Below are 72,089 nucleotides of genomic sequence, written 5' to 3'. Positions count from 1 at the left end.
GCGAGGGTAAGGGCTCTAGTTAGTGCAATAAGTTCTGCCTTTTGGGAAGAGTTTCCCGAGGGGAGAGGTTGGGATTCAATAATTTTGGTGTCAGAGACAATTGCATATCTAGCTACTTTTTTTCCCTTCTGATGTTTTAAAGGAGCTGCCATCAATACACTAAGTAAAGTCAGGGTTATTTAAAGGGGTTGAGGAAATGTGGGAGAAATGGAACATCAGGTCTTCTAATGCTCTTTGCAAGTATGGATGGGGGGCTCAGAAGAATTAGGGGTAAGGGTAGCAGGGTTGAGAGTAGGACAGCGTTCAAAGGAGAACTCGGGAGATTCAAGAGGGATGACATGAATTAGTTGGATGCATGAAGGAGATAGAAGGGTCATGGATTTGTGAGAAAGTAAGTCTTTAAAGTCATGTGGTGAAAAATGACAGTGGGTGCTCCAAAAGAAAGTTTTTTAGTTTCCTGAGTGAGGAATGTAGCAGCTGCCAGAGCACGTAGGCAGGCTGGTCATCCTTGAACTGTCGTATCTAATTGCTTTGATAGATAAGCAACAAGGGTGAAGGAGGGACCCTGATTTTGTCCCAAAATTCCTAGGGCAATTTTGTGTCTCTCAGTATTGAAGAGTACATAGGGGCAAGAAAGGTTAGGCAGTGTTAGAGCTGGGACTGAGAGAATGGCTTGCTTAAGGGTGTTAAAGGCTGAATAGATATTTGATTTTAGCTCTAGGGGTTCTGAAATACCTCCTAGGATGGCTTGATATAGGGGTTGTGCCAAGAGGATGACATTAGGAATCTAGAGGTGTAGATATCCAGCTAACCCCAAGAAGGACAGGATCTCTGTTTTTTACATAGGGAGTGGTAGGGTGGATATAGAGGACTTTCTATCAGTAGTAATATATCTTTTTATTGGTGTTAAAAGGACTCTGAGATGGGTGACTCTAGGAAGAGAGAGCTGAACTTTGCTGGGAGGTACTCTATAGCCTCGATAAACTAGAAAATCGAGGAGTTGTATAGTGTATTGTTGAGAGTGTGTAAGCGAAGGACTACAAAGGAGGAGATCATCCACATATTGGAGGACAGTACTCAGAGTAAGGCCTAGAGAGGATAGGTCTGATGCTAGAAAAGGTTGGTCAAAGAAATGAGGGTTATCATAAAAGCCTTGTGGGAGGACTGTCCATGTCAGCTGTTGGGAGCTATGATTGTCTGGATCAGTCCAGGTAAAGGCAAAGAGGTCTTGAAAGTCTGGGTGTAAAAGGATAGTAAAGAAAGCATATTTGAGGTCTAGAACAGTGACGTGGGTAGTGGAAAAGGGAATGAGAGAGAAAAGAGTATAGGGAGTTGGAACTACTGGGTGTATGGGAATAGCAGCCACATTGATAATTCTCAGGTCCTGGACCAGGTGATAGCAGCCATTTGACTTTTTGCAGATAGTATAGGGGTGTTTTAGGGAGAGTGAGTTGGGCATAAGAAGCCCTGACATAGGAGTTTAGTGATGATAGGTTTTAACCCTTGTTGATGCTCTTAGGAGATGGGGTATTGTGGTTGACTGGGGGATTTAGAGTAGTCTTTGAGATGGATATGAATTGGAGCATGGTGAGAGGCAACAGATAGGTTACATGTATCCCCAGCTATGGGGTTCACAGACTAGGAGGGCAATGGGGCAAGGGAAGAGGAGGTGGGGTTGAGGAGCAGTAGCCAGGCTAGATCAGAGGGTGGGCTTGGGATAGTAATAGAGGCTTTAAATTTTGAGACATGTTCTTTCCGAAGGATAGAAGTGGGGCATTTTGGGAGTATGAGAAAAGAATTGGAAAATGAGGTATCTTGAAGTATGCAAGGTAGAGGCTCAGTTATTCATGGCATAGATATTAAACTGTCAATCCCAATGACAGAGACCTGTGATACCTTGGTTTTACTGGAGCAGGTAAGCATAGCAGAGTAAGTGGCTCCCCTGTCAATGAGAAAGGAGATTGGCTTACCTGCAGCTGTAAGATTTACCCTGGGCTCCTTAGAGGTGATGAGAGTCAGGCCCTGGGGCCCTCGGCACCTTTAGTCTTCAGCAGTGAGTCCAAGGAGTCTGGGCAGAGCTGGATCAGAGGACTCCTGCTGGGGATCAGGAGAGGATGTCTGGATCCCTAGAGAGGGATCTGGGCATTTGACCTTACAATGTCTCTTTATGGAACAGCTGGGGCATGGATCTTGGCTTTAGGCATAAGCAGTGGCCTCCTTTGCCACATTTGAAGCACGGCCCAGGTGGCTTCCTTTCTTTGTTGGTTGATGGAGGCTTCAAGCCATGTAATGTTGTGCTGTGCTTAGTCACTCAGTCGTGTCTTACTCTTTACAACCTCATGGACTGTAGCCCACCAGGCTCCTCTGACCCTTGGGATTCTCCAGGCAAGAATACTGGAGTGAGTTGTCATGCCCTTCTCCAGGGGAATCTTCCCAATTCCGGGATTGAACCCAGTTCTCCTACATTGCAGGCAGATTCTTTACCAACTGAGCCACCAGGGAAGCCCAGGGCCATGTAGGGCACTGGCTGAAAGGTGGTATTTGACTTGATCTCATTGCGCCTTCTCTAGCATTGCCTGCTCTTCCCAGTTATTGAAAATTTTTAAGGTTAAATTTAAAAGGTCTCATTAAGGGGTTTGAGGGCCTTCTTCTGCCTTTTTTAGTTTCTTTCAGATATCTAGGGATGACTGTAAGATAAAATGGGTGTTAAGAACAATGGTGAACCATGAACTTCCAGATGTTCAAGCTGGATTTACAGAGCTGGAAAGAGAGAGGAACCAGACATCAAATTGCCAGCATGAATTGGATCATCAAAAAAGCAAGAGAGATCCAGAATAACATCTATTTCTGCTTTATTTTTATGCCAAAGCCTTTGACTGTGTGGATCACAACAAACTGTGGAAAATTCTTCAAGAGATGGGAATACCAGACCATCTCACCTGCCTCCTGAAAAATCTGTACGCAGGTCAGAAAGCAACAGTTAGAACTGGATCTGGAACAACACCCTGGTTCCAAATAGGGAGAGGAGTATGTCAAGGCTATATATTGTCACCCTACTTATTTAACTTATATGCAGGGTACATCATGAGAAACGCTGGGTTGGATGAAGCACAAGCTGGAATCAAGATTGCTGGGAGAAATATCAATAACCTCAGATATGCAGATGACCCTACCATTATGGCACAAAGTGAAGAAGAACTAAAGAGCCTCTTGATGAAAGTAAAAGAAGAGAGTGAAAAAGTTGGCTTAAAACTCAGCATTCAGAAAACTAAGATCATGGCATCCTGTCCCATTGCTTCATGGCAAATAGATGGGGAAACAACGGAAACAGTGACAAACTTCATTTTTTTTTTTTTTTTGGCTCCAAAATCATTGCAGATGGTAACTGCAGTCATGAAATTAAAAGATGCTTGCTCCTTGAAAGAAAAGTTATGACCAACCTAGACAGCATATTGAAAAGCAGAGACATTACTTTGCCAACAAAGGCCCATCTAGTCAAAGGTATGGTTTTTCCAATAGTCATGTATGGATGTGAGAGTTGGACTATAAAGAAAGCTGAGTGCCAAAGAATTGATGCTTTTGAACTGTGTTAGAGAAGACTCTTGAGAGTCCCTTGGACTGCAAGGAGATCCAACCAGTCAACCCTAAAAGAATCAGTTCTGAATATTCTTTTATTTTTTAAATTTTTTCTTTTATTTACATGTGTTCCCCATCCTGATCCCTCCTCCCGCCTCCATCTCCATCCCATCCCTCTGGGTCTTCGCAGTGCAACAGCCCTGAGCACTTGTCTCATGCATCCAACCTGGGCTGGTGATCTGTTTCACCCTTGATAGATAAAGACCAATACAGTATACTAACACATATATATGGAATTTAAAAAGATGGTAACGATAACCCTATATGCAAAACAGAAAAAGAGACACAGATGTACAGAACAGTTCTGAATATTCTAAAACTGAAACTTCAATATTTTGGCCACCTGATGCGAAGAACTGTCTCATTGGAAAAAACCCTGATGCTGGGAAAAATTGAAGGTGGAAGGAGAAGGGGATGACAGAGGATGAGATGGTTGGATGGCATCACTGACTCAATGGACATGAATTTGAGCAAGCTCTGGGAGTTGGTGATGGATAGGGAAGCCTGGCATGCTGCAGTCCATGGGGTCGCAAAGAATTGGACATGACTGAGCGCCTGAACTGAATCACTTACTAAGGTACTATACGACCCGAGGCTGGTTTATGAGAATGGAAGACTGATTGTAAAGTCACACCTGGATTTTCAACTGTTTGTGAGTCAGTATCCCGAACCTCTGTCATTGTGCAAGGGTCAACTATACTTTTGTCCAGTGAGTGGAATGTTGAATGCACGTGGCAAAGACTATAGAGCAGGAATGCTGGAAACTTCCCAATGTACAAATGTAACAAACTCCCTTAGAAACACAAAACAGAAACCATCAGTCAGTCCATTGCATCTAGGCAAGAAGACATTTTAGTTTCATATGCTGTATCAGAACCACCCCCCCCCCCATACATTTTTCCCACTTCACTGTCAAGACAAATGTAACTTGCCCTTGGAACTGCCCTTTTGGTCCAACACTATCACCTGAGTGGTCACTTCTATGCAGGCAAATGCTTAGATGTCAATGACAGTCTCATAGCACCGTGGACTTATCTTCCTTATTGTTTTTATGGTTTTACATTTGATAAACCATTTCATCAATTTCTCCCGCTTCTACTGAACCAGCACCATCCAAGAGAATTTTTGGGAATAAGTCTGATGTTCAATATTTGCCTTCAATACAGTAAGCATTGGCTACATGTGACTATGGAGTACTTAAAATGTGTCAGTATTACAGAAAACAAATGGATTTTAAATTTGATGTACTTTAGTTACATTTTGAATGGCTCACAAGAATAGTGGCTACCATGTTGGAGAGCTCAGAAGAGCACTAGACAGCAATCCTTCCATATTTAATTTGCTCACCATAGTAATCTCAGCCTCAAATTTTTTATAATGTCTTCATGAAACTTTCTATTCAGTTTCCCCAGTGATAAAGTGAGAATAATTCCAGTATATACAAAACAAATGAGGATAAAGCAGAAGAGTACTTAAAATGCTATTTGACACAAAGTAAGTGATATGGGCTTCCTGGGTAGCTCAGCTGGTGAAGAATATGCCTGCAATGTAGGAGACCCCAGTTTGATTCCTGGGTCAGAAAGTTTCTCTGTAAAAGGGATAGCTACCCACTCCAGTATTCCTGAGCTTCAGTTGTGGCTCAGATGGTAAAGAGTCCATCTGCAATGTGGGAGATCTTGGTTTGATCCCTGGGTTGGGAAGATCCCATAGAGGGGAGCAGGGCAACCCATTCCAGTATTCTTGCATGGAGAATCCCCATGGACAGAGAAGCCTGGTGGGCTACAGTTCATGGGTTAGCAAAGAGTTGGACAGGACTAAATGACTAAGCACAGCACAAGCACAATGCAAGTGTTATATAATTGTTTGCTATATATATGCATGAAGTTCTATGTAGACACATTTAAAAACATACAGTTTGCATCTCTTAGTTTTTGTCCCAACACCTATTATTGGTGTGTTGCATGTCGGCTGAGTGAATAAATTATTAGCTGCTTTAAAATATATGTAATACATCAAATGTGTTTTTTTAATGAATGAACTCACCTACAAGTTACTATTCAGATAAACGGGAAAATTAACTAATCTTTCTGTGCCTCAGCTTCTTTATTTTTTAAGCATTCCACATTTTTTTAGGTTTAATCATATCAAATTACACCGATTCAACCTAATACTCAGGATTTCCATGGTGGTTCATGTGGTAAAGAATCTGCCTGCGATGCAGGAGATCCAGGTTCAATCCCTGGGTCAGGAAGATCCCCTGGAGAAGGGAATGGCTGCCCACTCCAGTATTCTTGCCTGGAGAATCCCATGGACAGAGGAGTCTGTCAGGCTACAGTCCATGGGGTCACAAAGAGCTGGACATGACTGAACAACTAACACTTCACTTTTCAGCCTAATATTATCTTCCACACTGAGCTATAGTGAGAATTGAATGAGTTAGCAAATGTAACAAGATTAATATTAAATGTAGTGCATAGTAAGTGCTCAGTAAATCCTGGCTATAAAAAATGGACTTAAGTACATAAAAATAAAATGTTTGAAGACTATATAGAGCAGCTACAACTAATAAGACTGACACATTACCTACTGCGCTAACAAGACATTTGCTACTAATAATTAGTTACAATTAAGTATTTCCCCAAACCTCAAGTAAACAGAAAAAGATTGAAATCATGGCTTCAAATATTTCAGAAATTATATTCATACAGGAAGTTTTTTTTTCAAAGAGTGTCTAGAGTGATGTCTGCAGGCTTTAATTTCTAGCCCTTAAATTAATGACCATCTACTGTCTCAATACTGAGAATATTATACACGAGAGCTAATGGTATTATCAACAAAGAATGAGAAAAGAAAATTTTAATTGCTTCTATATTCCCACAGCTCATTCCTGGTGAAATGAAATCTCGAGGGAGTTTCCAATAGCTTCCAACATGTTTTTGATATTATTGATACCTCTTGTATATTGAAACCTTAGATAAAAGCATGTCACTTTGGCAAGCGTCTGGTAGAATTAAGAGGAAGCTACAATAAGGAGTCATGGCTCTTGATTTATAGTATTTCTACAAACAACTTGAATCAAGATCTGAATTTGAACACCGAGTAAAAGAGAGCATAGGAATTTCTATCTTGAACATCATCTTTAAGATTTCCTTTAGAGAGTACTTGCTCTAAAGCAGACATACAACCCAGTCTAAGGGTGAGTATCTGAACTCCATCTGTTCCAGAATTTTTTAATCTCAGTATATTAAGGGAGTCTAACCTCTGCAAGGAGAAGGAAATGGCAACCCACTCCTGTGTTCTTGCCTGGAAATCCCATGGACGGAGGAGCCTGGGAGGCTACAGTCCATGGGGTCACTAAGAGTCGGACGTGACTGAGCGACTTCTCACACACAGTCGGACACCACTGAAGCAACTTAGCAGCAGCAGCAGCAACCTCTGCAAACACCATTACAGAGATTTCCTAAAAATGGTTGCTATCTAAAAATGGTTATTCACTTCTCAGTGTACCACCTCTGAAGGCAGAAAACTATCTTTTTCATAATTCAACCCGTATTATATTTAGACCCATTTAATGATTAGACAGCCTTGCTATTGAAACAGGTATTTTATGGGCTGTAGCTCTGTCCTTTGAGGTAACATAGAATAAATCTAATTTAAATTCATGTTATTAGTTGTGTAGGTACTTGGAGTAAATCATTTTGATCCAAATATTGTTGCCTTGGATAATTATAATTTGAAATTCTCCATCATAAATTATAGCCCTCAGATCGAAGCACAATTCACCAGATGTTTTTTTTTTTTTTTTTCTTGTGTGATTGTCACTCCCTTAACTTTGGATGTTATGTTCTTTTTAATGAAATCATTGGCAGATTGATGTGTTTTCTCTTGATCCAGATGTTTTGAACACAGATTCATTAGGCCAGTGCTTCCCAATTTTGAATGTTTTTTGCAGACCTGGCTTATTCCTACTTATATCCTTCCAGATTCAGGTTTCTTTTGGAAGCTTTCATTGCCCCCTCCCCTGGGTTAGCACCATAGCCACCATGCCCTGAAGGATCTGTTCAGTCATTTATCACATTGTTTAGTCTGCCCCCTCCACTCTCTCTAGACTGTAAAACTCTGAAGAGTAGGGATTCTGTCTTATTCATCTCTTTATCCTAAGTGTCCACAGCAAACTGTACTTACAGACTGTTAAATTCTTTATAATATCAAAGGCTATCAGATCCACAAGCTAACAATATCTTCTAGAATCATTATCATCATAAAAGTGTCTGTTACTCTTCTCTACATTAACATCTTCTACAAATTTCATAATGATTTCTTTTATGGTATCGTCAGAGTTATTAGCATATTTTTTCAGTACAAGATTAAGTATAGGGTACCATGGAATACTCAAAATAATATCTCAAAGTGCAAGTTCCAATTTTTTTAAAAGTAAATTTGTGTTTTAAAAGGTGAACAGTTTTACCCGCTATTATCACTAAACTCTACAAAAATAGCTTTTTAAAAATTCACAACTTTGCAATGTCCTGCTAGCTAAAGACTAAGAGGACCTTACTTTGAAATGATAATCTTCATAATCACAACAGAAATTTATGCCTATGGATGAAAAGTGTCAATAACAAGAGGGTGGCAGAAAATAAATGTTGATATCATGATTATAAATTTTTTCAGCTCTTATGCTCATTGCATGTAGTATATGTTTTATGCATGTTTTGATTTTGAGATAGTATTTGCAGAAGACATCAGTGTTAGCTCAAGTCCTTAATTACCACTTTTGTTTCTTGTGGATATGTCAACTGCTTTTATCTGTACTATTAGGAAATCGTTATCCATATTTATACTGAAAAACCAGTCATGGCTAACAAATCACTTAAGTCTCTGAATTTATTAATAGCGTCTTCATCTATATAATGGGAATAATATACTCATAAGGTTGCTGGGACACCACTTATAAAAGGCCTTGGACAGCACATGGTATACACTGAATAAATAGTAACCATTTCTGACACATTGATAATCTCTGATGATACCTCTTGGGTCTCTTTCTTTTGAAGTCATCACACTGTGTTGTGCATGGAATCATCAGCTTTCTTCCAAACCCATATCCCAGAGATAGAAAGGTGCAAATAGTCTTTCTGCCTTGGTCTCTTGTGCCTATGGGAGAGTGCCTTGGTTTGAAGGTGAATTTGAAGGTGAGGACAAAGACACCAAGACCACACCCGTCCTGTTGTTATAGCCTCAGGATCATGCAAGATCCACACGCTACAGCCCTGGTTTCCCAGAACCTAAGCCCAGGATCATAACAGATCATGCAAAGTACTTAGCACATGGTGAGTATTCCATAAGAGATTTTAGGATGAATGAATTTAGGCTTTAATATTTCACACTTCTTAATTCTCCTCATTAAGAAACTCATGTCTTTCCTGGATGTGGAGTTCAAGTTGAATGATAGACTTATTGTTAGCCATCCAGTTGCTTTCTTGAGCTCTCTATCGGAATTTTTGAAAAGGTGACTGTAGTAGAGGTATTCACTGCAAAGGGTCAGTTATTGATATACTACTGTCAGTACTTTATATTAATTTTTCCACTCACATTAATTACTGTGAATGGTTGCTCTGATATGACAAAGAGATAGAAATAGAAGGGCAGATATGAGGAGCTAAAAGAAGAGATGGAAACTAAGACAGAAAGGCCTTATTTTGTATGCTTGATCACATACTTATTATATGCCTAACTGTGGGAAAATATCCAACCACTGTATTAGTTATCCAGCATGTAAAATAAGCATAGTAATATTTGCTCTGTAGAAGAGCTGAGAGGAATGAAAACAAATCATGGAAAGTTCTCATAATAAAGTTAACAGAATGGGGAATACATGTAAATCCATGGCTGATTCATGTCAATGTATGACAAAAACCACTACAATAAAAAAAAAAAAATTTCTTTGGCTGTCTAGGGACTGGGCAATACTGAGACCTACCAGGAGAGAGCTTTGGTTTGATAGCATAGAACAAACAAAGGAACATTCTATCTTATATTCATTGTTTACACATCCTGTGTTACTGAGATGCACTTTGACCACTAACGTAGATCAGGAACAGACAGAGAACTGGAGCTATCTGCTTGAAAAGTCTTGGTTTTTTTATTACACATTATTGTGTTATAAGACAATAAATATCCACTTCAATTCTTCAATTCTTCCATAAATTCCCAGAGGGAAATGGCAGCAGCAAATCGCTCCTCAGTGACTGAGTTCATCCTTGCTGGACTAACAGAGCATCCAGGACTCCAGCTGCCCCTTTTCTTCCTCTTCCTAGGAATCTATGTGGTCACGGTGGTGGGAAACCTGGTCATGATCGTATTGATTGGGCTCAGTTCTCGCCTGCACACCCCCATGTACTATTTCCTCAGCAGCTTGTCCTTCATTGACCTCTGTCAGTCCACTGTCATTACCCTCAAAATGCTGGTGAGCTTTGTGACAGAGAAGAATACTATCTCTTACCCAGCATGTATGACTCAACTCTTCTTCTTCCTTGTTTTTGTTATATCAGAATGTCATATGTTGGCTGTAATGGCGTATGATCGCTATGTTGCCGTCTGTAACCCCTTGCTTTACAATGTCACCATGTCTTACCAGCTCTGTTCTTGCATGGTGGCTGGGGTTTATGTCATGGGCTTGACTGGTGCCACAGCTCACACAGGCTGCTTGCTAAGAGTGCTTTTCTGCAAGGCTGATGTGATCAACCATTACCTCTGTGATCTTTTTCCTCTATTGGAGCTCTCCTGTTCCAGTACTTACATCAATGAGGTGGTAGTTTTGTGTTTCAGTGCATTTAATATCCTCACCCCCATCCTGACCATCCTCAGCTCCTACATCTTCATCATCTCCAGCATCCTCCACATTCGTTCCACAGAGGGCAGGTCCAAAGCCTTCAGCACATGCAGCTGCCACATCTCAGCTGTTGCTATTTTCTTTGGATCTGCAGCATTCATGTACCTGCAGCCATCATCTGTCAGCTCCATGGACCAAGGGAAAGTGTCCTCTGTGTTTTACACCATTATTGTGCCCATGCTGAATCCCCTGATCTACAGCCTAAGGAATAAAGATGTCAAAATTGCTTTCAATAAAATCCTTGAAAAAAGATGTTTTCTGTGAAAATGAGTGTTTTGCCTTGGCAAAAATTTATAATTTCCTGAGAAAGTTTGGTAAGGAAAGAGTCCAGACACAGGAATGTATGTCCACAAATAATGAGATCATTGCTACTATTAATACTTGATTATTTGGGATGAAAGTGGCAGGGAGAGGACTGAACTCATAGTGTTATCATATGGAGAGCAGCACTGTTTGAGGATGTGCCAGTGTCCACATGTTCATAAAACTCGGTATTACTTCTAAACATTAAAACAATATCCAAAGGCCTTCATGTGTATTATTTCATGTATGGAATATGGAACTCTTTTAGTCAAGACTTATTCATCTTTTAAAATTATTGTTTTAGGTTTAAATTTTTTATTTTTTTGGCTGCACTGTGTGGCTTGCAAGATCTTAGTCCCCCCAATGAAGAACTAAACCTGGGTCCGCTGCAGTGAAACTGCTGACTCCTAAACACTGGACTGCCTCGGAAATCCCAAGATTTATTTGTCTTAATTTAAGGAATAAATCCATTTTATCTGTATCCTTTGACTTTCTCAGTATCTTGTGTCCCTGGTGCTGTTTACTAATAAGACAAATATCTCCAAAGTGTGCTCTCTAAAGTAAACAATGTTTAGCCATTTGCAATCTATAAAATTCAATCTTTAATTCTTAGTTTGTGCACAGAAATGTGCTAGGAGGTACAAGGGCATATGATGGGTGATAAGACATAATTCCTATGTTATGGGACACACATGTGTTCCATACTATTGTGGAAGAAATTGACAGTAATAAACAGCCCTAAAGAATTATGTGTATTTTGACTTATATCTTTATGCAGGATTCTTTACTCCAGTGTTCTGAGATAATTCTACCACCTCCATTTCCCTGACCATCTTGTACCCATTTTCTCTTGTCTCTAAAATATATCTTATTTTTTTGCCATTCATATTTTAGAATCTTAGATTTAGAAGTGACATTCTTTTATTATTACAACCATATGGATAGTTCATGGACAAAGTTTAAAATTGAAAACATACTTTCCGATTAATGGTAAGTACCCTCTTATCCCCAAAGTATCTATTATGGAAAAGAAGCTGAGTTATTTTGAAGGGGAAAAGGGACTGTCTAAGCAATAAATTCCCTCTTTACCCTTCGACTCAGCATGAACTGTTAATACGTGATAAAAACCCCTGGTGGTTCAGATGGTAAAGAGTCTGCCTTCCAATGCAGGAGATATGGATTCAATCTCTGGGCCTGGAAGATCCTCTTAGGAGGAAATGGCAATCCCCTCCAGTATTCTTGCCTGGAAAAGTCCATGGACAGAGGAGCAAAGTGGGCTGTACTGACTCTAATGATATGAGAACTGGCAGAAGACATGTTACTAAAATATAGGAATAGATAGCAGACAGATTCCAAAGCAAAGATGAAACTTTACCACAAAAATGAGAGATAAGGGACTTTGGATTCAAAAATTAACAAATATATAGGATTTTTTAGATACCAGTACAGAAGGGCACACTATTTTAATAATGGAAAAGAATATGATACAATAGATATATTCTAACACCAGGCACTATGATCAGTTTGGAACGGTCTCATACAGAGTTTGTCTTTCACTAATTCTCATACAAGCATATATTAATTTCTAAAAAAAATATACAGTTCCTCATGTACAACTAGCATTTTCAAGATGTCAAGGAGTGGATTTCAGAAAATTGCTTATCTTCTGTTTTAGTCACAATTAGGTGTGATTGTGCATCACACACACAGAAGTACACACATACCATGGTATGTAAATCTGAAGGTGACTCAGGATGGGTTCAGTGGCTTACTGGGGACATAAGCTGCTTTTCAATTGTGACTCTGCTACAACATCTGGCTTCCATCCATTTTTTGGTCTCAGAGAGTAGTTCCAGATTGATCCTTCGTCTCTATCTTCAGCCATCAGAACTAAAGATAGGGAAGGAGAGAGAATGTACCCTAACTTGAAGACAGCTGCGTGGAAGTGACAGACCTCACCTTCTCCTATTTCCCTTTCTGTGACCCAGTCATATGGTCCATGGTGGCAATAAGTGGGGCTAAGAAAAACCATGGTATCTATATAACCACCTACCCAACTACAAATCAGGGCATTTATTATTGAGGAAGAAAGGGAGAATTAGGAATAACTAACAGTGTCATCCACTCTTTGCAGTATTTGTATTTAGCCCTAGACAGCTGTATGTTGTTCTCTCTAGAGTTAATGTTTGAATTTGGCTTTGTATCTAAAATAATAATGTGAAATGTGATTGAAATGATATGCATAACATTTAAAATATATTAATATTTCATAACTATTAGGGTTTTCCAGAAAACTATTTGTCCCACTGGGTGGAATAGTTTCTGCAATATCTCAACAATGTGATTTATTCCTGTCACTTCATTCTTGCTGCTTTCTGGTCCTGACAGTTTCTTGATTCCATTCTCCCTTTCCAGTTTTGAACACCTTCCAGTTATAAACACCTTTGAAGAACAAATGCAAGTTTTTAATTCTCCATTCATTTCTGACCACTCCACACTATTATCAAACACATTTCTGGTTCCTCATACATACTATATAATGATGTCTTTTATGGTACTCCTTACTATTAAAGAATGCTTGTGGATATTCTATCAAAGTTATCAGAATGTTGAGAACACTTGTTTTGTGTTACATTGTACCATATTAATTGTTCTAAGTCTGATAATTATTGATGAGCAACATTTTTCTATGTGTTTATGGATTATTCTATTCTAGGTTTTACCCTTTTTCGCGGCAATTTGCAAAAAAAAAAAAAAAAAACCTTAAAAATCAGATTAAAATCTGATAACCAACAATAATTTAAAGCCTTTCAAAATTTGATTAGCTAAATTACAGAAACAGCCTAAGGCATGTGGGATATACATAATGGAATATTATTGAGCCATGAGAAAGAAATCAATCCTGTCATTTTGGACAACATGGAAAGACCCAGAGACAGTAGGTTAAGTGCAATAAGTTAAACAGAGAAAGACAAATACAGTATAATATCACTTATATGTGAATAGGACAAATATGAACTCATAGAAACTGAAAGTAGAACAGTTTTTACCAGATGATCAAGTAGGGGATAAGGAGATGCAGGTCAAAGAGTACACACTGGTGCACTGGGAAGACCCAGAGGAATCAGGTGGAGAGGGAGGTGGGAGGGGGGATCAGGATGGGAAATACATGTAAATCCATGGCTGATTCATGTCAGTGTATGACAAAAACCACTATAATATTGTAAAGTAATTAGCCTTCAACTAATAAAAATAAATGAAAAAAAAAAAAAGAAAAACGAAGAGTACACACTTCCAGTTGTAAGATAAATAGCTCTGGGGATCTAATATACAGAATAATGACTGCAGTTAATAATATTGTATTATATGTTTCTTTTTTTAAAATTTAATTCTTTTTTTTCTTTGCCACATGGCTTGTGGATATTAGTTCCCTAACTAGGGATTGAACCTGAGACCCCTGAAGTGGAAGTCCAGAGTCTTAACCACTGGACTGCCTGGGAAGTCCATTTCATATGTTTCTAAGAGAGTAAATCTTAAATGCTTTTACCATAAAAAGAAAATGGTAACTATGTGACATGATGGAGGTGTTAGCTAAAGCCATAGTGGAAACCAATTTGCAATATTAAATTGTATTAAATCAATTGTATATAGTAAGCTTATACAATGTTATATATCAATTATATATCAAAGCTGAAAAAAGTAAACTTTATTAACAAATTTCATAGTAATTTTTTCCTCAAAATGATATAACATTTAACAAATACTTTGGATAAAAACGTTAAATACAATTTTTATTTCCTAGCAAATACATATTCTTCATATTTTAGAATATTTTCATATTCTTCATATTTTTTAGAATATTTTCATATTCTTCATATTTTACACATTTTTCATATTCTTCATATTTTTCACATATTTTCATATTCTTCATATTTTTAGAATATTTTCATACTCTTCATATTTTTAGAATATTTTCATATTCTTCATATTTTACACATATTTTCATACTCTTCATATTTTTCACATATTTTCATATTCTTCATATTTTTCACATATTTTCATATTCTTCATATTTTACACATATTTTCATACTCTTCATATTTTTCACATATTTTAATATTCTTCATATTTTACACATATTTTCATAATCTTCATATTTTTAGAATATTTTCATATTCTTCATATTTTTAGAATATTTTCATATTCTTCATATTTTACACATATTTTCATACTCTTCATATTTTTCACATATTTTCATATTCTTCATATTTTTCACATATTTTCATACTCTTCATATTTTTAGAATATTTTCATATTATTCATATTTTTAGAATATTTTCATACTGTTCATATTTTACACATATTTTCAGAATATTTTCATATTCTTCATATTTTTAGAATATTTTCATATTCTTCATATTTTTAGAATATTTTCATATTCTTCATATTTTTAGAATATTTTCATATTCTTCATATTTTTAGAATATTTTCATATTCTTCATATTTTACACATATTTTCATATTCTTCATATTTTACACATATTTTCATATTCTTCATATTTTTAGAATATTTTCATACTCTTCATATTTTTAGAATATTTTCATATTCTTCATATTTTACACATATTTTCATATTCTTCATATTTTACACATATTTTCATATTCTTCATATTTTACACATATTTTCATATTCGTCATATTTTTAGAATATTTTCATATTATTCATATTTTTAGAATATTTTCATACTCTTCATATTTTACACATATTTTCATACTCTTCATATTTTTAGAATATTTTCATACTCTTCATATTTTTAGAATATTTTCATATTCTTCATTTTTTACACATATTTTCATAATCTTCATATTTTACACATATTTTCATATTCGTCATATTTTTAGAATATTTTCATATTATTCATATTTTCACAAATTTTCATACTCTTCATATTTTTAAAATATTGTCATATTCTTCATATATTTAGAATGTTTTCATACTCTTCATATTTTTAGAATATTTTGATATTCTTCATATTTTACACATATTTTCATACTCTTCATATTTTTAGAATATTTTCATATTCTTCATATTTTTCACATATTTTCATATTCTTCATATTTTTCACATATTTTCATATTCTTCATATTTTTAGAATACTTTCATACTCTTCATATTTTTAGAATACTTTCATACTCTTCATATTTTTAGAATACTTTCATATTCTACATATATTTAGAATATTTTCATATTCTTCATATTTTTATAGAACTAAAATAATCTCAATAAGACATGTATCTCTATATTGTTTCTCAACATACTTTTTATAATATTAGAGGATATTAGGTCATTATTTTTTCTTGATAAACTTGTTAGGACTCGATTATGGCACTATCTAACAGATGCTTTCATTCAATCCCCAAGTTAAAATATTAAAAATATTTTTGTTTTATGGGTGTATCATGATAGCTAAATACAGTTAGCAGAGGAAATGAAAATAGAAGCTTTTAAAGCTCACATGTGAACGTTGTTCTCTGATTATATATTATTCTCCTTGTGGAAAATCACATTAGAAAATTCTTTTAGTTTTTGTCTTTGTAATTTCCTGAAATTTTGAACTTAGAATTAACTTGACATGAAATTCACCAGAGCTGTAAAAAAATCTATCACATCCTGGCTTGCAAAGTATAATCTAAGAGCAATGAACCACATTCATGTGACCATATTAAACATTTGAGATCCAATGGAGAAAACAGAGAAATTCTAATTGTTTATTTTCCCAGTAGTTGATACTTGTGGGATGTTTCCAAAGCGAAGTAAGAATCATTAATTATTCCACATCAGACTCTTGGCATCAATACCTATAGTATAAAATCACCATTAATATCAACCATCTTTGCTAAGGATCATCAGCTTCAACAGAGGTCAGGACAACTGATTCAAAATCACAAAAACAGAGACTTTTAGACTATGACCCTCAACACCAAGAAATCCTGCAAGGTTACTACTCAGAACTATCCACCACCACCATCAGAATAATTTTTACCTTCAGAGTTTGGGGGAGACACACATACCTCTGAAGTTTTGGGGAGGAGGTGGTGATGATGGTGGTTAGTCACTAAGTTGTGTCCAACTCTTCGTGACCCATGGGCTGCAGCACGCCAGATTCCTCTGTCCATGGGATTTCCCAGGCAAGAATACCAGAGTGGATTGCCATTTCCTTATCCAGGGTATCTTCCCCACCCAGCGATGAAACTTAGTCTCCTGCATTGCAGGTAGATTCTTTACCAGCTGAGCCACCAGAGAAAGTGTGGGGAGGAGTATTTATCCCAATCTTGAATTTAAAAATTTTAGGTCTTCAACCACATCAACCCCCGCCCCCACCCCCTGGTTCACTGACAGATGTGGGTAGTTATTTTTCTGTCTCTATCTGTCCTCAGTCTAATAGTCACACTCCCTGAGCAGCAAAGTTTCCCTTATCATACCTGTCCCCACTGGATAAAATTATGGCCAACATTTCTTTATTTAGTCACTTCAGCTCAGGCATTGTGAGAGCTTTGTTCACTTATGTGGTGGAGGTGGTGGTTTAGTCACTAGATCATGTCTGACTCTTGTGACCTCATGGACTGTAGCCTGCCAGACTCCTCTGTCCATGGGATTCTCCAGGCAAGAATACTAGAGTGGGTTGACATTTCCTTCTCCAGGGAGTCTATGTTAACTTCTCACTAAACTTCTTTCAACAATTTTATTAAAATATCATACTTATTAATACTTTCTGTATGTGAGGTATGATACCAAACACTACCTAGTACAGAAGAATAACCATCATAAACTCTCAATAATTAATACAGATTTAGGTATGCATTAAATGCCACATGTTGTTGTCTAGTCACTCAGTTGTGTCTGACTCTTTGTAATTCCATGCACTGTAGTCTTTCAGGCTCCTCTGTCCTTGGGATTTCCCAGGCAAGAATACTGGAGTGGGTTGCCATTTTCGTCGCCTGGGGATCTTCCCAACCAGGAATCGAACCCGTGTTCTGGCATTGGCAGGTGAAATTTTTACCAGGTAAAAAATGTATTTCTGGACACATATAAAATGGTCTTATTAACTAGGGCTTCCATTATTTAAGTCTTTAACTGAAGGGTATTGACTGTTCACAGGATAAAGGGGATAGAGAGAAAAAAGCTAAAGGAATCTGATGAGTCAAAAATGACAGCGCACCATGCTTTTTTGTGAAATAATTAAATCATGTGATAGCTATTGGGGCATTAAAAAATTTTATTGTCAGATGACATACATCCTTAAATAAAAAAGAAATTGACTTGAATTTATTTAGAGACTATGGAAAATACTGTTAACTGATAAATAATATTGATAATTTAGAAAGCTAATAGCAAGTAAAATAATTAAAATTTCCATTTTTACCATATGTGCTAATGTATGTAGAAAGGAGCAATAAAAAGACATGCTAAGAAAAAGAAAATTTTAAATTCTGGTCGTGATTTAGAAATGAAAATGTTGGTCAAATGAAAGATATAACAGAGACAAACTCAATAGGTGGAAAAACATTGACATTTCTTACAAAGAACTGTTGACTGCACTAAGCTCCCTGTGGGAATCATTTAACTTAATTTTCACATGAAATGCATATTGGTGATTTTGGTTTTTTAGAGTGTTGGAGAGTAGATGCAACTAACACAAGATCACATGGGGCATGAATCTTCTGTGAATTAATTATAGAAAGTGTACACCATTATTACTTAAATCTTATGCAAATTTATATGACTATGAGTAACATAGACATCTAGAATATGGCAAGAAAGAAAAGGTCCTCAGAAATAAAAATAGCAACATTCATTCTGACTGATTTTAAAAATGCATAAATGGGTGTTTTCTCTTAAGAAGTGAGGAAGTCTTTGAATTCTAAGTATTGTGAAGTTTGTATGCCCATCTCTGGTTCAACCAGGATCATTGTTTTCCTCCAAGAAGCAGGAGAGACTCTTGAGTCCATCCTAAAGAAGATCAGTCCTGGGTGTTCATTGGAAGGACTGATGTTGAAGCTGAAACTCCAATACTTTGGCCACCTGGTGGGAAGAACTGACTCATTTGAAAAGACCCTGATGCTAGGAAAGATTGAGGGCAGGAGGAGAAAGTGATGACAGAGGATGAGATGGTTGGATGGCATCACCGACTCAACAGACAGGAGTTTGGGTGAACTCCGGAAGTTGGTGATGGACAGGGAGTACTGGCGTCGTTAAGAGTCAGACACTACTGAGCAATGGAACGGCAGTGAACTGAACAGAATCTGGCCCTCCCCTGATAACATTCACTCACATGACCACGTCTGCTCACACATGTACACTCATTTTCTCATTTTTAAACTTAGAGCCTTGGAGAGGATAATGGACCCTGGAAATCACTCCTCAGTGACTGAGTTCCTAGTTGCTGGGTTCACAGAACAGTCACGACTCCAGCTGCCTCTTTTTCTCCTCCTCTTAGGAATCTATGTGGTCACGGTGGTGGGGAACCTGGGCAGGATCACCCTGATTGGGCTCAGTTCTCACCTGCACACCCCCATGTACTATTTCCTCATCAACTTGTCTTTATTGATCTCTGTCAGTCCACTATCATTACCCACCCCCCAAATGCTGATGAGCCTTGTGATAGAGAAGAACATTATCTCCTACCCTGAATGCATGGCCCAGCTCTATTTCTCCCTCATTTTTGCTTTTGCAGAGTGTCATGTATTGGCTGTAATGGCATATGACTGCTATGGCGCCATCTGCAACCCCTTGCTTTAGAATGCCACATTGTCTTATTACTTCTGCTTCTGCCTCACAATGGGAGTTTATATTTAAGAATCATTGAATACACAATCCACATAGGATTTTTGTTGAGCCTACTTTTCTGCAAGAACAATGTGTTTAACCATTATTTCTGTGATCTCTTCCCACTCTTGGAGCTATCCTGTTCCAGCATCTATGTCAATGAATTATCAGTTATATTCTTCTGTGTATTTAACATCTTGACTCCTGCCTTAGCTATTCTTGCTTCATACATCTTCATCATCTCCAGAATCCTCCACATTTGTTCCACTGAGGGAAGGACCAAAGCCTTCAGCACCTGCAGTTCCCACATCTCAACTGCTGCTGTCTTCTATGGATCAACAGCATCCATGTACCTGAAGCCATCATCTGTGAGCTCCATGGACCGAGGGAAAGTGTCCTCTGTGTTTTATTCCATCATTGTGCCCATGCTAAACCCTCTGGTCTATAGTCTGCAAAATAGGGATATCAAATTTGCCCTGAAAAAAATTGTAGACAGCAGAAAGTGTAGATGAATAGAAACAACATAATGATGACATATCAGTTATTTGATTCCTTAAAATATGTTATGCATTAGGATTATTTTTTTTACAAAAAATCAATCATACTTGCCTATATAGGGCACTTCCAAGATTTTAACCAGGCCGCTTCTTGAATCTATATTGCAATATTTATATATAAAATCATAATCTGTGATTATGATTAAAGTAAAAAAACTCCTGAAGATAAAGGAGTCTTATTTTTTTATTTTTAATGATAACCCATACAGGAAGACAAACATTGAGGAAGAAGAAGATTTTGAAGTTAATCATAGTAATCTATATAGTTAACTTTATGAATGATAAAACACAATGTCCAGCATTTAAATGGATAACTTTATTTTATATTCACAGTATTATATAAGCAAGTCGTAGTATTGTTTTTCTTAAGAGTAGGATGAAATTGAATGGCATTTGGTTTGTGTAAATGTCATGGTCCCAAACATGATCTACACATCAAGCAAACTCAGTTCACTATAAGACTGAGTTTCTCAGATCACCAGCCCAGGTGGGATGCATGAGACAAGTGCTCGGGCCTGGTGCACTGGGAAGACCCAGAGGAATCGGGTGGAGAGGGAGGTGGGAGGGGGGATCGGGATGGGAATACATGTAACTCCATGGCTGATCCATGTCAATGTATGACAAAACCCACCGAAATGTTGTGAAGTAATTAGCCTCCAACTAATAAAAATAAATGAAAAAAAAAATAAAAGACTGAGTTTCTTTCCTCCAGATCTCTTTCATGCTTTTTTCCTCTTTATTTCTTCTGATATCATGAAAATAATAAAAAATATTCAAACTTGACTTCATCAAAGTAAAAGATTCATTACAGTCTCAGAGACTTGGGGCTTCCCAGGTGACACTAATGGTAAAAATCTGCCTGTAAATGCAGGAGACACAAGAGATGCAGTTTCAATCCCTGGGTTGGAAAGATCCCCTGGAGTAAGTAATGGTAACCCACTCTAGTATTCTTGCTTGGAAAATTCCATGGAGAGAGGAGCCTTGCAGGATACAGTCATGGGTCCCCAAAGAGTTGGACATGACTGAGCAACTGAGAACATATTAGAGACCTAATTGTTATACTTGATACAATAAAGCAATATATAGCAATGATTTTTATAAAACAGCCTTAGCATTATTGTCTTATCTTTAGACAAGGAATAGCTATTTATGAAAGCAGATGCTCATGAAAGCCAACATTCCAGCTAAATTGTATCACTGTCATATGGTTCATGCTCTTTCTTTCCATAGCTTACAAATAATCACCATTTCATGTCAATTGTATCTTTGAAGTATCTTTTCTCCTATCCTGTTTTATTGTATTTCTGCTTCTAAGCATTTAACATCTTATATATATCAATTTCCATGACATTCTAAGTACTCAGTTGTTTTCTGTCTCTTCCCAGTTCAAATCATCTTATTATTTGCCAGATTGATGTTCTTTGTCTAATGTGCCATCTTATCTGATATAACAAGTACAGATGCAATGATAGAATTAAAACAATGGCTATGACCTCTTAATAATTTTTTTATAATTGTAAAATCATTTATTAAAGACCTGGTTAAATACTTCCCATTTCTGAACTCTATCTCTATTGGTTTAATCCTGAGATTCAACTGTACAAGCCTGGCTGATGATCACAGCCATATGACCAAGCAGCATCCTGTGAACTGTTGTTGTTGAGATGCTAAGTCATGTCTGACTGTTTATGACCCCATGGACTGCAGCATTCCAGGCTTCCTTGGCCTTTGCCATCTCCCTGAGTTGAGTTTACCTAAGCTCATGTCCATTGAGTTGGTGATGCCATCCAACCATCTCATCCTCTGTCATCCCCTTCTCCTCCTGCCTTCAATCTTTCCCAGCATCAGGGTCTTTTCCAATGAGTAGGTTCTTTGCATTAGGTGGCCAGAGTATTGGAGCTTCAGCTTCAGCATCAGTCCTTCCAATGAGCAGCCCTCTGAGCAGCAGCCACAAAAGTCAGGGTTCCAGACAAGGGTATGATCTCCCTTCCAGGAAATACTTGGAAGCTGGGGTTAGGGACAGGGAGAGTGCAGGCCTGCTGCCCTGTTGCCTATATCCCAAAGAGTATTTCAATAAGCCCTCAATGTGTGTCTCCTTAGATGCCTATTCCTCTTGCTTATGCTTAAAAATAAGCAAAAAACCTCTTTCGCAAGAAGCCCAGGTGCTTTTCTAAAATTCATTTGCCTTGAGCTGAGCTCTGGGGTGGGTTAGTCTATCTGTTTATAAGTTTTAAGAACTATGTCTTAGGGACTTCCCTGGTGGCCCAATGGTTCAGGATCTGTCTTCCAATGCAGGGGACATGGGTTGAATCCTTCCTCTGGGAACTAAGATTCCCACATGCTATGGGGCAACAAAGCCCAAATGCTGCAACTAGAGAGACCTGTGCACCACAACTACTGAACCTGCATGCCACAAGACTCAGCAGCCAAAAAAAAAAAAAAGACTTTTTTAAAGATCTGTTTCTCAATTCATTATAGTACTATGGGTCTCATGATCACAAACCTTGCTGACTTTCCAGATAAATGTTTTGTGGGCTTCTCTCTTGGGTTCAGGTCTTAACAGTTGGGGTGCCAGATGTGGGGTGTTAGCTCCTCAAGCAAAAACTCAGGGTTCTGAGGTATGCTGACTGTGGGTTGCTGCAGCGAGCTGTGGTTTATGACAAGATTGTGTCTTAGCCTCTCATATCCACTTCAGTGTGACCTTTTCTTGTTTCCCCAATGTATAAGAATTAATCAGCTAGTTCCCCTTCCCCCAAAAAGCACCACACCGGAAATTATTTTCTATATAGCTGTAGATCCATTGTGTCCATGGGGAAAGGTGAGTTCTGTATGTTACTACTTTGAAACAGAACACCCATGTGCGTTTTTCTTTTAGTACACTACCCATTAATCAAGCAACAGCTAGTAATTTTTTTACATTGAGGTTTGATATATGAAAATTCTTTGTGTTTTCAAGCATTTATGCACATTTAAAACTTAAAAAGTGTTACAAAAGGTAAAAATGTGAATGTGTGTGTGTTAGTCACTCGGTCGTGTCCAACTCTTTGTGACCCCATGGACTGTAGCCCACCAGGCTCTTCTGTCCATGGAATTCTCCAGGCAAGAATACTGGAGTGGGTTGCCATTTCCTTCTCCAGGGGATGTTCCTGACCCAGAGATTGAACCTGGGTTTCTGCATTGTAGGAGATTCTTTACTGTCTGAATCACCAGGGAAGGCCTAATACACACATACAAATTTTAAAAGTGTTAAGAAAGATAAAAATTTAAAGCCTCCTTAGGAATTTTCTATGTATTTGCAGGGTTATGGATCTCTATCTGAGAACTAGTGGAAGATGTGGTATTAAAATATTAGAATAGATATCAGAGTATTTCCAAAACACAAAAAATAGAAATCAAGGACTTGTAAAAAGAGACATACTACAAATGAGAAAAAATTTAATGAATACACAGGATTTGTTAAACATTATGGCGGGAGATATTTTCAAATGTTTTAGTAATTGAAAACAGCATGAATAGGTAAATGCACTTTAAAGTAGGCACTCTGATGGACTTGGGTAATGCTCCCATGTAGAATTTGCTCTCGTTAACTTGGATTCAATCCTATATTAATTTCTTTAAAAAAATAAGAAAAAAAAAAAAAAACCTGTTCCTGATGTACAATTAGCATGCTCTAGGATCTTTAGTTTGCATTTCACAGGAGTGGACTTTAGATAATTCTTTATTTTCAAATTTAATTGCAATAAGGCTTAGTTGCAATTAGGTTTCAGTGTGCATCACACACACCCACACACACACACATGCACCATGATGCCCTAAAGATCTTCAGGACTGGTTCAGCAGCTCACTGTGGAACATAAACTTCTTTTAAATTGTTAACTGCTACAACATCTAGCTTCCATCCATCTCTTGGTCTCAGACAATAGCTCCAGACCGATCTTGCATCTTCATCCCTCAGCCATCAGAAGAAAACACGGGGAAGGAGAGGAAATGTCCCCTAACTTGGAGACCACCACTTGAAGCGACAGACCTTACCTCCTCCTGTTTCCCTTTGGTGCAATTTGGTCATGCGATCAAACTTGGCCGGAAGAGAAGTTAAGAAAATAGCGAGGTGTCTAGATAGCCATGCACCCAACTAAGATTCAGGGCATTTATTATTGAGGAAAAATGGGAGAATGAAAATTATGAATAATTAACAATCTCCTCCACTCTTTCAATATTTACATTTAGTCCTAGACATCTGTATGCTGTTTCATCTAGAGTCAACATTTGAATCTACTGGTCCATCTGAGAAGGATGGCAATATGAAATTGATTAAAACAAAATGTGTAGGGCATAAACAAAACATACTACTATTTTCATAACTGTTAGTATCTACTACAAAGCTCTTAAGTTTTTCCAGGTAGTTTCTGTAATATCTCAACATTGCTGGGTTCATCCCTATGACCTTGGCATGCTGCTTTTCCATCCTGAAATGACTTCATGACTCCATTCTCCTTTCTCAGATTTACACAACTTTCAATTCTACACATCTTTCTAAACCAAATACCAGTATTTAATTCTCCATGCATTTCTGATCACTCTATTATCAGGCACACTTCCAGTTCCTCATGGATACTAAAATAATCCAAATATTTGTTTGTTTTCTGAGTATATCACGATATCTAACCACAATTAGTATTACACTTGAAAAAAAAACTTTCAATATCTTACCACAATTAGTATTACACATGAAAAAAAAAACTTTCATGTCTTACATATAAAGTTTGTTTCCCTCGATTTTCTACTTTTCACCTAGTAGGAAATCACTTAATCAATAGTTTGATATGAAACTCACTGGAGCTCTAACAAAACGTGTCACATGCTTGTTTACAATACAGAATCCAACAAGAGCTCTGACACACCTGTGTGACACTGTTAAACACATGGGAGCCAAAGGGGGAAAGCAAAATTCTAATTGCTTCTTTTCCCAAGAGTTGATACCTGTGAGATATGAACCTAGTGGGAGTTCACTCTCGTTTTTCCTTATTAGACTCTATGAATCAATATCCAGAGTATAAAATTGTCATTCATATCAACCAATCTTTACCAAGAGCCATTACTTTCATCAGAGGTCAGGACCAGTAACGTATCATTACCATGGAGGCTACTAGGCTATGACACCTCAACACCTAACAGCCCTGCAAGGTTAGTATTCAGACTATCCACCAGCATCATCAGATTTTCTTTTTCGCTTCAGAGAATTTGGGGAGAAACACATAGGTCTGAAATTTCGGGGAAGAAGGAGTGTGTGTCTGAATCCCAGTCCTGACTTTTATGCCTTTAGATCTTCTGCTGTGACTCTGTGCTAAGGGCTAAGTCACTTCAGTTGTGTCCAGCTCTTTGTGACCTCATGGACCGTAGTCTGCCAGGCTCCTCTGTCCGTGGGATCCTTCAGACAAGAATATGGAGTGGGTGGATATGCCTTCCTCCAGGGGATCTTCCTAACCCAGGGATAGAACCTGCATCTCTTACATTTATCTGCATTGGCAGGCAGGTTCTTTACTACTAGCACCACCTGGGAAGCCCTCTGTGGCTGCCTCCAAGTGCAATTACAAATGCAGCTAGCTTTTTTTTTTTTATCACTATCTGTCCTCACTCTAATATTCACACTACATTATGAGCAAGGAGAGGATGAGATGGTTGGATGGCATCACTGACTCAATGGACATGCGTTTGAGCAAGCTCTGGGAGATGGTGAAGGACAGGGAAGTCTGGTTTGCTGCAGTCCATGGGGTCACATAGAATCAGACACAACTGAGCAACTGAACAACAACAAATGAGCAAGGACTACTTTATGAGCAAGGACACTTAGCTGTCCCTGGCTGAATAAAATTATGACCAATACTTCCTTCTCTACTCACTTTGATGGAGGTAGTGTAAGAATTTTGTTCACTTATGTGGAGTCTATATTAACATGCTAAGCATCTTTCAAATGATTTTATTAAAAACTCATGTTTATTGATACTTATTCCATGTAAGGCACCATGCCAAACGTTGTATTGAATAAACACTCTAGTGCAGAAGAAAAATCAGTAATAACCCATAATAAATGATACAGGTTTATTTATGTACTAAATATAATATAAGAAATATATTTATGGGCACATAGAAAATTTTCTTATCAACTGGGTCTTCCACGGTTAAAGTTCTTAACTAAATTGACAACATCCACTGGATCATTGAAAAAGCAAGAGAGTTCCAGAAAAACACCTATTTCTGCTTTATTAACTATGCCAAAAGCCTTTGACTGTGTGGATCACAATGAACTGTGGAAAAATCTGAAAGAGATGGGAATGCCAGACCATCTGACTTACCTCTTGAGAAACCTGTATGCAGGTCAGGAAGCAACAGTTAGAACTGGACATGGAACAACAGACTGGTTCCAAATCGGAAAAGGAGTCCATCAAGGCTATATATTGTCACCCTGCTTATTTAACTTATATGCAGAAGACATCATGAGAAGCACTGGGCTGGAGGAAGCACAAGCTAGAATCAAGATTGCCGGGAGAAATATCAATAACCTCAGATATGCAGATGACACCACCCTTATGGCAGAAAGTGAAAAAGAACCAAAGAGCCTCTTGATGAAAGTGAAAAGAGGAGAGTGAAAAAGTTGGCTTAAAGCTCAATATTCAGAAAACTAAGATCATGGCATCCGGTCCCATCACTTCATGGCAAATAGATGGGGAAACAGTGGAAACAGTGGCTGACTTTATTTTTCTGGGCTCCAAAATCACTGCAGATGGTGATTGCAGCCAGGAAATTAAAAGACGTTTACTCCTTGGAAGGAAAGTTATGACCAACCTAGAGAGCATATTAAAAAGCAGAGATATTGCTTTACCAAGAAAGGTACATCTAATCAGAGCTATGGTTTTTCCAGTGGTCATGTATGGATGTGAGAGTTGGACTACGAAGAAAGCTGAACGTTGAAGAATTGATGCTTTTGAACTGTGGTGTTGGAGAAGACTCTTGAAAGTCCCTTGGACTGCAAGGAGATCCAACCAGTCCATCCTAAAGGAGATAAGTCCTGGGTGTTCATTGGAAGGACTGATGCTGAAGCTGAAATTCCAATACTTTGGCCATCTGATGTGAAGAGCTGACTCATTTGAAAAGACCCTGATACTGGGAAAGATTGAGGGGCTGAGGAGAAGGAGAAGGACGACAGAAGATAAAATGGTTGGATGGCATCACCAATTCGATGAACATGGGTTTGGGTGAACTCCAGGAGTTGGTGATGGACAGGGAGGCCTGGCGTGCTTCGGTTCATGGGGTCGCAAAGAGTCAGACACGACTGAGTGACTGAACTGAACTGAACTGAAAGGATCTTTAAAATCATGTGCATTTCATAAGGTAAAGGGAATAGAGTGAGAAGAGCTAAATAAATTTGTTGAGTCAAAAATGAGAGCCTATTATGCTCTTTTGTGAAATAATTAAATCATGTACCTGTTGAAACATTAAAAAGAAAACTTTTCTTGTCAGATGATATGAATCTTGGAATGACAAAGAATTTGGCTTGACTTTATTTAAAAACCATGGAAAATATTAATAATTTAAGAAGTTAATATTCAGTAAAAAAATTTCAAGCTCTATATTACCATATGTGTTAATGCAGAAAAGAGCAACAAAAAGATGTGCTAAGGAAAAGAAACCTTAAAACTCTGGCCATGACTAAAGAATAAAAATGTTGTTCAAATAAAGCATATTATAGAGAGAAGCTGGATAGATTAACAGTAAATTAACATTGACATTTTCTTAACAAGAGCCAGGGACAGGGCTAAGCTCTTTGTAAGAATCATTTTACTTAATTTTCACATGAAACAGATTTTTGCTTTTTCAGAGTTGGAGAGCAGACCTGGTTATCTCAAGATCATGTGGCAAGTATGGGGTTCAGGGAGGTTTCAATGCACTAATTCTAACTTAGTATCAGGGATTACGTTTGTGTGTTTAGTCACTAAGTCATGTCCAACTCTTTGCGATTTCATAAACAATAGCCTGCCAGACTCCTCTATCCATGGGATTCTCCAGGCAAGAATACTGGAGTGAGTTGCCATTTCCTACTTTAGGGGATCTTCCCAACACAGGGATCAAACCCTAGTCTCCTGTGTGTCATGCATCCCAAGCAGATTCTTATAAAAATTATAGAACCATGAAACAGTGAAACTGAGATGTTAAAGATTAAATGCCAAACATCAGGTGTTTCTTGTTATTAACAATGCCTGCTAAGTAACTAGTTATTCAGAACAAAATCAACATTTTGATTGTAAGATGTGGGTATTTTGATGATTGGAGTGTTTGTTTTGTTGTACAGTGAAATATTTCTCCAACAGTTTCAAGCAGTTATTTTTCTTCACTCTATTGATGACATATAAAATAAGCCCAATAACTCTTAAATAAAGCAATATGTTGAACTATGAGATACCTGCCAGGTGTCATATGAGTTGTTATTTTGCTAGAAAAACATTCCCAGTTATTTCATCCATTCTAATATGGAAAAATTTTTATCATAGTTCTGAAATTTTCCAATCTTTTTTCCTGTCATGTAAAGTATTGCATCTTGAACTGAACAAATTAATCCAACCATTGTTTGAGTTTTAACTAAGATTATGATTTTCTTTTTTATAGACTCTACTCATTATCTGTTCAAATATAAACTGAAAGTGAGTTGATCTCTAAACAAAGAACACATCCCAAAGTTAACCAATACTAAATTTAAATTAAAATTTCTATTTGTATTTTGCCTGTGTTCTACTAATCCTCCTCTCTATCATCTTTGAATTCCATAAAGAACATCTGCAAAATGCAGGATAATATTAATAAAAAAGACCAGAATAAATGAGACCTAGTATTTGTCTTCAAAAATGCATCTCATATTTGGGGGGAATATAAATAGTTTTCTCACCTCCTCCATCAACCATGAAGTACAAATTGCATGGAATAAACTTTGTACACTGATCCCCTGGTCACAGTGGTAGAATACATGACCTATACTGAGGTCATTATATTCTGATCCCCAAGATGATCAAAATTAGAATAAAGGAGGAGTTCCTGAGTCTGGAAATGCCACTGAGGTATAAGGATGATGTCTGCCACGCAGTTATGTTTCTGCCCTCTGGGATCAAAGTCCAGGGAGAAGGAAGTTGGGACATTAAAGCCGTAGACCTCAGGTGAACTGATATAGATAGTTTCCCATTCCTTCAGATATTTTGGGTTATGATTCTAGTAAGGAAAATAGCTGAAATTAATACAATTGTTTTTCATAGATTTATGAATCCTCTGTTAATTTATTAGAGAAAGCACACACTATTCTTACATATTCTGAGTGAAATAAAAATACCATGCCATTTTACATCAATATCATTAAGACATACATAAAGATTATGGGAATAAAGAAAAAATCTTCAGAGGTCTCAGTAGTAATGTTCACTCTGATTTAAAAAATCTACAAATCGGTATTTTCTCTTAAAATCTTACGAAATATTTTAATTATAAATTTTGTGAAGAAGTTTGTATTTTTTTTTTTTCTGGCTCAACTAGGATCATTGTTTGTCTCAGAGAAGCAAGAGAGACTCAGGAGATCTCTGCATCATGAGTCTCTTTTGATGAGACATCAAACAATGCCCTTCCCAGAATTACTCTCCCCAGCACCCACTCTCATGTACACACGTACACACAGACACTCACACACATGCACCCATGGGCATAAAATCTACTCATTTTCTCTTTCAACTTAGAATTGATTGAGAAGATAATGGACCCTGGAAATCACTCCTCAGTGACTGAGTTCATCCTCGCTGGACTCACAGATCAGCCACGACTCCAGCTGCCCCTGTTCCTCCTCTTCCTAGGAGTCTATGTGGTCACGGTGGTGGCGAACCTGGGCGTGATCACACTGACGGGGCTCAGTTCTCACCTGCACACCCCCATGTACTATTTCCTCAGCAGTTTGTCCTTTATTGATCTCTGTCAGTCCACTGTCATTACCCCCAAAATGCTGGTGAACTTCGTGACAGAGAAGAATATTATCTCCTATCCTGAATGCATGACTCAACTTTATTTCTTCATCATTTTTGCTATTGCAGAAAGTCACATGTTGGCTGCAATGGCATATGACCGCTATGTTGCCATCTGCAACCCCTTGCTTTACAACGTCACCATGTCTTATTACATCTGCTTCTGCCTCACGATAGGCGTTTATATTATGGGCATCACTGGATCCACAATCCATACAGGATTTATGTTGAGACTCTTTTTATGCAAGACCAATATCATTAACCATTATTTCTGTGATCTCTTCCCACTCTTGGAGCTATCCTGTTCCAGCGTCTATGTCAATGAATTATTGGTTATATTCTTAAGTGCATTTAACATTTTGATTCCTGCCTTAGTTATTCTTTCTTCCTACATCTTCATCCTCTCCAGCATCCTCCAAATCCACTCCACAAAGGGCAGGTCCAAAGCCTTCAGCACCTGCAGCTCTCACATCTCAGCTGTTGCTATTTTCTATGTATCTGCAGCATTCATGTACCTGCAGCCATCATCAGTCAGCTCTATGGACCAAGGGAAAGTGTCCTCTGTGTTTTATACCATCATTGTGCCCATGCTAAACCCCCTGATCTATAGCCTACAGAATAGGGATGTCAAATTTGCGCTGAAAAAAATTCTAGACTGTGCAAAACGTATATGAACAGAGCCAATATCATGATCCATATCAGTCATGTGGACTGATGAGGAATACCAATTCTTAATTATCTAGAATATATTTAATAAAGAAACCTTTATCCTTAATTTATCCTTTTGTAATAGGTGTTAGTAACCTGTTTTCTAGCTAATATGTTATTTGGACTCTGAGAAGTAAATACTTTGGAGATTAGGTCAGAACTAATAAGTAATAGAGGAGATTATTTGAAATTAATAAAAATTCTAAGATGTTACAGCTAATGTTCCCCAGTTATTAATCCATTAGGAGACCCATTCAAATTTGTATGTCTCTCTGTTGTTCAGTCACTCAGTCATGTCTGACTCCTTGTGATCCCAAGGACTGCAGCACACCAGGCTTACCTGTGCTTCACCAACTCTTGGAGTTTCCTCACATTCATGTCCATTAAGTTGGTAATGCCATCCAACTGTTGACCATTTCATCCTCTGTTGTCCCCTTCTCCTCCTTACTTCAATCTTTCCCAGTATCAGGGTCTTTTCCAATGAGTTGGCTCTTTGCCTCAGGTGGCCGGAGTATGTCTCTCTGAGTTTACTCCTGTTTTATTTTCATATTATGTTTCATTACATTAAATATTAGACCTCCTTAGTATGAAGTTTAAAATTTCACAAAGTTAATAATTGTGATTTTGTAATTTTTATATTCTAGTTTAAATCTCATTGAGTGGTAAAATGCTTTCTAAACTCAACTTTCAAAAAACTAAGATCTTGGCATCAGGTGCCATTCCTTCATGGCAATTAGATGGGGAACAAGTGGAAACAGGGACAGATTTTATTTTCTTGGGCTCCAAAATTCCCGTGGACAGTGACTGTAGCCACAAAATTAATAGACGCTTGCTCCTTGGAAGAAAAGCTTTGACCAACCTAGACAGTACTTTAAAAAGCAGAGACATCACTTTGCTGATTAAGGTCCATATAGTCAAATTACAATTTTTCCAGTAGTCATGTTTCGATGTGAGAGTTGGACCATCAAGAAGACTGAGCACTGAAGAATTGATGCTTTCAAATCGTGGTGCTGGAGAAGACTCTTGAGAGTCTCTTGGACAGCAAGGAGATCAAACCAATAAATCCTAAAGGAAATCAGCCCTGAATATTCATTGGAAGGACCATGCTGAAGCTGAAACTCCAATACTTTGGTCTCCTGTTTTGAAAATCTGACTCACTGGAAAAGATCCAGATGCTGGGAAAGATTGAGGGCAAGAGGAAAAGGGGATGACAGAGGATTAGATGGTTAGATAATATTACTAACTCAAGGGACATGAGTTTGAGCAAACTCTAGGAGATAGTGTAGGACAGGGAAGCCCATCATGCTGTAGTCCATGGGGTCACAAAGAAATGGACACCACTTAGGGACTGAACAGGTTTTTCTCTGATAATTTAGGTGGTAAACAATTTGCCTACAGTGCAGGAGACCCCCGTTCAATTCTGGGTCTGGAAGATTCTCTGGAGAAGGGATAGGCTACCTACTCCAGTATTCTTGGGCTTTAAAGAATATACCTGAAATGCGGGAGACCTAGGTTTGACCCCTGGATTGAGAAGATCCCTTGGAGGAGGGAAAGGCTACTTGCTCCAGTATTCTGGCCTGGAGAATTTCATGGAGTCCATGGGGTCGCGAAGAGTCGGACTTTCACTGGGAGACTTTCACTTTACTTTAACTTAGGGACTGAACAACAACAGACCTCATTAAGTGGTAAAATGCCTTATAAGTAATTTTTGCTAAATAATGGAGTACAGAAAGAAGGAAGAAGGATGGAAAAGAGGTTGAAAATGAAGAAAAAGAAGAATGGAGGTGTTGGGCTGCAACCCCTCAGGCTTATGGGTCTGCTCTTTCCCAGCTTTAAGATCAATGGAAGAGCTCAGAGTCAGTATTAAAGACATCAATGGTTCAATGGATTTTATGCTTCTGAAGCAAGATCCTGAAGGGACACCCCACCATGTGCAGCTCATGGATGGGCAGGGCATGATGACTGTCTTCACTCTGGGAAGAGAGGGCTGGAATGGGGGAGATCACCAGTCATAGGGGAATTGACCTCAGATAGCCTCATTAATTACCAGGGAAACCAGCAGAGGGACACATCTCTCACTGCCCCTAGGCAAAAAGAAATGACTAATAGCTGGGGCCTGGGGCAGAAAGTCAGTCATGTGAGTAAGAAGTAAGTGTGGTCAGGCAGAGGATGTACAGAGAGCAAGAAAACAGCCAAATTGAGTGTCTGATTGTAAGGAAGGAAAAGAAATGAGAAGATAAAAGAAAAAAAATTCAAATTTCTCTCCCTGAAACATGTCACTACATGGCATGTATTTTGCCTCTTTTTTAAATATTTTATGAGAAAACCTGTAAGAATTGTGTTGTTAATTTCTTAAATGTAAAGACCAGTGAAAGCATTTGAAAAGGTACTATAGCTTGCATCATGAACCACCATACAAATAATTTTATAAAGATTCTTCATGGGTGCATGCTCATTTGCTTCTGTCATGTTGGACTCAAAGACACCCTCTTAACTGTAGCCTGCCAGGCTTCTCTGTTCATGGAATTCTACAAGCAAGAAGACTGGAATGGGTTGCCATGCCCTTCAGGGATATTCCAGACACAAGGATCAAACCCATGTCTCTTATGTCTCCTTGGAAGGCAGATTCTTTACCATTAATTCCACCTTATTGTTGTTGCTTGGTTGCTAAGTCATTAGAATACTCTTTGTGACCCAATGGACTGCAGTATGCCAGGCTTTCCTGTCCTTTACTATCTCCCAGAGTTTGCTCAAACTCATGCCATCCAGCCATCTAATCCTATGCTGTCTTCTGTTCATGGGATATCTGGGAAGCCCCAAATCTGCCTTTAAAAAGAATGTGTTTCATTTAATGTTTCTGCAAGCTATGAAAATATACATATATTCAAATTTATGAATCTTGATCAGATCTTCCTTATCCTTGCTGATTTTTTATTACATTTTTATGTCTTATAATTAACATTGATTCATTTCATTCTATTTTTACTATATTGAGATTAAATCAAGACTATATCAAGGTACAGTTTGTCAAGATTACATCAAGAATGTATATACTCATTCTAAAAATAAAGTCCTCCTACCAAAAGTTTTGAAAATTGCATACACTGTGCACTGGTGAAACAAACACCTCGGTAATGATATGAAATATTTTTATCATTCTAAAAGGCTCTCTCATGGCCTTTCCCAGATATTCTCCCATGCCCCACTGCAGTCTGGAAATGACCTCATTTCTACTCTATAGGTTATTAGTTCTACTTTTCTAGATTTCCAGACTCTCATATAAATGGAATTATACAGTAGGTACTCTTTTACGTTTGGCTCATTTTAGACAACATGCCATTTTTAGGATTAGTCCATGTTTCTGCATGCATTTGTGATTTACTACTTTTATTAATAAATAATATTCCACCCTGTGCGTACAAGTACATATCACAATTCATTTACCTATTCATTAGTTAAGTGTTTGGGTTGTTTTCAGTGGGTTGTTAGTACCAGATCTTCTATGCTCATTTTTGTACACGTTTTAGTGTATACATTTGTGTACATTTCTCTTGGGTAAAATACCAAGGGGTAGAGGTGCTAGGTTATAACATAAGTGTATACCTGACTTTCTAAAATTGCTGCACAGTTTTCCAAAGTGGTAGCTCTATATCCTCTCTAGATGTTTCATGTTGCCTCAAAGTTTTGTAATTGTAGGTTTTTGTTTGTCTATTATTTACTTATGTATTTAATGCTAATTCAGTATAGGTATGTGGTGGTTTGTCACGGTGGTTTACCTTTAGCTTTCATTTCATAATGAGTACTGATTTTATTATTTTTTATGAACTTATTAACTATTCTTTTATCATCTTCTATGATATATCTGTTCAGACAGTTTTCCTATTTTTCATTGGCTTGATAATCTTCATGTTATTGTCTGTATTGTTTATACATTTTCAATAACAGTCTGTAGTGGCTTGTTTTAATTTTCTAATGATATCTTTTAAGAATAGTTTTTAAGTTGGACAAAACAGAGTTTGTCAACATTATATGGTTAATCTGTGTTCTAAGAATTATCAAGCAACTCCAATATATTAGATTTTCTTTAGTCTTTTCTCCAGAAGTTGAATAGTTTAGGCTTCATGCTTATTTGTAAAATTCATTTCATTTTTTTCCCCCCAAGTTCATCTTTATTTAGCTGTTAGGTAGATATTTCAGATTTTCTGTTTCTTCTTTTATTTTTAATCAAGTGAAATTCTTTTTAAATTTTACTTTGAGGCATGTAATCATAAAATAATCTATATAATAACAATAGGAGACTGCATATATGATTCTACATCCCCTAATTTGATGACTATTTATAGCCTCTTACTTAATGAAAGACAAAAGAGATGAATGTTTTAAACATTGTCATTGGTGTTTGTATTTTGACTTGTGTAATGACCACTTACTTTCTAATTAATAGCACATTGTAACAACTATAACAAAAAAATAATCATTATTGTTACTACTATTTTTCAGGGTGCTCTATACTGTGCTTAGTTGCTTAGTTGTATCTCACTCTTCGCAACCCTATGGACTGTAGCCCGCCAGGATCCTCTGTCCATGGGGATTCTCCAGGCAAGAATACTGGAGTGGATTGCCATGCCCTCCTCCAGGGGATCTTCCTGACCCAGGGATCAAACCTGGGTCTCCCGCATTGCAGGCAGATTCTTTACCATCTGAGCCATCAGGGAAGCCCTTCAGGTGCTATATCTCTGCTAAATAGAGAGTGAGGTTGCTTGTCCAAGTTTACCAGCAGTAAATGGTGGATCAGGAGATGAACAGAAGCACTTGGACTTTAAGCATACTCACTGAAGCACTATTTATACCTCTTCCCTCAAGCAAAAGATCTCCAAATTGGCGAATACTGTGTCAATTCTGGTATTACATTTGCATGAGTCTTTTGAATAAAAATATTAAATGTAATTTTTATTTCCTAATAAATAAAACTATTTAGTATTAAAAAGCTAAAATAATCTTTAGAACACATGTATATGTATCTTGTTCTCCAGCATCTATTTTATAATTATTGGGGAAATTATAAAATTATTAGTCATCATCCTTCGATTTTAGATTTGTTAGGAGCTTCTCACAGGGTTATGACAATAGCTATAAGATGCTTTTAGTTAGTCTCAAGTTAAAATATCCAAGTAACTTTTATTTATGAGTGTATCATCATATATAAGTACAGTTAGTATTATATATGAAAACAGAAATTTCAAATCTTACATATAAAATTTGTTTCCCTCAATTTTCCATTTTCCCCTTGTGAAAAACCACTTTAAGATATTGCTTTAGTGTATGTCTGTATAATTTCATGAAATTTTGAACTTTTAATTAGTTTGACATGAAATTTAGTGGGCTCTAACAAAATCTATTACATCCTTGTTTACGATAAATAACCTAACAAGAAAAAATAACCAGAGTTATGTGACACTGTTCAACACTTGAGAGTCAATGGGGAAATAGGGAAATTCTAATTATTTATTTTCCCAAGAGCCATAGTTGTGGGGTAAGATTCTAGTGGGAGATAATTATCATTGTTTGTTCCTCATCATCAGACACTTAGTATTGATACCCAGAGTATAAAATCCTCATCTATTAACCAACTTTTGCAGAGGGCCATCAGCTTCATCAGAGATCGACTAGTGACACAAAATTATTATCACAGATGCTTTTAGGCTATGACCCTCAACACCACAGAGTCCTGCAAGGTTGGTACTCATGACTATCCACTGGCATCGTCAGAATCATTTTTGCCTTCAGAGAAGTGGTGGGGGGGGGGGGACACAATTCAAAATTTTTAAGGAGGAAGTGTCTTAAACCCAGTTCTAACTTTTTAAATGTCTCCCTCCTGGTGCACTAACAGGAGATACAGGTAGCTATTTTCTCTATCTCTGCCTGTCCTCACTCGAATAGTCAACTCCCAGATGAACAAGTAATATTTTACCACCTATCTTTTCCCTGTTGAAGAAATTCATGGCAAACACTTTGTTTACTCACTTCAACTCTGGCACATCTGAGAGCTTCATTCACTTACGTGAAGTCTATGTTAACTTTTTGCTAAATTTTCAATCATTTTATTAAAATATCATCTTTATCAGTACTTTCTTTATGGAAGGCACTGTTTTGAGTTAATCATCAGGTACAGAAGAAAAGCTAGTAAATAACTAAATTAATAGAGATTAAAGTTCATGCTAAATGTGACATAAGAAATGTATTCTTAGGCACATAGAACATGTTCTTATTAACTGTGTCTTGCACTTTTTAAGGACCTTGATTACAGTGTCTTTACTATTAAATAGATTTCACAGGATAAGGGGGTAGAGTGAGAAAAGCTAAAGGAATTTGATGAATTGAAAATGAGAGCCTACTATGCTTTTTTGTGAAATAAATTATGTGATAGCTGTTCCAACATTAATAAGAAAACATTTCTTTAGCTGTCAGACAATATAAATCTCTGAATGACAAAGAAATTGATTTGAACTTATTTAGTCACTATGGAAAATATTGATAGCTTAGGAAGCTAATATTCAGTAAAAATCTTCAAATATGTATTACCATATGTGTTAATGTAAAAGAGGCAAGAAGAAGGTGTGCTAAGGAGAAGAAAATTTAAAACATTGGCCATCATTAAGGAATGAAAATGTTGATTAAATAAAAGATATATTGGAAAGAAACAATATATCAAAGGTAAAATAACATTGATATTTTCTTACTAAGATCCACTTAATTTTCACATGAAACAGATATTAGTATTTTTTTTTCAGAGAACTGGACAGTAGATGTAATTAACCCAAGGTCATAGGGCAAGTATGGAATTGATATGAAGTTTTAATCCATTACTAGCTTAATATCAGAACTTATAATAATTATAAATTCATTAAACATTGAAACTGGAAGAGATGTAAAAGACTATTTAATCCAACCAGCCATCAAGTGCTTATGTCATTAACAATATATCTGCTAAATAACTAGTTATTCAGGCTGAAAGCAACACTTTGACTAAGATCTAGTTATGTCAGAGTTGGAACAGTCATTTCAGTTTGAACCCAAATATTTCACCTGTAGTTTCAAGCAGTTAATTTTACCTCAGTCTCTTGATGGCATATAAATGACACCAATATGTCTTAAGTAAAGCAACATTTTGAGACGTGAGTTAACTGTCCTATGCTACATGAATTTTTGTTTTGCTCTAAAACTATCTTCAGTTTTTTCCAGACATTCTAAAGTGACAGATTTCTAGATCATTTTTCTGACATTTTCTAGTTTGTCTGTTACATTAAGTATTGTACGTCAGACTGAACATATTAATCCAACCACTGTTTGAGTTTTAATTAAGAATATAAATTTCCATTTCCTAGAATCTGCTCATCTTCCTTGCAAATATAAACTAAACATGTCTTGGTCTCTTAAAAAAATCACACAACTGACCAACATTATCCAAAATTGCTTTTAAACTAAAATTCCTAATTGTATTTTGCATGCACTCTACTAACCTATATCTCTACCATCTTTGAATTCCATAGAGAACACATGCAAAATACATGATTGCGCATGCACACACACACACACACAAACACACAAAGACCAGCATGGAATCTTCTGTTTGCCTTTAAAAACCTTTCTTATGTTTTTGGAATATGAATACTTTTCTCACCTCTACCATTGGCCATGAAGTTCAAATTGCATTGATCAATCTGAGTATACTGCCACACTGGTCACAGTGATGGAATACCTGCCCTACTTTTAGGACATCATATTCTGGTTCCTGAGATTATCTAAGGCTTCCCAGGTAGTGCTAGTGGTAAAGAACCAGTTTGCTAATGCAGGTAGTCATAAGAGAGTAGTGGGTTCAATCCCTGGGTTTGGAAGATCCCCTGGAGGAGGACATGGCAACCCAGTCCAGTATTCTTGCCTGTAGAATCCCATGGAAGAGGAGCCTCGTGGGCTATGGTCCATAGGGTTGCAAAGACATGATTGAAGCAACTTAGCTTGCACACGCACATGTACAAGATTATCTAAATTAGAACAAGGGAAGATGGGTTCTGGAGTTGGACAAGCTATGGAGATATAAGCATGATGTCTGCCAAAAAGTTATGTTTCTGCTCTCTGGGGTCATGGTCCAGGGAGGAGGAAGCTGCCATATGAAACAGCAGCCCTCAGGTGGAATGATACAAGTAGTCGTCCAGTGCTTCAGATATTTTGAAGTGGGATTCTAGTAAGGAAAGTAGCTGAGGCTAATACAGTTAAAAGTAATAAAGTTTTTGAATCCTCTTTATTAATTATAGAAGACATGCACTCTTATTATTTATTGTGGGTGAAATGTACATTATGCCATTTGACATGCATATGTTAGTATACACATATAGAATATGGAAGGAAAGAAAAAGTACTCAGAAATGGAAGTGCGTGCTTAGTGCTTAGTCACTCAGCTGTGTCCGACTCTTTGTGATCCTGTGGGCTGTAGCTGCCAGGCTCCTCAGTCCACAGGATTCTACAGACCAGAATACTGGAGTGCTTGCCATTCCTTTCTCCAGGAGATCATCCCAACCCAGGAATTGAACACACGTCACATGCATTGCAGGCAGACTCATTTGAGCTACCAAGGAAGCCCTTCCCGATGATTTTCAAAATCCAGCAATTGGGGTTTCCTCTGATAAAGTTATGAAGTGCTTGAATTATTAAAGTTTGTAGAGTTTATATTTCTTTCTCTGATTCAACCAGGATTTTTTTTTTTTTGGTCCCAGAGAAACAAGAGAGACTTGAGAGATCCAAGAAAAGATTGTCAATCTCATCTGAGAAGGGATCAAATAATGATCTCTGGAGAACTACTCTCCCCTATAACACATGCACACATGCACACTAAAGTATGCTGATTTTCTTTTGTAAACTTAGAACAGACTGAGAAGATAATGGACCCTGGAAACCACTCCTCAGTGACTGAGTTCATCCTTGCTGGGCTCACAGAACAACCACAACTCCAGCTGCTCCTTTTCTTCCTCTTCCTAGGAATCTATGTGGTCACTGTGGTGGGGAACCTGGGCATGATCACACTGATTGGGCTCAGTTCCCACCTGCACACTCCAATGTATTACTTCCTCATCAACCTGTCTTTTGTTGACTTCTGTCATTCCACTGTCATAACCCCCAAAATGCTGGTGAATTTTGTGACAGAGAAGAATATTATCTCCTACACTGAATGCATGACTCAGCTCTATTTCTTCATCATTTTTATCATTGCAGAGGGTTACATGTTGGCTGTAATGGCATATGACCGCTATGTTGCCATCTGTAACCCCTTGCTTTATAATGTCATCATGTCTTACCACATCTGCTTCCGCCTCACAGTGGGAGTTTATATTTTGGGTTTCATCGGGTCTACAATCCATACAGGCTTTATGTTGAGACTCTTTTTCTGCAAGAACAAGATGATTAACCATTATTTCTGTGATCTCTTTCCACTCTTGGAGCTATCCTGTTCTAGCACCTATACCAACAAATTATTGGTTCTAGTCTCGAGTGCATTTAACATTGTGACACCTTCCTTAACCATCCTTGCTTCCTACATCTTCATTCTCTCCAGCATCCTCCAAATCCACTCCATTGAGGGCAGGTCCAAAGCCTTCAGCACATGCAGTTCTCATATTTCAGCTGTTGCTGTTTTCTCTGGATCTGCAACATTCACATACCTGCAGCCATCATCTGTGAGCTCCATGGATCAAGGAAAAGTGTCCTCTGTGTTTTATACCTGCATTGTACCCATGCTGAATCCTCTGATCTACAGTCTGCGTAACAAGGATGTCAAACTTGCCCTGAAAAAATTCTGGAGATTGAAAAACGTGTATGAATAGAATCACTATCATGATGACATAGAAGTCCTTTTGCTCCCTAAGATATAATATGTATTGAGTTTATTGATTTGGGAAGCTTAGTGACATATAAAAAATATATCCAAAATTCTACTTCAGACCTCTTCTTCAACATATATTAAAGTCATTATATATAAAATCAGAAACTGTGATTATGTATAATATTATAAAAACACTTGAGGGTTAAAGGAGTCTTAGTTGTATTTGCAATGATAATGCAGAGAACAAGAACAATATAAAGGAAGGAATGAAGATTTTGAAGACAATCCTAGTAATCTATATTATCAGAATTTTATGAAATATTATGCACTATTTCCAGCACTTGAAATGGATAACTTTATTTATATGCACAGCCTATATCAGAGTAAATCCTAGTTGAATTTAGTTTGATTATTTGCCCACAGTCCTAAACATAACAAATGCTAAAGCCTAGAGTGTTTGTTTCCAAGACCTGTGATTTTTCTCAATATGATTCTTTGGCCCCATGTAATTGTGGGAGGTAGTGTTAGTAGTAAATAACCCATTTACCAATGCGTGAAACAAGTATTTGATGCCTGGGTTGGGAAGATTTCCTGAAGGCAGAAATGGCAACCCATGCCACTGTTCTTGTCTGAAAAAATCCCATGGACAGAAGAGACTGGTTGGATACAGTCCATGGGGTGTGCCAACAGTCAGACATGACTGAATATGCATGAACTAAGGTTTCCCAAGGAATTTTCTTCTACACATCAAGCAACTTCAGTTCCCTATAAGACTGTGTTGCTTTCCTCTAGATCTCCTTAATACTATTTTTACTATTATTTCATCTAGTATCATAAAAATAATCAAAATATTTCTAACCTACTTAATCAAAACAAGAAAAAAGGAGACTTTTTATAGTCTCATAATAGAGACTTAAACTACTATATTTGATAGAAAAAATTTTTTATAAAAGTAACCTCAACAACCTTGACTTATCTTCTCAGCACAATGCTATAGCTACTTACAGAGCAACTGCTGATACGCTAATTTTTATCACTGTGGTATGATTCAGGCTGTTTTGCCCCTTAATTTACAAATAATTGCCATTTCATGTTGGGTTTTTTTTTGTTTTTTTTTTTTTTTTTTAATTTTTTTATTAGTTGGAGGCTAATTACTTCACAACATTTCAGTGGGTTTTGTCATACATTGATATGAATCAGCCATAGATTTACACTTATTCCCCATCCCGATCCCCCCTCCCATCTCCCTCTCCACCCGATTCCTCTGGGTCTTCCCAGTGCACCAGGCCGGAGCACTTGTCTCATGCATCCCACCTGGGCTGGTGATCTGTTTCACCATAGATAGTATACATGCTGTTCTTTTGAAACATCCCACCCTCACCTTCTCCCGCAGAGTTCAAAAGTCTGTTCTGTATTTCTGTGTCTCTTTTTCTGTTTTGCATATAGGGTTATCGTTACCATCTTTCTAAATTCCATATATATGTGTTAGTATGCTGTAATGTTCTTTATCTTTCTGGCTTACTTCACTCTGTGTAAGGGGCTCCAGTTTCATCCATCTCATTAGGACTGGTTCAAATGAATTCTTTTTGACGGCTGAGTAAAATTCCATGGTGTATATGTGCCACAGCTTCCTTATCCATTCATCTGCTGATGGGCATCTAGGTTGCTTCCATGTCCTGGCTATTATAAACAGTGCTGCGATGAACATCGGGGTGCATGTGTCTCTTTCAGATCTGGTTTCCTCAGTGTGTATGCCCAGAAGTGGGATTGCTGGGTCATATGGCAGTTCTATTTCCAGTTTTTTAAGGAATCTCCACACTGTTTTCCATAGTGGCTGTACTAGTTTGCATTCCCACCAACAGTGTAAGAGGGTTCCCTTTTCTCCACAGCCTCTCCAGCATTTATTGCTTGTAGACTTTTGGATAGCAGCCATCCTGACTGGTGTGTAATGGTACCTCATTGTGGTTTTGATTTGCATTTCTCTAATAATGAGTGATGTTGAGCACCTTTTCATGTGTTTGTTAGCCATCTGTATGTCTTCTTTGGAGAAATGTCTGTTTAGTTCTTTGGCCCACTTTTTGATTGGGTCATTTATTTTTCTGGAATTGAGCTGCAGGAGTTGCTTGTATATTTTTGAGATTAATCCTTTGTCTGTTTCTTCATTTGCTATTATTTTCTCCCAATCTGACGGCTGTCTTTTCACCTTACTTATAGTTTCTTTTGTAGTGCAAAAGCTTTTAAGTTTCATTAGATCCCATTTGTTTAGTTTTGCTTTTGTTTCCAATATTCTGGGAGGTGGGTCATAGAGGATCTTGCTGTGATTTATGTCAGAGAGTGTTTTGCCTATGTTCTCCTCTAGGAGTTTTATAGTTTCTGGTCTTACATTTAGATCTTTAATCCATTTTGAGTTTATTTTTGTGTATGGTGTTAGAAAGTGTTCTAGTTTCATTCTTTTGCAAGTGGTTGACCAGTTTTCCCAGCACCACTTGTTAAAGAGGTTGTCTTTTTTCCATTGTATATCCTTGCCTCCTTTGTCAAAGATAAGGTGTCCATAGGTTCGTGGATTTATCTCTGGGCTTTCTATTCTGTTCCACTGGTCTATATTTCTGTCTTTGTGCCAGTACCACACTGTCTTGATGACTGTGGCTTTGTAGTAGAGTCTGAAGTCAGGCAGGTTGATTCCTCCAGTTCCATTCTTCTTTTTCAAGATTACTTTGGCTATTTGAGGTTTTTTGTATTTCCATACAAATTGTGAAATTCTTTGGTCTAGTTCTGTGAAAAATACCGTTGGTAGCTTGATAGGGATTGCATTGAATCTATAGACTGCTTTGGGTAGAATAGCCATTTTGACAATATTGATTCTTCCAATCCATGAACACGGTATGTTTCTCCATCTGTTTGTGTCCTCTTTGATTTCTTTCATCAGTGTTTATAGTTTTCTATGTATAGGTCTTTTGTTTCTTTAGGTAGATATACTCCTAAGTATTTTATTCTTTTTGTTGCAATGGTGAATGGTATTGTTTCCTTAATTTCTCTTTCTGTTTTTTCATTGTTAGTATATAGGAATGCAAGGGATTTCTGTGTGTTAATTTTATATCCTGCAACTTTACTATATTCATTGATTAGTTCTAGTAATTTTCTGGTAGAGTCTTTAGGGTTTTCTATATAGAGGATCATGTCATCTGCAAACAGTGAGAGTTTCACTTCTTCTTTTCCTATCCGGATTCCTTTTACTTCTTTTTCTGCTCTGATTGCTGTGGCCAAAACTTCCAACACTATGTTGAATAGTAGTGGTGAGAGTGGGCACCCTTGTCTTGTTCCTGATTTCAGGGGAAATGCTTTCAATTTTTCACCATTGAGGGTGATGCTTGCTGTGGGTTTGTCATATATAGCTTTTATTATGTTGAGGTATGTTCCTTCTATTCCTGCTTTTTGGAGAGTTTTAATCATAAACGAGTGTTGAATTTTGTCAAAGGCTTTCTCTGCATCTATTGAGATAATCATATGGTTTTTATCTTTCAATTTGTTAATGTGGTGTATTACATTGATTGATTTGCGGATATTGAAGAATCCTTGCATTCCTGGGATAAAGCCCACTTGGTCGTGGTGTATGATTTTTTTAATATGTTGTTGGATTCTGTTTGCTAGAATTTTGTTAAGGATTTTTGCATCTATGTTCATCAGTGATATTGGCCTGTAGTTTTCTTTTTTTGTGGCATCTTTGTCAGGTTTTGGAATTAGGGTGATGGTGGCCTCATAGAATGAGTTTGGAAGTTTACCTTCTTCTGCAATTTTCTGGAAGAGTTTGAGTAAGGTAGGTGTTAGCTCTTCTCTAAATTTTTGGTAGAATTCAGCTGTGAAGCCATCTGGTCCTGGGCTTTTGTTTGCTGGAAGATTTTTGATTACAGTTTCGATTTCCTTGCCTGTGATGGGTCTGTTAAGATCTTCTATTTCTTCCTGGTTCAGTTTTGGAAAGTTATACTTTTCTAAGAATTTGTCCATTTCATCCAAGTTGTCCATTTTATTGGCATAGAGCTGCTGGTAGTAGTCTCTTATGATCCTTTGTATTTCAGTGTTGTCTGTTGTGATCTCTCCATTTTCATTTCTAATTTTGTTAATTTGGTTCTTCTCTCTTTGTTTCTTAATGAGTCTTGCTAATGGTTTGTCAATTTTGTTTATTTTTTCAAAAAACCAGCTTTTAGCTTTGTTGATTTTTGCTATGGTCTCTTTAGTTTCTATTGCATTTATTTCTGCCTTAATTTTTAAGATTTCTTTCCTTCTGCTAACCCTGGGGTTCTTCATTTCTTCCTTCTCTAATTGCTTTAGGTTTAGAGTTAGGTTATTTATTTGGCTTTTTTCTTGTTTCTTGATGTAAGCCTGTAATGCTATGAACCTTCCCCTTAGCACTGCTTTTACAGTGTCCCATAGGTTTTGGGTTGTTGTGTTTTCATTTTCATTCATTTCTATACATAATTTGATTTCTTTTTTGATTTCTTCTATGATTTGTTGGTTATTCAGAAGCGTGTTATTTAGCCTCCAGGTGTTTGAATTTTTAACAATTTTTTTCCTGTAATTGAGATCTAATCTTACTGCACTGTGGTCAGAAAAGATGACTGGAATGATTTCAATTTTTTTGAATTTTCCAAGACTAGATTTATGGCCCAGGATGTGATCTATTCTGGAGAAGGTTCCGTGTGCACTTGAGAAAAAGGTGAAGTTGCTTGTTTTGGGGTGAAATGTCCTATAGATATCAATTAGGTCTAGCTGGTCCATTGTGTCATTTAAAGTTTGTGTTTCCTTGTTAATTTTCTGTTTAGTTGATCTATCCATAGTTGTGAGTGGGGTATTAAAGTCTCCCACTATTATTATGTTACTATTAATTTCCTCTTTCATACTCGTTAGTGTTTGCCGTACATATTGCGGTGCTCCTATGTTGGGTGCATATATATTTATAATTGTTATATCTTCTTCTTGGATTGATCCTTTGATCATTATGTAGTGTCCTTCTTTGTCTCTTTTCACAGCTTTTATTTGAAAGTCTATTTTATCTGATATGAGTATTGCGACTCCTGCTTTCTTTTGGTCTCCATTTGCATGAAATATTTTTTTTCAGCCCTTCACTTTTAGTCTGTATGTGTCTCTTGTTTTGAGGTGGGTCTCTTGTAGACAGTATATATGGGGGTCTTGTTTTTGTATCCATTCAGCCAATCTTTGTCTTTTGGTTGGGGCATTCAACCCATTTACATTTAAGGTAATTATTGATAGGTGTGGTCCCGTTGCCATTTACTTTGTTGTTTTGGGTTCACGTTTATACAACCTTTCTGCATTTCCTGTCTAGAGAAGATCCTTTAGCATTTGTTGAAGAGCTGGTTTGGTGGTGCTGAATTCTCTCAGCTTTTGCTTATCTGTAAAGCTTTTGAGTTCTCCTTCATATCTGAATGAGATCCTTGCTGGATACAGTAATCTAGGTTGTAGGTTATTCTCTTTCATTACTTTCAGGACGTCCTGCCATTCCCTTCTGGCCTGGAGGGTTTCTATTGATAGGTCAGCTGTTATCCTTATGGGAATCCCTTTGTGTGTTATTTGTTGTTTTTCCCTTGCTGCTTTTAATATTTGTTCTTTGTGTTTGATCTTTGTTAGTTTGATTAATATGTGTCTTGGGGTGTTTCGCCTTGGGTTTATCCTGTTTGGGACTCTCTGGGTTTCTTGGACTTGAGTGGCTATTTCCTTCCCCATTTTAGGGAAGTTTTCAGCTATTATCTCCTCGAGTATTTTCTCATGGCCTTTCTTTTTGTCTTCTTCTTCTGGAACTCCTATGATTCGAATGTTGGGGTGTTTCACAGTGTCCCAGAGGTCCCTGAGGTTGTCCTCATTTCTTTTGATCCTTTTTTCTTTTTTCCTCTCTGCTTCATTTATTTCCACCATTTTATCTTCTACCTCACTTATCCTAACTTCTGCCTCCGTTATTCTACTCTTGGTTCCCTCCAAAGTGTTTTTGATCTCATTCATTGCATTGTTCATTTTTAATTGACTCTTTTTTATTTCTTCTAGGTCTTTATTAAACAATTCTTGTATCTTTTCAATCTTTGTCTCCAGGCTATTTATCTGTAACTCCATTTTGTTTTCAAGATTTTGGATCATTTTTATTATCATTATTCTAAATTCTTTTTCAGGTAGATTCCCTATCTCCTCCTCTTTTGTTTGACTTGGTGGGCATTTTTCATGTTCCTTTACCTGTTGGGTATTTCTTTGCCTTTTCATCTTGTTTAGATTGCTGTGTCTGGAGTGGCCTTTCTGTATTCTGGAGGTCTGTGGTTCCTTTTTATTGTGGAGGATTTACCCAGTGGGTGGGGTTAGACGATTGGCTTGTCAAGATTTCCTGGTTAGGGAAGCTTGCGTCAGTGTTCTGGTGCGTGGAACTTGATTTCTTCTTTTTGGAGAGCAATGGAGTGCCCAGTAATGAGTTTTGAGATGGGTCTATGTGTTAGGTGTCACCTTGGGCAGCCTGTATGTTGACATTCGGGGCTATGTTCCTGTGTGGCTGGAGAATTTGCGTGGTATGTCTTGCTCTAAAACTTACTGGCTCTTGGGTGGTGGTTGGTTTCAGTGTAGGTATGGAGGCTTTTGGACGGTCACTTATTGCTTAAAGTTCCATGTAGTCAGGAGTTTTCTGGTGTTCTCAGGTTTTGGGCTTAAGTTTCCTGCCTCTGGATTTCAGTTTTATTCTTCCTGTAGTCTCAGGACTTCTCCAACTATACAGCACTGATAATAAAACTTCTAGGTTAATGGCGAAAAGATTCTCCCCTGTTAGGGACACCCAGAGAGGTTCACAGAGTTACATGAACAGGAGAAAAGGGAGGAGGGAGATAGAGATGAGCAGGAGGAGAAAAAGGGGGACTCAAGAGGAGAGAGACAGATCTACGCAGCTGTCTGTTCCCAGAGTGTTCTCCGTATCTCAGACACCTACAAGGATTCACAGAATTGGATTGGGAAGAGAAGGGGAAAGGAGGAAATAGAGGTGTTCTGAGGTAGAAAACAGAGAGTCAAGATTGGGAGAGAATAATCTTCGGTTTAAAGATAGGGCTTCTCTTTTTTTTTTTTTTTTTGGTAAGGTTATAGTGTAGTGAAAATGAAAATGAAGAGTAGTAGAGGAGTACTAGAGGACTTTAAAAGAAAAAAGAGAAAAAGAAAAGTAGAAAATAAAAGAGAAAACGGAAAGGAAAAAAAAAGAAGAAAAAAGAAAAAGAAAAAAAAACAAAAAAAAAAAAAAAAGAAAGAAAGAAAAAAAAAAATTTTTTTTCCCCTAATTAAAAAAATCGTAAAAATCTATGTAAATGAAAGTTAAGGAGTAATGGGGGAGTAATAGGGAATTTTAAAGGAAAATAAAAGAGAAAAAATAAAAAAGAAAAAATATAAAAAGAAAAAAAATTTTTTTTTTTTTTCCTTACTTAGAAAAAAAAAGTAAAAATATATCTAGGAGTTTCTCTGGAGCTGCTGCGGTCAGTGTGGGTTCGGCTCAGTTTCAGATAGCTCCTCGTTCCAGCTTACACTTCTCGATATCTACAGGGCCCTTCCGGTGAAGTCGGTGTTTGCTACAGGGATTTTAATCTGTTGCACCAGTCCCTTCTGAAGCGGTTCCCTTTGTTTATTTGGCTTCTGTTTGCCGGTCTCTTCAGAGCCTCATTTCCGCCCTGACACAGGCGGGCGGAGGTGGGCTCTTATTCAGTTAGCTAGTTCCGTTGCGCTGCTGGGAGGGGCTGACGCTGCGGGGATGGGCTGGCCCTGCGGGGGCAGGCTGGCGCTGCCGGGAGGGGCTGACGCTGCTTTCTCCGTCTGCCGCTGCTCAGGCTCCCGGCTGTTCTATATGGAGCGCGCCCCGCGCTGCGCCAGGTTCCAGCCCTCGGGTGTTACACAAAAGCGGGGAAGGAAAAGCTGCGCCTGCTCTCTGTGCCTTCCCCGTCAGAGCGGTCCAGGCAGCGAGGGGCTTGATGGGCGCACTATCCCCAGGTGTGGCACACTCACTCCCTTCCGCGGACCCAGTCTCAGTTTCCGCTGGCGCCAGTCGGGTGCGCGCGCCTTCCGCCCTCTGCGTCCCCAGCCCCAGTCCCGCCCGCGCCGGTCGGGTGCCTGCGCCCTGTGTCTCGCTGCGACCCTCCCCTCCCCCCTGCCTCCTCCCTCCGGCGGGGCTGGGCGGTCCGCAGCCTGCGACCTCTTCTTGGGACTTTCTCCGTCCCTTTGTTCTGCGAACGGCCGGCAGTGTGTTCCGGCCGGTTAATTTTCTCTCTTTTGGTCTCCCACAGTTCAAGTTGGCACCTCACAGAAGCTCCCTCCGATTGTCCTCAGGGCACTCAGGCCGACCCTAGCCCAAGCAAGGCCGCCTAAGGCTCCCTTCCCGGGACGGGTCTCCGTCCTTAGCTCTTTTGTCTCACTTTTTATCTTTTATATTTTGTCCTACCTCCTTTCGAAGACAATGGTCTGCTTTTCTGGGCGCCTGATGACCTCAGCTAGCGATCAGAAGTTGTTTTGTGAGGTATGCTCTGCATTCAGTTATTCTTTTGATGAATTTGTAGGAGAGAAAGTGGTCTCCCTGTCCTACTCCTCCGCCATCTTGGCTCCTCCCTGGTTTTGTTTTTAAAATTTCTCTTCTCTGCCACTTGAAATATTGCTTTTCTGCTTCTGGACATTTGCCTTGTAACTATGAATTCACATGATATTTTAGATGCTCAATTGTCTTCAGTCTTTTCCCAAATAAACCATCTTACTCATTAAGATCATGATGTTTGGATAATGTGCTGCCTTATTCATCTGAGGCTTCAGTGGTATGAGAACCATGAACTTACCAGATGTTCAAGCTGGATTTAGAAAAGGTAAAGAAATCAAATTGCCAACATCCGTTGGATCATTGAAAAAGCAAGAGTTCCAAAAAAAAAAAAAATCTACTTTTACTTTATTGACTACACCAAAGCCTTTGACTGTGTGGATCACAACAAACTGGAAAATTCTTAAAGAGATGGGGATACTAGGCAACCTGACCTGCTTCCCGAGAAATCTGTATGCAGGTCAAGAAGCAACAGTTAGAACTGGACATGGAAGAACAGACTGGTTACAAATTGGGAAAGGAGTACGGGCAAGGATGATATTGTCACCGTGCTTATTTACGGCTTCCCTTGTGGCTCAGCTCATAAAGAATCCATTTGCAATGTGGGAGACCCGGGTTCGATCCCTTGGTTGGGAAGATCCCCTGGAGAAGGGAACAGCTACCCACTCTAGTATGGACTTCCATGGTGGCTCAGCCGGTAGTGTCTGCCTTCACTGTAGGAGCCTGGGTTCAATCCCTGGGGCAGGAAGATCTCCTGGAGAAGGAAATGGCAACCCACTCCAGTATTCTTGTCTGGAAAATCCCATGTATGGAGGAGCCTGCTAGACTACAGTCCATGGGGTCGCAAAGAGCCGGACATAACTGAGCGACTTCACTTTCACTTTCTTTCTTTCTGCCTATTTAACTTACATGCAGAGTACATCATACAAAATGCTGGGCTGGATGAAGCAAAAGCTGGAATTGGATTGTCAGGAGAAATACCAATAACCTCAGATATGCAGATGACACCACCCTTATGGCAGAAAGTGAAGAAGAACTAAAGAGCTTCTTCATGAAGGTGAAAGAGGAGAGTGAAAAAGTTGGCTTAAAACTCAACATTCAGAAAACTAAGATCATGGCATCCAGTTCCATCACTTCATGGCAAATAGATGCTGAAACAATGGAAACAGTGACAGATTTTATTTTCTTGGGCTCCAAAATCACTGCAGATGGTGACTGCAGCCATGAAATTAAAAGACGCTTACTCCTTGGAAGGAAAGTTATGACCAACCTAGAGAGCATATTAAAAAGCAGAGATATTGCTTTACCAAGAAAGGTACATCTAATCAGAGCTATGGTTTTTCCAGTGGTCATGTATGGATGTGAGAGTTGGAATGTAAAGAAAGCTGAGCACCAAAGAATTGATGCTTTTGAACTGTGGTGTTGGAGAAGACTCGGGAGAGTCCCTTGGACTGCAAGGAGATCCAACCAGTCCATCCTAAAGGAAATCAGTCCTGAATATTTATTGGAAGGACTGATGATGAAGCTGAGGATGAGAAGGTTGGATGGCATCACTGACTCAGTGGACATGAGTTCGAGTAAACTCCAGGAGTTGGTGATGGACAGGGAGGCCTGGCCTGCTGCAGTCCATGGAGTCGCAGAGTCAGACATGACTGAACAGCTGAACTGAACTGAACCCTTTTATTCCATTACCTATTCATTCGTCAATGTCAGACATTCATTTTCCAAGTGCTCTTGTATTATTTGACTTAATTTTCATCAGTACTGTAAAAGAAGGAAAACAGCTACAATTAAAATTCCTATCCTTCCAAATAAAATAAATTTAAAAAAAGATTTATAAAAGCTCCTGTCTCAGGCATGATACCTACTCTGTTAGATTCTGCCAGCTTGTACAATCTTGATTCCACAAACTGGAAGTACAAGCTTAAGAATTGATGCTTTTGAACTGTGGTGTTGGAGAATACTCTTGAGAGTCCCCTAGACTGCAAGGAGATCAAATCAGTCAATTCTAAAAGAAATTGACCCTGCCTACTCATTGGAAGGACTGATGCTGAAACTGAATCTCCAGTACTTTGGCCACCTGACTCATTAGAATAGACCCTGATGCTGGGAAAGATTGAAGCCAGGTGGAGAAGGGGATGACAGAGGATGAGATGGCTGGATGGCATCACTGAATCAATGAACATGAGTTTGAGCAAGCTCTGAGAGATGGTGAAGGACAGGGAAGCCTGGTGTGCTTCAGTTCATGGGGTCACAAAGAGTCATACATGACTGAGTGACTGAACAAAAACAACATATATATTCGCCTAAATCAGAAAATGTATCCTGTTAGAGCTGAAAGAATGGCTTCTATGAGTATCTTAATATTTTTCAGGATGTAGAGTCATAGGAAAATATGTTTATACTTTCTGTTTACATTCTTTCTGTGTCTGACCTTTTGTTAATGTTGCTGTTGTTGTTCAGTCACTCAGTCGTGTCCGACACTTTGTGACCTCAGGAACTGGAGCACTCCATCTCCTGGAGCTTGCTCAAACTCATGTCCACTGAGTCAGTGATGGCCATCCAACCATCTCATCCTCTGTCATCCCCTCCTTTTTCTGCTGCCTTCAATCTTTCCCAGCATCATGGTCTTTTCAAATGATTCAGCTCTTCACATCAGGTGTCCAAACTATTGGAGCTTCAGCTTCAGCATCAATCCTGCTAATGAATATTAGACTGATATCAATATCAATCAATATCAGGATTGATTTCCTTGAGGTTTAACTGGTTTAACCTTGCAGTCCAAAGGACTCTCAAGAGTCTTCTGTAACACCACAGTTCAAAAGGATCAATTCTTCAGCATTCAGCCTTTATGGTCCAACTCTCACATCCATACATGGCTACTCAAAAAAGCAAAACTTTGACTAGATAGACCTTTGTTAGCAAAGCAATGTCACTGACTCTTCTTTTTAATATGCTGTCTAGGTTGGTCACTACTTTTCTTCCAAGGAGTAAATGTCTTTTAATTTCATGGCTGCAATCATCGTCTGCAGTGATTTTGGAGTCCAAGAAAATAAAGTATGTCACTGTTTCCATTTTTTCCCATCTATTTGCCTTGAAGTGATTGGACTAGATGCCATGATCTTAGTTTTCTGAATGTTGAGTTTTAATTCAACTTTTTCACTCTCCTCTTTCACTTTCATCAAGAGGCTCTTTAGTTCCTCTTCTCTCTCTGCCATAAGGGTGGTGACATCTGCATATCTGAAATACCGATATTTCCCTCGGAAATCTTGGTTCCAGCTTGTGCTTCATCCAGCCAGGCATTTTGCATGTTGTACTCTGCAAAATACTTAAATAAGCAGGGTGATAACATACAGCCTTGACCTTTACCAAACTCCAAGTCTCTTTCTTGCTTCTTTTATTCAGCACACTGAAGTAAGTGTAAATCATAGTATGCTCACCTATAAGGTGGCATTCCGTACACATATATTACCCTTCAAACATCCCAGAATCCTGCAGCCACACCAAAGCCAATGCTAAAGAAACCTTTTAATTGGGGGCACTTTACTAGAATCTGTAAGAATTCTAGGAAGATATTCAAAACAAGAGATCTTCTACCCTTCGTTTTTTCAAGTCCATAGATGAGTAGCAGTGACAAGATCTGAGATATTTTATTTAGAATACATAATCTCAAGTCATTTATGAGACTTACTATCAGAATCTGGGCTTTTGATCAAGATCCTTAGGTTATTCCCATGCACATTAAAGGTTTAAAAGTTTTCAAAAAATACTGATATCTTATGTTATACTCTAAAAATTTGACTTTATTGACATAGGGTATACCCTGGGTATTGAAATAATAAAAAAACAAACTCCCTTGTTTACTTGAAAATGAGTATCCAAAATTGAGAAACACTAGTGTATCCAAGTGTAAACCGGTAATAATAATTGAACTGATATATTTAACTATATAGTATCTCTCTTCACTTGAGAGACCAATTTACCTTGATTCAGTTAAATATTAGATTATTTCCCATTTTCTGCTTTTAGAACAAAAAATGAAAATATGAGAAAATATAAAAATAGAAGAAATAAGAAACAAAGATGCCTAATAAAACATTTCTTTATATATGCAAATAGCAACTTGAATTTTTAATAGTGAGGACCTTAAAAAATCAAATATTACATCAATATTCTGAATTCTTACCCCCAAACTGTAAATCCTATTATATATAAGCTTGATTTTTGAATCAATATTTATATTTTCTATTTACAGTTAAATGAATTAAATGTATCTTTATACAAGGTTAATTAATTTACTTCATTATTTTAAAATCTGTTTTCCTATTAACATTAAGATAACTTGTCAGGAGGCTTCCCAGGTGGTGATGGTGGTCTTCACCAGCCAGCCAATACAGGAGGCATAAGAGATGCAGGTTTGATCCCTGGGTCAGGAAGATCCTTGGAGGAAGGCATAGCAACCCACTCCAGTATTCTAGCCTGGAGAATCCCAGAGACAGAGAAGCTTGGCAGGCTACAGTCCAGGGAATCTGTCAGAAACAACTGAGCATGCATGAATGCAACTTGTCAAGATGAGCCATGATCCTTTAAAACCTGTTTTTCACACAGTGGACTGGGAACCAGTAGCATTGTGTAGGAGCTTGTAAGAGATGCCAGAATCTCAAAATTTCAAATATTCCTCAGAACCACTGGATGAGGATCTGCATTAAAAGAAAAAAAAATCCATCAAAAAAGAAAGCAAAATATGCATAGAAATGAATGAAAATGAAAACATGACAAACCCAAACCTATGGAATTCGGTAAAAGCAGTGCTAAGGGGAAGGTTCAAAGCAATACAAGCTTACCTCAAGAAACAAGAGAAAAATCAAATAAATAACCTAACTTTATGCCTAAAGCAACTAGAAAAAGAAGAAATGAAGAACCCCAGGGTTAGTAGAAGGAAAGAAATCATAAAAATTCAGGCAGAAATAAATGAAAAAGAAACAAAGGGGACTATACCAAAAATCAACAAAACTAAAAGCTGGTTCTTTGAGAAGGTAAATAAAATAGACAAACTATTAGCCAGACTCATCAAGAAAAAAAGAGAGAGGAATCAAATCAACAGAATTAGAAATGAAAATGGAGAAATCACAACAAACAACACAGAAATACAGAGGATCTTAAGAGACTATTATCAGCAACTATATGCCAATAAAATGGACAACTTGGAAGAAGTGGATGAATTCTTAGAAAAGTATATAACCTTACAGAACTGAACCAGGAATAAATAGAAAATCTTTACAAACCCATCACAAGCACAGAAATCGAAAGTGTAATAAAAAATCTTCCAACAAACAAAATCCCAGGACCAGCTGGCTTCACAGGTGAATTCTACCAAAAATTTAGAGAAGAGCTAACACCTATCCTACTCAAACTCGTCCAGAAAATTGCAGAGGAAGGTAAACCGCCAAACTCATTCTATGAGGCCACCATCACCCTAATACCAAAGCCAGACAAAGATGCCACATAAAAAGAAAGCTACAGGCCAATATCACTGATGAACATAGATGCAAAAATCCTTAACAAAATTCTAGCAAACAGAATCCAACAACATATTAAAAAGATCATACATCATGACCAAGTGGGCTTTATCCCAGGGATGCAAGGATTCTTCAATATTCACAAATAAATCAATGTGATACACCACACTAACAAATTGAAAGATAAAAACCATATGAGTATCTCAATAGATGCAGAGAAAGCCTTTGACAAAATTCAACGTTCATTTATGACAAAAAAACCCTCCAGAAAGCAGGCATGGAAGGAACATACCTCAACATAATAAAAGCCACATATGATAAACCCTCAGCAAACATTTTCCTCAATGGTGAAAAATTGAAAGCATTTCCCTTAAAGTCAGGAACAAGACAAGGGTGCCCACTCTCAAGACTACTATTCAACATTGCTTTGGAAATTTTAGCCACAGTGATCAGAAAATAAAAAGAAATAAAAGGAATCCAGATTGGAAAAGAAGAAGTAAAGCTCTGTTTACAGATGACATGATCCTCTACATAGAAAACCCTAAAGACACCACCAGAAAATTACTAGAGCTACTCAATGAATATAGTAAAGTTGCAGGATATAAAATTAGAACACAGAAACCCCTTGCATTCCTATACACTAAAAATGAGAAAACAGAAAGAGAAATTAAGGAAACAATTCCAATCACCATTGTAATGAAAAGAATAAAATACTTAGGAATAAATCTACCTAAAGAAACAAAAGACCTGTATGTAGAAAACTATAAAAGACTGATGAAAGAAATGAAAGATGACACAAATAGATGGAGAAATATACCATGTTCATGGGTCGGAAGAATCAATATAATGAGTATACTCATTTTCACTTGAGTATACCCAAAGCAATTTATAAATTCAATGGAATCCCTATCAAGCTATGAATGGTATTTTTCAGAGAACTAGAACAAATAATTTCACAATTTGTATGGAAATACAAAAAACCTCAAATAGCCAAAGCAATCTTGAGAAAGAAGAATGGAACTGGAGGAATCAACCTCCTTGACATCAGACTAGACTACAAAGCTACAGTCATCAAGACAGTATGGTACTGGAACAAAGACAGAAATATAGATCAATGGAACAAAATAGAAAGCCCAGAGATAAATCCACGAACCTATGGGCACCTTATCTTTGACAAAGGAGGCAAGAATATACAATGGAGAAAAGATCTCTTTAACAAGTGGTGCTGGGAAAACTGGTCAACCACTTGTAAAAGAATGAAACTAGAACACTTTCTAACACCATACACAAAAATAAACTCAAAATGGATTAAAGATCTAAATGTAAGACCAGAAACTATAAAACTCCTAGAGGAAAACCTAGGCAAAGCACTCTCTGGCATAAATCACAGCAGGATGCTCTATGACCCACCTCCCAGAGTAATGGAAAAAGCAAAAATAATCAAATGGGACCTAATTAAACTTAAAAGCTTTTACACAACGAAGAAAACTATAAACAAGGTGAAAAGACAGCCTTCAGAATGGGAGAAAATAATAGCAAATGAAGCAACTGACAAAGAATTAATCTCAAAAATATACAAGCAGCCCAATTCCAAAAAAATAAACGACCTTATCAAAAAATGTGCCAAAGAACTAAACAGACATTTCTCCAAAGGAGATATACAGACGGCTAACAAACACATGAAAAGATGCTCAACCTCACTCCTTATCAGAGAAATGCAAATCAAAACCACTGTGAGGTACCATCTCAAGCCAGTCAGAATGGCTTCTATCCAAAAGTCTACAAGCAATAAATGCTGGAGAGGGAGCAGAGAAAACAGAACCCTCTTGCACTGTTTGTTGGGAATGCAAACTAGTACAGCCACTATGGAGAACAGTGTGGAGATTCCTTAAAAAACTGGAAATAGAACTACCATACGACCCAGCAATCCCACCGCTGGGCATACACACTGAGGAAACCAGAACTGAAAGATACACATGTACCCCAACGTTCATCACAGCACTGTTTACAACAGCTAGGACATGGAAGCAACCTAGATGTCCATTAGCAGACAAATGGATAAGAAAGCTGTGGTACATATACACAATGGAATATTACTCAGATATTAAAAAGAATGCATTTGAATCAGTTTTAATGAGGTGGATGAAATTGGAGGCTATTATACAGAGCGAAATAAGTCAGAAAGAAGAACATTAGTACAGTATATTCATGCATATATATAGAATTTAGAAAGATGGTAACTATGATCCTATATGTGAGACAGCAAAAGAGACGCAGATGTAAAGAACAGACTTTTGGACTCTCTGGGAGAAGGTGAGGGTGGGATGATGTGAGACAATAGCATTAAAACAAATATATTACCATATGTGAAATAGATCACCAGTCCAGGTTTGATGCATGAGATAGGGCGCTCAAGGCGAGTACAATGGGATAACCCTGAGGGATGGAATAGGGAGGGGTGTGGGAGGGGACTTCAGGATGGGGGACAAATTTACACCCATGGCTGATTCATGTGAATATATGGCAGAAACCACTACAATATTGTAAAGTAATTAGCCTCCAATTAAAGTAAATGAATTAATTTTAAAAAAAGAAGCCATAAGATGACCATGCTTTTATGGGTATAACAGTTATTCAGTTAATATATAGCAGCTAATTTATGCCCAGATTAGGCACTTAAATAATTTTAATTAAATGAAACTTTGATACACTTAAAGAAAAGAAAAGCATCACACTTTTGGCTTGTATTGAATTGACTCTAAAATTACTTATTTTATTTTGCATTTACTTTACTCATCCACATCTCTACCATCTTTGAATTCTATTGAGAGCACATGCAAAATACATGATTATATTTTTAAAAACGTTGGCATACCAAACACCTAGTGTTTGTGTTCAAAAGCCCTTTAGAGTTTGGAGAATAGAATCATTTTCTCACCTCCACCATTTAAATCATGAAGTCAAATTGCATAGGTCAATCTTGGTACCCTGATGCCCTGGTCACAGTGGTGGAGTACATGACTTGTATTTAGACCATTGTACTCTCACCTCTAAGATTATCCAAATTAGAAAAAGTCTTCTTTTTCTAATGGTTCCTGGGGTGGGAAAACCTATTGAGGTATAAGCATGATGTCTGCCAAGCAGTTACATTTCTGTCCTCTGGGTTCAAAGTCCAGGGAGAAGGAAGCTGGGACATTAGAGCATCAGATCTCAGGTGAAGTGATACTGGTTGTCACATTTCAGATATTTTCAGCTGGGATGTTGCTAAAGAAGACAGCCCCAACTGATATAACTACTTTCCACAGACTTGTGAATCATCTATGCATTAATTACAGAAAGCATACAAGACTACTACTTATTATAAATGGAAGGAAAATACTAAGTCATTTGACATGCATATTAATTTATGAACATAGAAACTTGGAGGAAAGAAGAGTACTCAGAAATAATACTAGAAATGTTCATGCTGATGGATTTTAAAAATGCATAAATTGTTGTTTCTCTTAAAATTTATGAAATCTCTTAATTATAAAGTTCTTGAAGTTTATAATTTCTATTCTAGTTCACCCAGATTCATTGTTTGTCTTAGAGTGGCAGAAGATGTTTGAGATTTCCCTGCATTATGTATTTCCTCTGATGAAGGGTAAAGAATGATCACAGATTTACTCTCTGTCTCTCTCTCTCTCACACACACATTCATAAACCTCTCTTCCTCTCTCTCACACACACATGCATAAACCTCTCTCTCTCTCTCTCTCACACACACACACACACACACACACATACACATAAGTACACTCATTTTCTGCTTTTTTAATTAGAACCTGCTGAGAGGAAAATGGACCCTCGAAATCACTCCTTACTGACTGAGTTCATCCTCACTGGGCTCACAGAACAGCCACAACTCCAGCTGCGCCTTTTCCTCCTCTTCCTAGGAATCTATGTGGTCATGGTGATGGGGAACCTAGGCATGATCACACTGATTGGACTCAGTTCTCACCTGCACACCCCCATGTACTATTTCCTCAGTGATTTGTCCTTTATTGATCTCTGTCAGTCCACTGTCATTACCCCCAAAATGCTGGTGAACTTTGTGACAGAGAAAAATATCTTCTTTTACCCTGAATGTATGACTCAGCTCTACTTCTTTCTTCTTTTTACTATTGCAGAGAGTTGTATGTTGGCTGAAATGGTATATGACTGCTATGCTGCCATCTGTAAGTGCTTGCTTTATAATGCCATCATGTCTTATTATAGGTGCTTCCAGCTCACAGCAGCAGTTTACATCTTGTGCATCATTCATTTGACATTCCATACTTGCCTTATGTTGAGACTTTATTTCTGCAAGGCCAATGTGATTAACCATTATTTCTGTGATGTTTTTCCACTCCTGGAGCTATCCTGTTCTAGCATCTATTTCAAAGAATCATTGGCTCTAGTCTGTAGCTCTTTCAAAGTTCTGATTCCTGCCTTAACTATTCTTATCTCCTATATCTTCATCCTCTACAAAATCTTCCACATCCACTCCATAGAGGGCAGGTCCAAAGCCTTCAGCACCTGCAGTTCCCACATCTTCGCTGTTGCTGTTATCTATGGATCTGCAGCATTCATGTACCTGCAGCCATCATCTGTGAGTCCTATGAACCAAGGGAAATTGTCCTCTGTGTTTTATACCTGCATTGTGCCCATGCTGAATCCTCTGACCTACACTCTGCAAGATAGGGATGTCAAATTGGCCCAGAAGAAAATTCTGGAAAGTGGAAAATGTAGATGAATAGACTCCATGTTGGTGTTATATCAGAAATACCTTTGCTGAGATACATAATGTTTTAGCTTTATTGTTCAAATTTTTGAAATTCAGGATCATTTTCCCATACAATACATTTCCCAAATTCCCTCCAGGCTAATTCCTTTGAATTTGTGTTACATTGACTGTATAAGGAGAAATATAAAAAATAAAGTCAGAGACTCTTGAGAATTAAAGAAGTTACAGTGTAATATAAAAAAAGAATACAGACAACAAGAATCACTGATGATCATCATAATGTAATAACAATATTATTGAGATAGTATAAAATATCAAACTCTGTGTCCAACAGTTTATATTAGACAACTTTCTTTAATATTCATGATATTCTTTCAAGGCAAGCCCTAGTATCGTTTCTGTTTGAAAGATGAATAAATTGAAGCTTGTTTACTTTGAGTGAATGTCCATAGTCCCAAACATAATAAAGACAGAGGCTAGAATGTCTGGCTCCAAAAACTGTGATTTTACCCAAAGTAATCTATTGGCCTCAGGTAACTGTGGTTAAGTGTAAGGACTTCCCAGTAATTTCTTCTACTCATTAAGCTTCTATCTCCTGTGAGACTGTATTGTTTTTCACTAGATCTCTTCAATTTGATTTTCACTTTTATTTCATTTGATTTAATGAAAATAATCAAAATATTTCAAACTTGTGTTGATCAAGCAAAAAGATCAAATGCAGAGTGACTGCAGAAACTTATGGTAAGACTAATCAAAGAGATTAAAATTATCATGCTTAATGCCAACAATTTTACACAAGTAGTCCAACACATTTTTATCTCTAGGGGCTTCCCTGGTGGCTCAGTGGTAAAGAATACAGCTGCCAATACAGGAGATGTGAGTTTAGTCCTTAAGTGGGGAAGATTTCCTGGAGAAGGAAATGGCAACCCACTCCAGTATTCTTGCCTGGGAAATCCCATGGAGAGAGGAGTCTTGCGGGATACAGTCTACAGGGTCACAAAGTGTACATCCAAAAACAATCTTGCCACTAAACTACAACAATAAATTTATGTTAACAACTACTCATAATAACCCCAAATTCTGTAAGTTGTATTACTATCACACCCTTTTGCCACATAAGTTATAAACAATTGTCATTTCTCATCAGTTTTATCTTGGAAACATCATTTCTCTCCCCTCATATTGCTCCTTTTTAACTTCTGGTCATCAACATCCGGTAACTATAAATTCACATGGAGCTCTAAATACTCAGTGTCTTTTGCCTCGTCTCATTTCAAACCGTCTTTCTCATTACTGACAGATCAAAGTTCTTTGCGCAGTGTGCTGTCTTATTCACCTGTAGTGTCCAAATAAATGAATATATATATATATATATATATATGTATATATATATATAAAACTTAATATTATTTACCACCATGTAGTTCATTATCCACTCATTCATCAATGTCAAACATTCATTTTCAATTATTATGTATTATTTGACTTAATTTTCATGTTATTTGTCTTATTATTTGACTTAATTTACATTAGTACTATAAAAGAAGGCAAAATGGTTACAATTACAACTTCTACCTTAGGCATGATTCTTAGTATGTTATATATAGTCCAGATATATATAGTCCAGAATATGTATGTGTTTGAATATATATATATATATACACACACACACACACACACACATATATATATATATATATATATATATATATATATATATATATATATATATAAATCAGCTAAATCAGAACATAAACCCTGTCAGAACTGAAAGAATGACTTCTATGGGTCTCTTCAAATTTTTAATTTCTGAGTAATTATAGGATCTGTTTACTTCTTGTTTACATTCTTTCTATATCTGACCTCTACCAAACTCCAGCTCTCTTTCTCACTTCTTTTATTTGGCACAGTGAAGCAACTTCAACTGTAGTCTGTTCACTTATAAGGTGGCATTCCAGACACACAGTATTCTTCTCCAAACATATCAGAACCCTGCAACCACAGCAAACCCAAAGCTAAAAGATTTTTGATGCATGGGTATGGTGGATTTTCCTTGAATCTGAAAGAACTCCAGTGGGAGGTATTCAAAACAAGAGATCCTCTAGAACCTTGTTTCTCAGAGTTGTCTATAGATGAGAAATATTGGCAAAAATCTGAGAAATTTTATTTAAAATGTATAATCTCAAACCATACACGAGACTTACTATCAAAATCTGCTTTGGATCAAGATCCTTAGGTTATTCTCATGCACATTAAAAGTTGAGAAGCTTTTGATAAATATTGATATCTGACCTCACACACTAAAATTTTGACTTAATTGGCATAGAGTTCACCCTTGGTATTGAAATTAAAAAAAAACAAAACTTCCCTGATAATTTTTTAATGAGTTTAAATGAGTATAAAATTGAGAAGCACTAGCTTCCCTTGTGGCTCAGCTAGTAAAGAATCCACCTGCAATGCAGGAGACCTGGGTTTGATCTTTGGGTTGGGAAGATCTCAGGGAGAAGGGAAAAGCTACCCACTCTGGTAATCTGACCTGGAAGAATTCATGAACCCATAGTCTATGGGGTCACAAAGAATCGGAGACAACTGAGTGACTTTCACTTTCAATGTAACACAAGTATAAACTGGTAAAAGTAACTGACTCTTCTTATATTTAACTATAAGATCTCTCCTGACTTGAGTGTGCAATTACCTTGATTCAATCATTTCTAAGTATGGTTCCAATTTTCCTATTTTAGAACAAAAAGTGAAAATATAATATATAAGAATAGAAGTAACATGAAACATAAGTGCCTAATAAACTATTTTATATATGCAACTTAGCAACTAGAATCATTAACAGTGAGCACCTAAAAAAATAAAAAATTAAGTTAATATTCTGAATTCTTACCCCGTAACTTTAAATCCAATAGCATATAGATTTGAATTTGAATTAATATGTATATTTTGTATTTACATATAAAATTGATTAAATACATTTTTGTATAAGGATAAATGATTTACTTCATCATATTAAAACTTGTTGGCATGTTAATGTTAAGATAACTTGTCAGAATGTTGCCCAGTCCTCTAAAACCTTTTATTCACAGAATGGACTGGGAACTAGTAGCTCTGGCTAGAAGCTTGTACGAGATGCAGAATCTCAAGACCTCAAATGCTCCTCAGAACTGCTGGATGAGGATCTGATTTTGAAAAAATATCCAGGTGAATCTGTGAAGAAATCTTAATCACTAATTGATGAGTTTAAGACTGACAAAGAATCCCTCTTGAAGGGAAAAGTTAGACAACTGGGGCCATGCCAACTGTAACTGCTTCTTTTCTCAAGAGCTTGTCTCCTGAGAAGTGGAAATCCTTGGAGAGTATTTGAATCCATGTTATCTATTGCCTGGCATATATGAAATCCAGGACACACCTTCATAGCACAATGATCACAACCGCTCAGGGGAGAACTGAGAAAGGTGCAGATGTTTGCTCCCTTGAAGCTGAAGAAACACACACTAAGACAAAGTTAGAGATGCTGACCTGTGATGCATACCAGCTTCAAAAGGGGCTCTAAGACCTGGGCTGTGCTGGCCCTCTCGACAGACAGCAGAAAGCTGGGTAGCTATCATTCCTGACACCAATACAGAGCTATCTTCTGAGTCAAAGGAAGCATGTTGCAAATAAAATTTGGTGTTGAGATTTCCAGCAAGAAGAAAGGTGAGTATATTCATCTCACATTTGTGGCTTGAGACTATTAAGTCTGGAAATACTAATGTGAAAATTCAGGCAAATATTCCTCATATATTCATGTATGGGATTATGTATAAAATCCCATTTATATCCTCAGCACTATACAATTGCTTCTTATACAAAGGAGAATAAGTCTGGTTCGGTGCATCATCTGACTTACAGTATATCTCAAGTCTAAAAATGTGCTGTTTAGAAATGACAGTTTTTTGAACTTGAAGTAGGAAGGTTAAAACAATTACAAGGTGTTGGAGAATGTTTTCATGATGATTTCTAACAAATAAGATTGAAAAGAAAAGAGAACTTATTTAGCACACAACAGAGACAAAGAGAATTGGTAGGATTATTTCATGTGAAAAAAAGAAAAAAAAAAACATGTAAAAAGACAGACAGCAGCTACCTGCTTCTCCTTTAGCCTTCAATATTCCCCAGCATCAGAGTCTTTTCCAATGAGTCAGCTCTTCACATCAGGTGGCGAAAGAATTGGAACTTCAGCCTCAGCAACAACGCTGTCCAATGAATATTCAGGGTTGATTTTGATGGCACTCATAGGAAGTGGTAACAATGATATGGCAACATGAGGTAGACAGATGAGGCAGTTTGTGGCCGAAGGTGAAGAATTAAGAGATTCTGCATGTCACACTTTAAATCCCAACTATAGATGCCCTCTGTATAAGTCTATCTATATTTATATGTACACACACAAATGTATATATATATATGGATATGTACATTTTATGTATGTATGTATTATACTATGACTCATTCATCTATTCATCAGTTGCTGAACATAAATTTGAATTATTTCCAATTTGGATTGTTATGCATACAGCTGCCATGCATGTTTTAATGATGATAAACATGGCTAAATTTTTTAATAGAAAATACATTTATTATATTTGAAAATGAGGCTTTATAAATATTGGATTGAGATGTATTGTGATTCCATAAATAGACCCAGAGTTAAGTGATTATATAGGTCAAAAGGATACCTAAACAGTGAATCATTTCTATGGAACATTCTACTGCAAACGAAAAAAAAAAAGCAAAATGGATTCCTTCCAATGACTGTGTTTTTCTCTTTCCCCTCCAGAGACTCTGCAGACAGAAATGGCAGCAGAAAATCACTCCTCAGTGACTGAGTTCATCCTCGCTGGGCTCACAGAACATCCACAAATCCACCTGCCCCTTTTCCTTCTCTTCCTGGTAATCTATGTGGTCACAGTGTTGGGGAATCTGGGCATGATCACACTGATTGGGCTCAGTTCTCACCTGCACACCCCCATGTACTATTTCCTCAGTAACTTGTCTTTTATTGACCTCTGTCAGTCCACTGTCATTACCCCCAGAATGCTGGTGAACTTTGTGACAGAGAAGAACATAATCTCCTACCCTGAATGCATGACTCAGCTCTACTTCTTTCTTCTTTTTATCATTTCAGAGGGTTACCTGTTGGCTGCAATGGCATATGATCGCTATGTTGCCATCTGTAGCCCCTTGCTGTATAATATTACCATGTCCCATCAGGCCTGTTTCTCCCTCCTTTGTGGAGCGTATATGATCGGACTGGTATGTGCATTCTCTCACACAGGCTGCATGCTTAGGGTTCATTTCTGCAAATTAGATGTGATCAACCATTATTTCTGTGATCTTCTGCCCCTCCTAAAGCTCTCCTGCTCTAGCACCTATGTCAATGAATTACTGGTTCTATGTTTTGGTGCACTTAACATCTTTGCCCCCATCCTGACCATCCTCAGCTCCTACATCTTCATCATCTCCAACATCCTCCACATTCGTTCCTTGGAGGGTAGGTCCAAAGCCTTCAGCACATGCAGCTCCCACATCTCAGTTGTCGCTACTTTGTATGGATCTGCAGCATTTATGTACCTGCAGCCATCATCTGTGAGCTCCATGGACCAAGGGAAAGTGTCCTCTGTGTTTTATACTATTGTTGTGCCCATGCTGAATCCCCTGATCTACAGCCTCAGGAATAAAGATGTTAATGTTGCCCTGAAGAAAATGCTTAAGAGAATATTTTTGTGACCAGACATGAAATGAGCATGATATTTTAGATCTGGTCTTTGCTCATTACATTGCATGGATTTATGGTTCTGAGAGAGCCAATTCCTAGACAGGTTGATGAGAAGTCTGGGGGTCCCCAAGGAGAGAGGAGTCTGGAATTCTCAAGGAGGAGGAAAGGACAATTTTTTTTTTCCTTTACATTCCTTAGTCCTAGTCACATAAAACATTTTTATCTTTAAGCCTGGAACCGATAATTACACAACAAACAACTCAGTTTAAACTCTGTACTAAGGACTATATAACAACAATGTATCCTGCTTGAGGACAGTTTCTCCTTCCTGACAACCTTCTGGCTAATTCTGTTATCTTAAAATATAAATTGTGGGAGTGGGTCTAGTAAAATTTTCACAAACTTGAGACATTCTTTTGATTCATTGTAATAACTAATTAAAAGGCATATAACTCCATTGCTAACACTAGCAAGGGGGCACTCCCCATCCCCCTTCTGATATCTGTGTCAGAAGTGTTCTCTCTTTTATATGTTAATAAAACTTTATTACCCCAAAGCTCTGAGCGATCAAGCCTTGTCTCTGGCCCCTGATTGAATTCTTCTCCTCTGGAGACCAAGAATCCTGGTGTCTTTCATGGTTCAGAAACAACCTTTCAGTTCTCTTACTTCGAAATCTTTACCAGAGCTTAAAATCTGAGTTAAGAACTCCTTCATGCTTTGTAACACTGCTCAAACCAGTATGCCTCCTACAATGCATTTATTGTTTTGGTTATGCAGTTGCCTGCTTATTGTTCAAAATGCACTGAACTGTAATGTTCATAAAGGTCATCCCCATGCATGTATTTTACTGCCATATCTGCAGGACCTAAGATAGTTTATGGCACTAGAAAGACCTTGATAATTTTCTTATTTCTTTTTAAAAAGTATTTAGGTTGATGGGGTCGCAAAGAGTCAGACATGACTGAGTGACTGAACTGAACTGAACTGATGTGAAGTCATATATCTCTCATACTATCTTTACCCATTACTTTCTCCAAATATCTACACATCACTTTTAAATGTTAAAATCAATTAAATTTATACCTGAAGAGTTCTTCAAAGGTCTGCAATAAAACTGATGGCATCCTAAATTATTTCTATACAAAAATTTAGAAAAATGAAAAGTAGCTGCTATATCAAACCCCAGTGCAGGTAGTATACCTTATGAGCACCTGATTTCTTAAGTCATTTGATAAAGTTAACAATCCAATATCCTCAAAACAAAAACTCTTGGTTTTCAATCATGCAGCCTACATGTGTTAAAAAATAGTATGTATGTTTGATATCTGATGGGTCAACACAGCAAATCAGAGGTACATTGGTATTTGTAACTTGAATACTCCAGTCTAGAGTACCATGGTTTCCAATACCCAGACTAGAAAAGAACATCACCTATACTGACACTGAGAAAATTCTTAGCATGTAGAATTTTATCACATATAAATTAAAATTCAATAAATTTGATTTCAAGATAAAGTATGATGACCTATATTGCTGCAGTCAGAATTGTGGATCTTCCTAGATTGCCACGTTGAACCAGAACATGAATTTTTTTATTCCTCTATATATTAAGCAATCAACATTTAGTAAACTTTTTCACAGTAAGCGACAGATCTCTATATTATTCCTCAATATTTCTTTTACTTATAGAGTTAGATAAAGTCATCAACTTATTATACTTGTTTGGAACTTTTCATGTGGTTATGACAGTAAACAGTTGAAACCTTCCTGCAGCCTACATGTTAAAATGTTTCAAGTATTACTGTTTTATAAATACATCATGGCATCTAAATACAGTTAATAGAGGTCAATGAGAAAATAAAATCATTCAAATATTGCACACAAAGTTTTTTTTCTGTTTTTTTTTTTTAATTTATCTTATGTGAAATCGCTTTAGAAAATTCCTTTAATGCATGTCTTAAAATTTCCTAAAATTTTGAATTCTTACATAGCTTGACATGAAGTTCACTGGAGCTCTAATAAAATCTCTCACATTTTTGTTTCCAAGCTATAATCTAACAAAAATGATAAATTACAACTATATGGCACAATTAAACACTTGAGAGTCAATGGGAGAAAAAGGACTTGCTAATTGTAACTTTTCCCAAGAGCTGATACTTGTGGGATATGATCCTAATGGGAGATCATTAGCATTACTTGTTCCTCATCTTTTGTTAGCATCAATACTCGGAGTATAAATCACAGTTCATATCAGGCAACCATTGCAGAGGGCCATCAACTTCAACCAGTGATTCAAAGTTATTACAGCAGAGTCTTCTAGGTTACGGCCCTACAACAACAAGAAATCCTGCAATGTCAGTACTCAGAACTATCCACCAGCATCACCAGAACCATTTTTCCCTTCACAGAAATAGAGGAGAAGAATACATGGCACTGATGTTTTGGGAAGCAAGAGGGATGTATCTGAATCCCAGTCCTGGACTTTAAAAAGTTGGATCTCCTGTTCTAGCTCCCTCACAGTGCACTAATAGATGAGAGTAGCTATTTTTCTGTCTCCATCTGTCCTCACTCTAATATCCACACTTCCTGAGGAGCAAAGGTTCCTTTATCATCTCTCTGTCCCCACTGGATAAAAGTATGGCCAGTATTTCTTTACTCACTTCAACTCAGGCAGTGTGAGAGCTTTGTTCACTTGTGTTGGAGTCTATGTTAACTTATCACTACACTCTTTTCAATAATTTCATTTAAAAAGTCATACTTATTGATACTTGTATGTAAGGCATTGTGCCGAACACTGTACTGAGTTTACCATCTGTTACAGAAGAAAATTCATAGCTATCTCATAATAATTGATACAGAAACAAGCATGTGCAAAATGTAAACTTGAGAAAGGTATTCCTGAGCATATAGTTAACTGGGGTTTCCATTATTAAAGCCTTAACTTAAGGACCCTAACTGTTGAATAAATTTCATCAGATACCCTGGGAATGTGTGAAGGACATAAAGAAATATAATGAGTCATAGAAGAGATTCTAACAAATGCTCTTGTGCAATAGTTAAATCCTATGATACCTGGTGGGACATAAAAATAAAAGATTTTGTTGTTGGGTGATATAAATCATTGAATGACAGAAATTTTTCAAGCTTTATTTGGGTCTTAGGAAATATTGATATTTAGAAAGTTAATATTTAATAAAAATTTCAAATTTCTGTATCATTGTATGCATTTAGGTAGAAAGGAGGAACAAGAAAATGTCTTAAGAAAAAATAAAATAAAATAAAAATTCCAGCCATCATAGCAGAAATGAAAGTGCCACTGAGACAAAAGATATAATGGAAAGAAACTCAATAGGTTAACATTAAAATAACATTACAGTATTAAGGTCTTTTCAAGAATATGGGACTGTGCTAAGCATATCATAGGAATCACTTACCTGAAATTACACAGAAGGTAGATTTTAGTATTTCTGTTTTTCAGAGAGTTGGAGGACAGACATATCTAAAGACCACACAGCAAGAATGGGGTTGAGCTGAGAATTCAATCCTCTACTGTCTAACATAATCAGGATCCATTAGAATGAAGATAAAAGAAGTACATTTAATCCAACTACCTATTAGGTGTGTCCTTAGAGAATATCTGCTATGTGTGTGGTTATTCAGTCTGTACTCAAACTTTTATGACTGTCAGCTCAGGGTGTGTCTGATGATAGGGATGTTTGTCTTTGCTGTGAAACCAAATATTTCTTCCCATAGTTTGAAGCAGTTAATTTTACCAAATCTCTTGAATGTATGCAATAAGTTCAGTACCTCTCACTGCCATGTGATGAATGTTGAGATAACTGTCTTGTGCCACATGAATTTTTGCTTTGCTAGAAAAAAGTATCCTTGATTATTTTAGCCATATTAAAATACCATATTTCTAGATCATATTTATAAAAAAGTATACCTTTTCCTATATCACAGTATTTTATTTCAAACTGAACACAATAGTCCCAATATTGCTTGAGTGTTAAGAATATAAATTTCTGTTTTCTAGAACCTACTCATTTCCTTTACAAAAATCTAAAAAAAGATACATTGGTTTTTAAAAAGCATATCACTGTTGACTAGTATTGAATTGACACTAAAATTACTTATTTTATTTTGCATGTACTTTACTAATCCACATCTCTACCATCTTTGAATCTTATTTAGAACATGTGCAAAATACATGATTATATATAAAAAATGTTGGCATACCAAATGCTTAGTGCTTTGCATAGATCTGTCTTAGTACACTGATGCCCCGGTCACAGTGGTGGAGTACATGACTTGTATTTAGGCCATTATACTCTACCCCTAAGATTATCCAACTTAGAATAAGAAAGAATGGTTCTTAGAGTGGGAAAACCTATTGAGGTATGAACATGGTGTCTGCCAAGCAGTTATATTTTTGCCCTCTGTGGTCAAAGTCCAGGGAGAAGGAAGTTGGGACATTAAAGCATCATTTCTCAGGTGAAATGATACTGGTCTTCAGATATTTTCAGTTGAGATATTACTAAAAAAGACAGCCCCAACTAATATAACTGCTTTCCACAGACTTGTGAATCCTCTATACATTAATTATAGAAAGCATGCACTATTATTACTTATTATAAATGAAAGGAAAATTCTATGTCATTCAACATGCATGATATTAATATATAAACATAGAAACTTGGAGAAAAGATGAGTAATCAGAAATAATACTAGAAATATTTTTTGGACTGGCTTTAAAAATTCATAAATTGTTGCTTCTCTTAAACTTTATGAAGTAACTTAATTATAAAGTTCTTGAAGTTTATCATTTCTGTTCTGGTTCAATCAGAATGATTGTTTGTCCTACAGTAGTAGGATATACTGGAGAATTCCCTTCATTATGTATGTCCTCTGAAGTGGGATTAAGTATGATCTCTGCAGAATTACTCTCTGCCTTTCACACAGACAAGCACACACACATACATATGTGCATAAACCTCTCTTTCTCTCTCTCTCTCACACACACACACTCACACACAAGTACACTCATTTTCTGTTTTTTAAACTTAAAACCTACTGAGAAGAAAATGGACTCTGAAAATAACTCCTCACTGACTGAGTTCATCCTTACTGGGCTCACAGAACAACCACAATTCCAGTTGCCCTTTTTTCCTTCTCTTCCTAAGAATCTGTGTGGTCATTGTGGTAGGGAGCCAGGGCATGATCACACTGATGGGGCTCAGTTCTCACCTGCACACCCCCATGAACTATTTCCTCAGCAATTTGTCCTTTATTGATCTCTGTCAGTCCACTGTCATTACCCCCAGAATGCTGGTGAACTTTGTGACAGAGAAAAATATCATCTCCTACCCTGAATGCATGACTCAGCTCTATTTCTTTCTTCTTTTTATTATTGCAGAGAGTTATGTGTTGGCTGAAATGGCATATGACTGATATGTTGCCATCTGTAACCCCTTGCTTTATAATGCCATCATGTCTTATTATAGGTGCTTCCAGTTCACAGCAGCAGTTTACATCTTGTGAATCATTCAGTCGACATTCCATACTTGCCTTATGCTGGGACTCTATTTCTTCAAGGTCAATATGATTGACCATTATTTCTGTGATGTTTTTCCACTCATGGAGCCATCGTGTTCTAGCAACCAGTTATCGGCTCTAGTCTTTTAACATCCTGATTCCTGCCTTAACTACTCTTACCTCCTACATCTTCATCCTCTACAAAATCTTCCACATACACTCCATGGAGGGCAGGTCCAAATCTTGCACTTGCAGTTTCCATATCTCAGCTGTTGCTGTTTTCTATGGATCTGCAGGATTCATGTACCTGCAGCCATCATCTGTGAGCTCCATGTAACAAAGAAAAGTAACATGAGCCCCATGTAACAAAGAGGTACTGAACGTATTGTATACATTCAACAGATTTGGTAAAATTATACCTGCACCGTGCCCATGATGAATCCTGTGATCTACAGTTTGTGGAATAAGGATGTCAAATTGACCCTGAGGAAAATTCTGGAAAGTGGAAAACGTAGATGAATAGACTCAATGTCATGGTTTCATATCAGAGTTAAATGTTTGCTGAGATACATAATGTTTCAGTTTTACTGTTCAAATTTTTGGAAATTCTGGATCATTTTCCCATACAATACGTTTCCCAAGTTGCCTCCAGGCTAATTCCTTTGAGTTTGTATGGAGAAATATCAAGAATAAAGTCAAAGACCTTGAGAATTAAAGAAGCTCCAGTGAGGTACAAAAAATAGAAACAACAAGAATAACTATAATGATCATCATAAAATAATAACATATTATTATTGAGATAGTATAAAATATCAAACACTGTGCCCAGCACTTTATATTAGATAATTTTATATTTATGGTATTCTTTCAAGGCAAGCCTTTGTATTGTTTTCATTTGAAAGATGAACAAATTGAAGCTAGTTTACATAGAGGAAATTCACACAGCCCCAAACCTAATAAAGAGAGAGGCTCGAATGTCTGACTTCAGGAACTGTGATTTTACTCAAAGATATATATTGCCCCAGGTAATTGTGTGTAAGTGTAAGGACTTTCCAGTA

General features: G+C 37.4%; 5 protein-coding genes and 1 pseudogene across 5 annotated transcripts; all 6 read left to right on the top strand.

The window, feature by feature from the left end:
* Window positions 1-9,856: 9,856 nt before the first annotated feature.
* On the top strand, window positions 9,857-10,795 carry LOC122705257 (olfactory receptor 8G1-like). The gene has a single exon (XM_043920519.1). The coding sequence runs from the start codon at window positions 9,860-9,862 to the stop codon at window positions 10,793-10,795; it is 936 nt and encodes a 311-aa protein (XP_043776454.1). The 5' UTR covers window positions 9,857-9,859.
* Window positions 10,796-19,235: 8,440 nt separating this feature from the next.
* Window positions 19,236-20,173, top strand: LOC122705251 (annotated as a pseudogene).
* Window positions 20,174-29,972: 9,799 nt separating this feature from the next.
* LOC122705243 lies at window positions 29,973-30,941 on the top strand. Its single transcript, XM_043920497.1, has one exon. It carries the CDS (start codon window positions 30,006-30,008, stop codon window positions 30,939-30,941), a length of 936 nt encoding a protein of 311 aa, XP_043776432.1. The 5' UTR covers window positions 29,973-30,005.
* Window positions 30,942-39,887: 8,946 nt separating this feature from the next.
* LOC122705236 lies at window positions 39,888-40,850 on the top strand. Its single transcript, XM_043920483.1, has one exon. The coding sequence runs from the start codon at window positions 39,912-39,914 to the stop codon at window positions 40,848-40,850; it is 939 nt and encodes a 312-aa protein (XP_043776418.1). The 5' UTR covers window positions 39,888-39,911.
* A 17,931-nt stretch (window positions 40,851-58,781) lies between these two features.
* Window positions 58,782-59,741, top strand: LOC122705229. The gene has a single exon (XM_043920471.1). It carries the CDS (start codon window positions 58,806-58,808, stop codon window positions 59,739-59,741), a length of 936 nt encoding a protein of 311 aa, XP_043776406.1. The 5' UTR covers window positions 58,782-58,805.
* A 4,796-nt stretch (window positions 59,742-64,537) lies between these two features.
* Window positions 64,538-65,507, top strand: LOC122705218 (olfactory receptor 8G1-like). Its single transcript, XM_043920461.1, has one exon. The coding sequence runs from the start codon at window positions 64,575-64,577 to the stop codon at window positions 65,505-65,507; it is 933 nt and encodes a 310-aa protein (XP_043776396.1). The 5' UTR covers window positions 64,538-64,574.
* Window positions 65,508-72,089: the final 6,582 nt, after the last annotated feature.

This window comes from Cervus elaphus, chromosome 2 (genome assembly GCF_910594005.1).
Source record: "Cervus elaphus chromosome 2, mCerEla1.1, whole genome shotgun sequence".
Taxonomy (NCBI): Eukaryota; Metazoa; Chordata; class Mammalia; order Artiodactyla; family Cervidae; genus Cervus; species Cervus elaphus.
This window is presented reverse-complemented; position numbering and strand designations above follow the sequence as displayed.

Bases quoted from the DNA above. Each gene is read 5' to 3' on its own strand.
- LOC122705243 (XM_043920497.1), top strand. From the start codon at position 30,006: ATGGACCCTGGAAATCACTCCTCAGTGACTGAGTTCATCCTCGCTGGA.
- LOC122705236 (XM_043920483.1), top strand. From the start codon at position 39,912: ATGGACCCTGGAAACCACTCCTCAGTGACTGAGTTCATCCTTGCTGGG.
- LOC122705218 (XM_043920461.1), top strand. From the start codon at position 64,575: ATGGCAGCAGAAAATCACTCCTCAGTGACTGAGTTCATCCTCGCTGGG.
- LOC122705257 (XM_043920519.1), top strand. From the start codon at position 9,860: ATGGCAGCAGCAAATCGCTCCTCAGTGACTGAGTTCATCCTTGCTGGA.
- LOC122705229 (XM_043920471.1), top strand. From the start codon at position 58,806: ATGGACCCTCGAAATCACTCCTTACTGACTGAGTTCATCCTCACTGGG.